Below are 72,089 nucleotides of genomic sequence, written 5' to 3'. Positions count from 1 at the left end.
TTCATCCAAAAATGTCGAGGAATCACACACAATAAGCTGTACTTATTGCTCATACCAGTACAATTTTTCTAATTTTAACACACTCAAGGCTGATGTTTAGTAAAATAATAAAATATATGTCAGTACAAGATGTAAATATTTGTTCACCATTGATGTTTTTATTTTCTTCATGATACCTTTTCATTTCAGACTGATTTCACTACATTTAAAATTGTTACAATGGTTGAACTTACTTTGGGAGCCAACCTTCCATTGGCTGAACTGAATAGGTTACCATGGGCATACATACCAGGTAGTTATCTCACTTCCTGTTTGCTTATACAGACTCTTTATTCTTGGTCTTCTGTGGTGTTTGCTACTTTGAGATTTTAAAAAAATAACAAACTTTCATACTGTATACTGAAGAAATATTGATATTGTGAGTTGCATGATTTTGTAGATACTAAAGAAGAATCCCTCACTAAGGAGAAACTATTAAACACAGCCATTCCCAGATCCCAAAGCATCATCTCTCTACAGCCAATGCAGATACGAACATTCATTGCAACACTGGATAAAATGCACTAGCTTATACAAGACAAAATTTACCCAGTGGACTCTAAACGATGATTAATGTGATAAATGTTACTTATTTTTCTTCGTTGTTTATTAGTTACCTTTAGTTATTCTATAAGTTTTGAAACTCCTGACCTGGAGTATATGCCTTTTCCTTGTACAACTGTTGTTAAATAAATCATTGTTCATAAGAGGGGTGTTCTGAGTATTGTTTTTTATACCCCCCATATCTTTCTTACGGAGGAACATTAGAATCTACTACTCCACACAAAGATTGCCTATGACCCAAGGGTGTGTCATGACCTTGACCCAAGGTCATTTGGGGAAGTTCAAGGTCACTTGAAGAAAAATTTCATAATTTGTGTCCGGTCCATATCTTTCTTATGGATAAACTTTGTAGGTTCTCATTTCACACAAAGATTGCCCATGACCCAAGGGTGTGTCATGATCTTGACCCAAGGTCATTTGGGGAAGTTCAAGGTCACTGGAAGAAAAATTTCATAATTCGTGTCTGGTCCATATCTTTTTTATGGATAAACTTGGTAGGTTGTCATTTCACACAAAGATTGCCCATGACCCAAGGGTGTGTCATGTCCTTGACCCAAGATCATTTGGGAAAGTTCAAGGTCACTGGAAGAAAAATTTCATAATGCGTGTCCGGTCCATATCTTTCTTATGGATAAACTTGGTAGATTTTTATTTCACACAAAGATTGCCCATGACCTAAGGGTGTGTCATGACCTTGACCCTAGGTCATCTGTGCAAGTTCCAGGTCACTGAAAGAAAAATTGTATGATTCATGTTTGATGCATATCTTTATTATGGAAAACTTACCTCTGAAAAACCCAGCTGGGGATATTTTGTCCTGTTTGGACAGTTCTAGTTGTATTTGTTACAATAGATACATATAGTTTTCAAATGACGTATTTTCTGTCTGTATTATGCCCACAATGGCAAGTTTAACAAGTTAAATAAATGAAGGAATATGAGCTTGTTGACCTTAAATACGGTGGCTATATACTGACTAAATTCAGGCCTATAGAAAACTCTAAAGTAACTTATTATCTTGATAGTAATTTACATGTATTAGTTATCAGTGAAACCAGAAGGGACTAGAGGTTTCCTTCACTTCTATCTGTCAGTCCGTCCCAACTGGTTTTCCGCACTTTTTTCTAAACATTTGCAGATAATGAGCTGATGTTTGGTGTGTGAGTGTATCTTGATGAGTTACAGATCAAGTTTGCACTTCTGAATCTATGATTTTTTATGGAATTTTGACATTTTTAAGTTGAAGTACGAATCAGATTACACTTGCCGGTAGGGGACTAGAATTGTTTATGCGGTTTTCTCAGAATGCTTCTTATACAGAAGATGATATAATACTGGTAATTAGATTACATTTTATGTATCAGTATACCATTATCATTTGCATATGGAGTTTGTCATCCAGCGGATTTGAGCATGCTCTACATATGAACAATTTCTAAAACGAGGTAAGCTATTGACAAATAAGTTGATGAAACAAGAATATTAACTATCTTGTTTAAGACAATACTTCGCAAAGTCTGTGATCTATACAATGATATCTATTAAATTGTTGGTGGATGTTTTTAATACAAATTGATAGGCCATTATTTTCAATGATTTGTCTTATTGCGTTTGATTTTAGACGTCCGAATTTGTTCTAATCAAAATTTATATTCTTGGCTGATTTCTAATCGATATATTCAAATTTTATTTTTAATGTATCAAAAAATGCTGTTATTATTTGGTTTACGATATTGTTTATTTTTTTTTTTAAACAAAAAAAAAAAAAGCACACACACGCATTGGATCATATCTTTGCATATTTTACGCCTGTCTGAGTTTGACGTATTTGCACATGTGTTACATTTACAGTTTAAAATTTATCAATTAAAAATTATCTCTAACAATCTAGATTGTTATAGATATAAATTTAGATTGATAAATTTTAAACTTAAATATAAAACATGCTCTGCAAATTCATGGATCAAGTCCAAGTACGTATGTCTTAACGACTGTCCACAAGGACAGTTTTAAATAAATGTTAATCTTTCACTCCCTTCCAACCTTCCCCTGTCGACACTAATTCGAGAATATCACGTTCAGTGATAGGGGAAAAAATAATAATAAAAAAAAAAAAATGCATCCAATCTGGTAGGTATGGGTTCAGTATTTTATGTGGTATATCCCCGGCCAAAGAGGGATTTTTTACTCCCACCCCAACCCCGGTGTTCTTGCTTGGCTTTAGTATTTTGGGGGTGCGATGGGGATGGGGGTCTGTCTTTACTCTGAATGGAGGGAATTTTTGTTCCCTTTTTATTTTCAAGTACTAGTATCCTGTACCATAGATTAATTCACATTTCACTTGTATAGATATTGAAATCTCGGAAACAATCGTGTGTTCAAAATACACAAAACCTTTACAGTCTGCTTAAAAACCAAGTCTGAAAGGGAAATGTTTGCCTTTGGTATTTAAATGGTTTTAAAATGAGTTTTGGCCTTCCAGTAACTATTTTATGGATTAGTTAGATTGCTCGGCTGACGACAGGTGCTTAGTGACGATATTTAAATACTTCCACATAAACAAAATCGTTAGACTTAATTTTCATAATTATATTGATTAAAATATAATCCTTTTTGACATAAAATTATATCATTATTTTCAAGAGACTTGTCAGGTTGACATATGAAATATTCAGTATACACGTCATATTTTGATCTGTACGTTTAAAAAACAAGACCCAATTAAAGTTAGATCTATATAGTCTCAGGGTTTCCTCGGGTAATCTGGCACTTTTCAGCATGGTTGAATGGTAAATAATTCGACACTTGCATAGTAATCAATACTGAAAGTTCAATGGAGCTTATCAGTGGAAATAAGTTTTAATCCGATCTTGTATTCGGCTGTGTTAAGTTTGTGAAACTGGAAGAATGTAAGAAAGAAGGAGAGGGGTAAATAATTTTTTACAATGTTGAAGGGACCAGGGCCAAGCCCTTATGTGAAACATGGACAGGGAAAAACTGCGTGTACCATTCTAACGGAAGATGGATGTATTTATCCTGTGATTTCTTCATTGGCTTATAATGATAGGACTAGAACGGCCCCCTATCAATATGGTAGGGGGGTACGTGCTATGCACAAATCTACATTGACACTTACAAAACCTCCATATTCCCCTGCAGAGGAGTTCAAGACGACTACAAAACAGGTAACAACATTAATTATAATTAATAATATTAATTGATGTACATGTTTTAATTTTTTGGATATTGTACATTAAGAACAACCATTTTTACAGAAAAATACGTAATATTTGTTAATTTACGATATTTGTTGTCTATTGCCTTTTTTATCCTCTTCCTTTCCCTTTTATCCCCTTCCTTTCCCTTTCTAATTTCGGCTACCTTAGTTACCACAGACTTTTTAAAATCTTCCAAAGTCTGAACATCTTGACAATTTGTTGGCTACAGTAAACATATTTTGATGATTATTACACCCCTTTACTTTTATTGAAAAAAAGTTTCCATCAAAATTGCTAAATAAAAACATATTCACTTGATTGTATCTTATTTGAATATTTAATTTTAAAAATAACGCCCAATATCAATACACATATATCCATTTGGTTATAAAATAAACGAAGTATAATTTGATGAAAATAACCACGAATGTCTTAACCTATATCTGAAAGGGAATAATTGTGAAATTTAAAAGTGGTTTAAACTTATTCATGTCTTTTTCCCCTTGAGGTTTTTATCTATAGGGATTTTAAACAAATCAGGATAGCAAATTCTCCTAGCAATGTCTCGGCATGTTATTTTGAATTTATTTGATTGTATACATAATCAAAAGTATTGTTGACAAGACACTTCCAAAATTCCGATGTAGCTCCGTGATTTGAAGTGCTGATAGGTTTCTTAAATCCAGTTTGGTAAAGGTAACAGTTGTATAATATATGACGATTGAAATTTATTGAAGGTGTAGACTCATTCTCAAATAACACTCCCACTGACATTTGTTTTAATAAATCTAATTTCAGAAGTTTTTTTTTCATTTCACTTCATTCAACTTAATCACGTGTTTAAAAAAAATATTTCTACAAACGTAAACTGGGATTGTAGGTGGTAGGGGCATAGTTCCTAATTTGTAAAATCAGTTTTGAAGGAAGGTGAAATATACGGAATAAAAAAAAAAGGCATCTAAAAAAAATGCTATCAAATGCTAAGATAATTAGCACAAAATTTTGATTTTGGCAAAGAAATAACGATAAATACGGTTATTAACCAAACGTTTGCTCTTACTTCAAGACTCTACTCTGTATATTTGTACAAGCATTACACGTTTATAACTATTGTTTCGACTCATATAGAACCATTTTACATTGCTAGAAGACAAATTACTGTTTTAATGCCAAAAAACCCCTCCTTTTCGAACTCTTTGTCGTTAAGCTATAAGCAGATTCCTAATTTATTCTTTGCCTACCGAGCAGTCGTTTATGGCGCGCGCCTCTGTGTGGCTAACCATTATTTGGGTTTACAAAGGTGTGCAATCAAACTTTATAAAAGTAATCCCATACCTGGATAAAAGTCTGTATTTACTTAATACCTCCTGAATACATAATCAATAAATTGATATAATAAGACATGTACCTGCGAAGACAGGTCAATATTTATCAAGTCTGTCTGTATTTTGTGGATCGAAATTATATACCTGAAAAGAATGTTGATTACATATACGTAGGTGTCAACTTTTTTAAAAATTCAAAAAATGATAAGAATGATAAATTTAAAGTACAAATTTAAAACAAAGATTCATCTTTTGTTATGGATTGTTTATTTCCAATATATATTTCAATTATATTTATTTTGAAGGATTTCTTTTTACACACGAAAGCATGTAATATATGTAACTACTAATTATGAATATTAAAACTTTAAACGTTACATGCATTTCTTTTGTTTAATTTAACATCAAATTTTAAATTCGTCATGAGAAAGATTTTAATATCTTCCGCAATTTTTCCAAAAAATCTTAAAAGACCTTGAAGAAGGATAGCCATCAAATTAACGTTCATATTGTTTTAAATTCATTCAGATACAAATCAAATGAGCTTCAAATAAATCGATAAAACAAGGAGGATAAAATTACTAAATGTTGTGTTATTTGAGATTTTGAGATAAGTAAATATAAAAGAATAAGTACGTCTGCTGGAGATAGCAGACACACAACTCTACCGTCTGCTCTGCTTGATCAATTCCTAGTTACCAAGAGTCTATAAACAACAGGGTATCCGGCATTCGTTTCCTCAAACACGCCTCTGTTTTTAAAGAATTTCATCATTCATTTTTGTTTAAAAAATTGATTTTTCAATGCAAATTGATTGTGCCTGCTTCAGCAAATTCTGTTCAATTTAATAACCTGGCCGTTTTCCATGTTGTGATCTGCAGACAATATGATTTTTCAATGACTTTGGATTAGATTCAAGTGTCATGGATGATGGCTTTCGGGTAGGTCGGTTATAATTCATGGTATCAAGGACATCCTTTATAAATATATTATTGCCCCAAGTTTTCATATCGTAGAGGTTGGTTGGAATAATTTTAATATGTCACTATTGTCTAGATCTAACAAATCAATTTTTTGAACAAGATCCCTGCTTTTTAATCAAACAGTTGCTTAGGTCTATAGATCTAGTTGACAATTTTTGTGTGTTTTTTGGCATAATATCACACTTTTTTCTTAGATTGACATAAATGGCACTGACAGGATTTTATGATTGAATACTAGTAGTTATTTCAATTATATTACAAAGGGGCGGGGCGGGGGGGGGGGGGGGGAGGGGGGTTAAGTTTAAGATATAAACCTAAGAGGTGAGGAAAGAGGGGGGTGTTACAAAAAATGAGTTAATTCCCTTTTTCCATGTAGATACTCTATTTATTCGAAAAACCGAAAGAAGAGACATGATTGTTTAACAGCTTTTTTAAAGTAGTACAGTACTTAGTGTTGTACTCTTGTATAAACTCGTTAATTAACCATGATATGCTTTTCTTGGTTTCAGTATTACAGCGGGAGTAAGAAGCTGAACCCCGTCCGGAGACCCCCGCTGTGTCCCTCCATGCACAGATCGCAGTGGACCATCGGCCAGAACATGCAGGACACGACATTTGATACTCAGTATACCAAGACTTACTTCGAAAAGGACATCATACCCGTATGTGTCTGGTACTTGACTATACCCGTCTGGTATTTAGGTTTATATATAATACCGGATTGTGTCTGGTATAATTTGAGTTTACCTTAGTCACTCAGATGACCTATATTTGTTATCATCAAAGCTAAAATTGTTCGACTTAAATTACTGGTACGCATGTATTTTCATGTAGATCAAAATCAGTTGTTTAAAATCACATGCACTTGTGGGCTGGAATCCCACCCCCTCCATTTTTTTTTTATGTATCATTCGAAAACGATATATTTAAAATGTCTTACAGAGACAAAAGGGTTGCATTATCGATACCAAGTAGTGCATATTAGACTACCAAAAACAGGAAAAAGATGTGTGGACCGCAGATTTAAATGGAAAAAATGGAAGGGGGGTCCAGCTTCCAAGTGCTTGTGTTTAAAACCATAGCCCTTGTAGCAGCTCGAGGCTACAAAAGGAGTTTAAAATTTTACCTAGAAAATATTTTTTTTAAAAAAACTGATTCAAGCTATGATACCTTGAAGGTGGGTCAAAAATAATTGTCAAATACTAGTAATATGCAACTATCCTCAATTTTGCTAAAATATTTTATATAGGGTCAAAAGAAATGTCCGTATTTTCACAAAGAAATATGGAAGATTCTTTAAATGCAGTGCAGAATGAAGGCAAACAGACAGGGATTGAAAAAAAAAAAAAATTCCTAAAAAAAGCTTCAAGCAATCATATTCATATGAAAATATTTTCAACTTGAGCAGTGCATTTTTTTCTTGCTTATTTTTTCCCCCAAAATTATGTATACATGTACCATTTTTCAATTAATTCTTGTGTTGGCTTTCAGAACTTGTACACGAAGACGTTCATTAGTTTAATTGCATTGTTAATTGTTAATTAGTTACAGAGGGAGAGGTTTCTAAACCAGCAGAATGTAAGTCACTAGATACTAGTGTACTAGATACTAGTCCATAACCTGTACAGTAGTTGTCCCGCTTTGTTCATATGACATATATTTATGCTGCTTTTCAATACATTTACGTTTTTGCAACCTTTGCAGATCGTCCAAAAGTAATGTGTCCTTTAGTAAATGTGTAGAAATATGTATATTAGTAAATATTAGCTCTAAAAAAATATATGCTGGCAAAAGTATCTAGAGAGAAAAAATTATTTTGAAACCATAAAAAGCCCCCCCCCCCTTTATTCCGTGTTTCTGTTTGTTGTAATTTTATTGCCCAGGCATGAAACTGAAGTAATATTATACTGACTTTAATTTTGATTTTTGGGGGCCGAGTGAAATGCATGAAAAACTGCAGAACATAACAAATAGATCACGGTAACACTCCCTAAACTTAGTTTGTGTGTTACATTTATTCAGGTTTTAGAATTCTCAGAATTTAAATCTAACTACATGTTGCACGATGAAATGTCCCTAAAAGAACAAAATACAAATCATAACAAAACTTGTATCTACACATAAATTTCTCATGCCAAAAAATCCCTGCAATTTTCCACAGCGAGGGGTCAATAAAATTGTAATTGATACAAATCACCCATATTTCCCTGACGCACACTGGTGAGACAGATTTGAGGAATTGGGTCCCAAGTTTTTAGTTTTCATGATTAAAAAAAAATAACTTCTTCCCTAAGAATAAGCATTCTTTGCTCTGAAAAAATTAGGTCCTTTCAAAAACCTTTATTTATTTACAAGGCATGGATACAATTTTTTCGGTTAAAAAAAACGTTAAAAAAAAAATCCGGAAAGATCGGGGAAGAGGGGGGGGGGGGGGGCACGTGTATATAATTCTTTCAGGTCAATAGGTCAACAATATTTGATAAGAATAATGATACCGGGTCCTAAATGAGATTGTTTTAAAATTTTTAAATTATCTCACGTAGCAAATATTTTGAAAGTGTCTGAAATAACCTTCTAGTTTTCTTTTTTTTTCTTTGAAAATCATACTAAAAACTATCGATGAAAATTAGTGTGTAAAAGTTCATAATGCTAAATTCAATGGTATTGAAAAAAGATATTTTTATGTTTTAGAGCACGATAAAAAAAAATGAAGTCAAGTTGAAATGCTTGAAGTGTGTTTTCAGGTGATGGAAAAAAAGGTGTGCCGGGAATTGATCATATACATGTATGGGGATGGGAGCAAGGAACAAAATCCCAGAGAACTTTTAGACTCCTATCATACTGAATTTTTTTTTTCTTGTTTCAGCGCAAGTTGCGTATTATATGATATATTCACCAAAAAGAATGATGCTTATAGTGTTTTTTTTTCACAGGCAAATCGTCTTCATCTGACATCGCTGGTCAATCGGATTGACCAGACAGAGGGCAAGGACATGCGAAATACAGTGCACACTGATCCGAATGCCCCCACCTACTGGTCACAGTACAACCGCATACACGGAAAACTAGGTCAAATGATTGGACCTGGAGTCGAAAGAGAATTACCTGTGCGACCAAAATATAATATATTCACAGGTATTTATGTTACGAATTCTGCATCTTTAATGGTTATTTTTTTTTTTAAAGTTTTATATATTTTATATATTTCACTTATGAAATAAAATTTTCCATTTTTTTTAAAGGTGAAGAAATTGGCCCTGCGTGGAAAACCGATAATAAACGAACCTCTGGGAACCGAGTGCTAATGAATTCAAGAATGAACAATGACTGGTATCAGCAGGAATAATTAACAATTACTTTAATATTCATTAATTTATTTATTTACTACATGTACATTTTTAATTTTTTTCCCCAAGTTACCTATATTTTGTAAACGATACTGATTACTTTTATTACCTCGATCAGAGACTAGGACCTAATCGAGTCCTATTATGTACGATGTTAGCTTAATCTGAGTCCCAGGCTATTATGTACAATGCTAACTGTATATTACTTTTCTGCATGATATTGGAACATTTTATGTGAAATATTTCTTTACCTTTAAATTTCTATTCTATTCATGTTAATAAACTAACGACAATTTGTTCAAAATTATGAATTTATCTATGTCATTTGTACCAATATTCGGTGAAGAAATCAATCAAAACAAGATGCAACACAAATACTATCGCATTACAATGTATATATGGGTTTTGCTGGCTATGTTATATCTTTCAAACTTTAAATTGGTGTATTTGTTTTGCAGTAATGTAAAAAAAAATGGTTAAATATCACCCAATGAGCAATAATATTGAAAAACAAGAACATTTATTATGGATATATTTGGGGGGGGGGGGGTGAAAATACAGTCAAACCTTGTTATTTCGAACTCTAGGGAGAGTGTTAAAAAGATTTTGCGTGCTGACCAATCCCATTCACTTTATTTTGTGAATAAAAGTTTGTATTAAAAAAAACTCAATAAGACCCCAAAAAACTTTGATATATCCGAGGATTCAAGATATTATATAAGGGGTTAAATATACTTTAAAAATAAGTGGTTAAGACTAGTAAAATCACTTTAGTATTATTTTTAACCTCTACTCATTTTTCCTTTTTAAAAGTTTAAGCAGTAATATGTGAATAATTCCCTAAAAATCCCAGTAAATGGAATAATTCCCCTGCGTAAATCAAATGAGCTAATCCCTGCTTCGGAAGCTAATTCCCCGGTTATCCATAATCCTCTACATTTTACTTTTGCATCTGTTTAATATGATAACGGACTAATCCCCGTCATTCGTAATCCTGCTCCTCGGGAAATAGTCCTGGCCTTGGGGAACTGGTATCTTGTTAACTCCCTCAATGATATACTTTAACTGTATAATTTAAGGAATCACTGTCTAGTTAGTATAGTATGCCAGGGCATCAACCACTGTGGGAAACGAAGCCCGTTTTGCATAAATTATCCTACGTTTCCCACTATTGTTGGTGATTCCTTATATTTCAATTTCCATTTCACTGTAAAATAAAATTGTAGATTTAGATTCTTAAAATGTACTTTATGTAGACATAGATTAAAATTACACGAGGACTTCAATGCCAATTTTTATAGTCCTCGCCCACTGACGTCAAACACAAAGGCAGTCGCACGAGATTTACATGCATAATTGGCCTCCTTAGCGTCAGGCACAGAGACAGATGCGCACGGGATTTGCATGCACAATGGGCCTCCTTAGCTCTGACCCATTGACCTGCCTAATTTACATTCCGGTAGAATTATCAAGATATCAAATCCGCTAACTTTCAAAGGGTTATCACAGAGAAAAAAAAAATTAGAAATGGAAATATAACGATATATCATTGTATTTCCCCAAGACACCATAAAGGCATCAACATGTTAAGCGTTAGGATAATCTAGCTAACACAGAAGAGTATTTAGCAAAATCGCCAACAAAAAAGACTCGTACAAGATAAAAATTACTTTGTGGAATTGCTAAACTGCGGGCTGAAGGCATGTGAAATTTGTCTGTATGAAACATTCTCAGTAGCACCAGAAAAATGAAGGTTGAGGGCAAGAAATGCTCACTATATGCCTGCTAGCACCTAATGCATGAAGACTGGAAGCAATAAATGTGTAGCGAGAGAGAAAATGCAGCGGACCAGACTAGGATTCGAACCCGTGCCACCTGAATCATCAGTCAATACCATCTATGCTACCTTACCACCAGCGATCGAACCCTCCTGACAGCCACATTCCTCCCTCCTTGAAAGTCTTCGGCCAACGAAGACACCGACACATCTTCCCTAAAAGGTATAATACCCCATTCATACGACACGATTTGCATACTCAGTACCTCAGTATATTTTACACATATGTAAATGTACATATACAATGTTGTATGTGCAACTTTGGTCGTATGAACTGATTTGATTTGCCCACATGCAAATTCTGCATAGTTGAGTAAATTTGCACATAGTCAGGACTAGGTGCAAATTAACTTTTGCATACATGTTGTTGCAAATTATTAGTTCTCGTGTGTAAATTCCGTATGAACACACTGCAAACTTTATTTGTGTAAGTTATCGTAGTGCTTATAGCAAAATCCCCATCTTACGCGTTGCTACTGGTGTATATGCATTGCATGGAGTGTAAAATATCAGTTGGTAAACATGGCGGCTAGATACCAATGCTTTAAAAACACGGATTTTAAATGGGCATCCTTGTTCCACTTAAACGATAAATTTAGGTGAATTGAGTTTTTGTAAAGGTAAATCTTTTGGTGTGTGGCTTCAAAAGCCAATTCTTTCAAGGGTACGCTTGGTCGCCGAACTCAATACTTTCCCCCAAACGACCATCTAAACTCTGGAAACAAGAAGCCATTATTTCCTCCTAGATATTTTTTACGAATTTTCAAAAACATGGGCATCATGCCCCTTCCTGGCAAACATATGTTTATGTCTCTAAAAGTAAAGATATACTAGTAGTCCCACCACAGTTTAACTCTTGATAACTTTCTTCAACCTTTCTCAGTTTTTAAACCGAGGCAAGCTACTGACAGATAAGTTGATGTTACACAGATTTCGACAATCGTGTTTGAAGATTTTGAATGAATACTCTAATAGTTATTTATTTCCTTCGGCTACCATCAATCATGCATTGTAGATTTCCCCAGACCAGAAAGATTTCCAGTTGTCCTATATTTCTCTGAAGATGCCAACCAGTAGATGGCAATAACTACCTTTTTCTTTACTCTTCTAGAGTCTTTTGGGACGTGGCAAAACATTTTTAAGCAAAATTTTAAGACATCCTCCTTCATCATTTCAGTGAAAATTTCAACACTAATCTTTGTCCTTAAAGTCGTTACGTTTGGTTTCGTCATACCATTGAATTAGTGGATCAGATTTTTTCTACTTTCTTTATGGAACACTAAAAAGTTAGTCTAATAGAAAGAAAATACCCTTATTCAATGAAAATTCACAATTCTAAATCAGTTCACCTCACTATGTTTGATGACAATATAAGGATTTACTTATAGTACATAAATCTCCTCTGAACGCATAGCAAATTAAATTTTACTTATGTGTGTAAAATTACACATGAGTATATTTACATACAAGCAATTTTTCGTCGTATGAATAGGGTATTATACCCCATTCATACGACATGAATTGCATACCTCAATATACACTAGCTGCGGAACTGTAGCTCTCCAAAAAAAATATATATATTGTTCACATACTGTAAGTAAATTTACTCACATGTGCAATTTTTGTCGTATGAACTGATTTACTCATGCAAATTCTGCGCAGTTGAGTAAATTTAAACCTAGTCAGGACTAGGTGCAAATTAACTTTTGCATACACTTTGTAGTTCATGTGTGTTAATTTTGTCGCTTGAACACGCAGCAAAGAGATAGAATGTATGTATTTCGTTTTGTTTATTGCATAAATATCCATTTTAAGTGTTGTTTTGGTTGTGTATGCATGCATGTAAAATATTAGTTGGTAAAAAAGGTATCTGGAAGGCAAAACTCTGACCAAGGAGTCATTATCTCCTCCGAGATAAATTTTCGAATTTGCAAAAACGAGGGCATCTTGCACCGTTTCAAGCAAACCTTTGTTTATGTCTATAAAGATATAGCTGTGGTCGCAAATAAGTGCCCTGAAGGATCAAAAAGTAGTGTCCTTACTATTCGCTATGCAAGATGTCTTCTGGAAATGCTCGAGAGCTATGTATGATAGGAACATGCATTCCATAAATCGCTCGGGCCCATTACCGTTTAGCTCTTGATGACTTTCTTCTACCTTTCTCTGTTTTTAATTCAGGCGAGCTACTCACATCTTAGTTAATGTTACAGGAATTTCAATAAACTCGTTGAAATTAGGCATTCGTGAGTATTCTTGGCACCTGATCCCACCATGAATGTCCATGGGTTTTTGTTAATTTCCTATTCACATATTTGTATTGTTCAAAGATTTTTGAGACCGATCACTGTTAGTTTTCTTCATCCTTTTTATTCCTCTGGAAATTACATAATTATCATATTCCAGCAGATATTGTATAATGGCCTCGCACACTTTATGTACTATATATTTCTCAACACCAAAAAGATTCCAATAGTCCTATTATGGCTGAAGACGTTAACCTGTAGATGGCAACAGTCACCTTTTTCTTTACACCCAATGGCTCTTCTACAGCCTTTATGTCCAAAGGCAAGCCAAACCATTTTCCAACATTAAACAAAAATATCTAATAAATTTTCCTTCTTCGTGTTTAAATTCTTATACAATTCTTTGTCCTTAAAGTCATTAACTTTGGGTTTATTTTCATACCAATAAATCAGTGGGTCGTATCCCCCCCCCCGCAGTTTCTTTAAGGAAATACCCTTTTTCATCTGTCCATTCCCTTATTTTATGTAAAAATATGAAGATTTACTAACAGTGCATAAATCTCGTCTGAACGCATATAGCAATTTAACTTTTAGGCCATTCCAAGCTTTTTCTATGTTTAGCGTCCGCGTGCGCTTTTGTTTTGACACCCCATATAAGAAAATACACAACATCAGGAGTCCTGAAATTGATTAATTTAGTCCAAATTTTTTAATTTTGTCAATTTCTCCAAATAATTCTGTAAAGTAAGTTATATTGGGTGTATTTTAAGAATTTAATCCCTTGTTTTTGCTTAAGAATAGCTATTTCTTCTATTAAAGCAGTTTAGTTAGATCAAATCATTTGAAGGGGTCATTTTTATGACTTTTAAGCCCGAGTTTTATGTTTTGGCTTGTGTGTTTTTTGCGAATAGGTAGGTAGGTTTTTGAAAGATGGGTGGACGCTAAACAGAAAAAAACTTGGAATGGCCTTAATTACGTGTGTAGATTTACTTTTATGTAAATTTGCATGCATTAACAAATTTTCGTCGTATGGAATGGGGTATTTAGATGTATGTCGCTTCCGCGGTGTGGTACGGCGAGAGATGTAACCGGTCGGCAGCATTTTCCATTTCCCGTTACAAAGGATTGCCTATTGATATTTAATGACATTAAATTATTATTTATACACAAATTGTCTTTTCTAGCCTTTGTGACTGAACTAAATTTGTTGCATTTTATTTTTTATGTAATCAGGATGTGTTTCTATAAATAGTTTTTGTTTATGGGGTATTTTTTGGATTGACCAATAAGAAAAGAGTAGCCAGGGGCATTGATGCCTAGAGGGGGAGTCTGGCAATTGCAGTTGGAACCTGGAAGTCACGGACTATTGTGCAGAAGCTAATATCTTCGATTTTCTCTACCATTCACAAAATGGATTACTTTTAAAACCTGTTATGCGTGTGTATTAGATGTTTTGATATGTTATAGGAACTTTTGACGTTTATATGTAGTATTTCTGAGACGAATTCGACTGACTTTGTGTTTCATAATAATAACGTTACGTAACTTCGTAAGATGGGACCTAAACGATCCACAAGACCTGCCCCGTATGATCCAGAACTCCCCGCAAACTGGCATGTTTCCCGATTGAAAGAGTTTTTGAATAATCGCGGAATAAACTTCCCACAGACCGCACGTAGATCAGTGTTGATACGTCTAGTGGAACAAGAGTCTATTAATAGAACAGAGACAAGTGCGCGATCCCAGAGTTCCGTGCAGCAAAACAACAATGGCGGCGGTCGAGAACTAATAGACATTGTCACGAAGCTGACCTCTACAGTACAGAACTTACAGCAGAATGTAATTAGTTTGACTTCCAGAGTTAACACCTTGACCTCGACGTCTCTATCTACTGATGTGAACTCGAGACCCAGCGAAATTACAAATACACCGCTGCCAAATTCCACGATCACAACGCCGACGGTGAATCCAACTGTAAGTGTAACAACAGCTCTAGATCCTAGCAGCGGACAAAATGTGGCCACTACAGAAATATCAAACAATTTCAACATTTCGTCAGCTATTACGGCCATGCAGACTTCAACACCACGCATTGTATCGGCGGCGGCCGGATCTGAAGCTCAACTGGGCAGGCCCGATTACACTAGGACTAGATATGGCTACGCGGCAGAATCTCTCCCCTTAGTGGAGACGATCTCTCCCCAACTAAGACAGCAGATAACGGCAGGTAAGGATGTTAATCTTGCCGCCTTATTAATTCCCTATTATGCTCCTACTACAGAAGACAAAGCCACCGACACAAAAACGGATTATAGGCTTCAAAGAGTCTTGACACTGGGGGAGTTTATACAGGCGTTCGGAATCTACAAAAACATAATGTGTAATTCATACCCACAAAGGAGAACGGAATTGGATCTATACGAGCGAGACATAGTGGAAATGGCCACACGTTACCCAGGTAAAGGGTTTTACGAATATCACAGACAGTTTAGCTTAATTGCGGCTTCACATTTGAAGTTCAACAACATACTGGTGGACTGGTCAGTTCGCAACAATACGTTGTTCTGCAACATTTTCGCTAATGCCAAAGCACAAACTTGTTCTTGGTGCAACAGCACTTTGCATTTGTCTGGATTTTGCCCTCTGTCTAAGACATCTGTAGACAGAAAACAAGGGGATAGAGACATAGATTCATATGGAAGGAAACGTCATTTCAGTGCAGGAAGAGAGATTTGTAACAACTTTAATGGGGCAAAAGGATGTGCGCTTGCTCGTTGTAGGAATGCTCATATTTGTATTGATTGTAAGGGAGATCACTCTAGATTGAAATGCGACAGTTCAAAAAACTCTCAATGGCCCCAAACTGGGGCCTCGAATCAACAGAAACTGTGATTAGCAATCTCAATTCGGAGATCACCACACCTGTAAATATTGATGTACTACAAAACATGTTGTTTGATCATCCAAATAAGACTTTCACAGACTATTTACTACATGGTTTGAAGCAGGGTTTCCACACAGGTATACAGATCATTCCAGATAAATCATTTGAATGCAAGAATTTAAGATCTGCAACGTTACAACCAGACGTGGTTACTGAGCTAATTCAAGTGGAAGTAAGCAAAGGATATCTTTATGGACCCTTTGACCAAATTCCTTTCTCTCATTATCGCATTAACCCCATTGGAGTGGCTGAAAGCAAGTATTCCAAAAAGAAACGCCTTATTGTAGACATGTCAGCACCTCATAATGATGAGATGCATCCTAGTTTGAATGAGCTGATAGACAAAGAAGAATTCTCGTTAAGCTATGTTACCCTTGACGATGCTATTCGGCTTATAAAAAATTTGGGGAAAGGAGCTCTACTGATAAAAACTGACATTACAGATGCATTCAAAATAATGCCCATATGTCACAAACTTTGGCCGTATCATGGTGTGAAATGGAACAAGAAGTACTATTTCTTCAAACGCTTAGTATTTGGTAGTCGTTCTAGCCCAAAGATTTTCGACCATTTATCTTCAGCAGTTTGCTGGATTGCAGAAAATAAGTACAATATTTCCAATATTTTGCATCTTTTGGATGATTTTCTGGTCATCGTGCCTCAGAACAACAATGCGAGTGAAATAATGCAAAGATTCCTGGACATTTTCAACAAACTAGGCATACCTCTATCTGCAAAGAAAACTGAAGGACCTTGCACAGAGCTAGAATACTTGGGAATCTTTTTAGACACTGTACGTATGGAAGCAAGATTACCGAGAGAAAAGATTATAAGAATCTCTGAAATAGTAGAATCTTTTCTTCATCGCAAAGCATGCACGAAAAGGGAACTACTCAGTCTCCTGGGACATCTGAATTTTGCATGCCGGGTTATCCTTCCAGGCCGTTCTTTCATTTCACATTTGATATCAGTGTCTACCTCCGTCAAAATGCTGCATCACCATGTTCATCTAACCAGCATGTGTAGAGCGGATCTCACCATGTGGGCGAAGTTTTTACGTTCTTGGAATGGTGTATCCTTTTTCATCAATGACAACATAACTGAAGCTGCAGATATGCAGTTGTATACAGATGCAACACTTGTTTCATTTGGAGGATTCTATCAAAACAAATGGTTCCAAGGACACTTCGCACCTGAAATTCTGGAAGAGTAAACTTCAATGGCCTTCTTTGAACTATATCCGATTGTTATGGCTTGTCTTCTGTGGGGGCATAATTGGCAAAGGAAAAGAATTTTATTTCACTGTGACAATAGGGCAACAGTAGACATAATTCATAAAGGGCGATCCAAAGTTAATAGCATCATGAAATTAATGAGGACATTGACTTTTCATGCAGCAAGTAATCATTATGTCATTCATGCAAAACATATTGAGGGCATAAAAAACTCAATAGCGGACTCTATTTCTCGTTATCAGATGGAGAGATTTCGATGCCTGGCCCCACACTCCGATCCAGAGCCCATTCCTTGCCTGCATCATTCCGAGATGTTGATGGATTAGAGCAAGCAGTACAGGATTTATGGGACAAGTCCTTAAGCCACTCTACCAAGCAGACGTACAGTTCCGCTTTTCAGACTTTTTTAACATTCATGCAAATGAATGGAGTAACATTTTTAAATGATGGCTTACCACCTGTAAATGAGACTGTTCTTGTTTATTTTGTAACACATTGTAAATCAGTGTTGAAACTCAAGCATGACACTATTAAATTGTACTTAGCTGGAATTCGTTTCCACTATATAAGAGCAGGTTACGGAGATATTTTGCAGGGTTGTGACCAATTACAATATGTTTTACGAGGAATTAAAAGATCTCAAATGAATGTACATAATAAACGCTTACCTATTACTGTTGACATTTTACAACAGCTTTTGCATGTGTTAGATAAAGGGTTTTTTTCCCCTTTTGTAGATCTCATGTTGAAGTGTATGTTTTCTTGTGCCTATTTTGGTTTTCTCAGATGTGGGGAAATCACTTGTAAAGGTACCAACTCCTCAGAATTTGTACAGATTGGTGATGTTGTTATGCAATCCGACAAAAATGCCTTTGTTTTGAGACTAAAATCTTCTAAGACAGATCCTTTCTCCAGAGGTGTAGATATTACAATTTATGAGAACGAACATTTGAAACCTGTACATATTATGATGTCATATTTAGAAATTCGCAAGTCTCTACCATTTTTGGTATCTTCACCTCTTTTTGTAGACAGTGAATTCAATTTAACACCAATTTTAAGAGAAAAATTTGTACAACTTTTAAGACAACTGCTCCTACGACTAGGTTATCCTGTAAATAATTTTGCTGGTCATTCTTTCCGTATAGGAGCAGCCACTGCAGCAGCTGCTGCTGGTGTTGAAGATCATGTGATTAAAGAACTAGGTAGATGGTCGTCAAATTGTTATATCAGGTATATAAGAACTAATTCGCAAGTCATAAGGGAAGCTCAAGAAAAAATGAGTGGTAGATAAGGTTTTCATTGAGTGTTTTTAAAAAAAAAAAAAAAAATTTGTTACAAATATTCAATTAACATTGTTCTATAATATAAATACTCTTGGGGGCTTCACTCATTACTTCGTTCATTTGGCGTTCATTCCTGGGGAATTTTGCCCCCAATATTACTTATATTTAAATTTTGTGTGTCTGAAGTGGATTTGTTCTGTTTAAATACTTCGATTGTATAGTGTAGTACATGTATATAAGAATGGTTATATTTTATGCATCAAAACAATGGGATTAGCCCATAGTTTGTACTCGAAGGTATTTGTCTGGTTATGTAGCCTGCTGGGATCAGCCCCAGGCGTGATGCACTCCTGGGATCAGCCCGGAGTGTGGGTTCTACTTAGCCTTTAGGGATCAGCCCAAGGCTAGGTATCTTGTTTACATCCTCTCGGGATCAGACCAGAGGTCCGTCAGGTTTTCGTGGCCTGCTGGGATCAGCCCCAGGCATATCACTCCTGGGATCAGCCCGGAGTGGCGATTTGTGCTTGCCTCTAGGGATCAGCCCTAGGCGTGTTTCTTGTTGAGCATCCTCTTGGGATCAGCCCAGAGGATTGTCTTGTTAGTAGCCTGCCGGGATCAGCCCCAGGCATTGTGCACTCCTGGGATCAGCCCGGAGTTGTTTTTGGGCTTGCCTTTAGGGATCAGCTCTAGGCAGAATTGGGTCTAATTGTTTCGAGATCAGGTTGGAGTGGCTTTATTTATTGATCGCAGTTAAGAGTTGGAAGGAAAGGTAGAGAAAGTAATGAGTAGCCCCCAGAGCGCCAAACAAGTATGAGTTTTGAGATTTACATTATTGTATATATTTTTTCTATGTGTTCATGTTTTTTATGGATTATTGATATGTTAAATATTAAACCAACTGAACCTCTTAAACCTTGTTTTGTTTTGTGTATAAATTGATATTTAATGACATTAAATTATTATTTATACACAAATTGTCTTTTCTAGCCTTTGTGACTGAACTAAATTTGTTGCATTTTATTTTTTATGTAATCAGGATGTGTTTCTATAAATAGTTTTTGTTTATGGGGTATTTTTTGGATTGACCAATAAGAAAAGAGTAGCCAGGGGCATTGATGCCTAGAGGGGGAGTCTGGCAATTGCAGTTGGAACCTGGAAGTCACGGACTATTGTGCAGAAGCTACCCACCCTCCATCCCCTACAGCGCCCTTGGCTCTCTTTGGGGCTGCTCATGGCGTTCATTCCAGGGGAATTTTGCCCCCAATATTACTTATATTTAAATTTTGTGTGTCTGAAGTGGATTTGTTCTGTTTAAATACTTCGATTGTATAGTGTAGTACATGTATATAAGAATGGTTATATTTTATGCATCAAAACAATGGGATTAGCCCATAGTTTGTACTCGAAGGTATTTGTCTGGTTATGTAGCCTGCTGGGATCAGCCCCAGGCGTGATGCACTCCTGGGATCAGCCCGGAGTGTGGGTTCTACTTAGCCTTTAGGGATCAGCCCAAGGCTAGGTATCTTGTTTACATCCTCTCGGGATCAGACCAGAGGTCCGTCAGGTTTTCGTGGCCTGCTGGGATCAGCCCCAGGCATATCACTCCTGGGATCAGCCCGGAGTGGCGATTTGTGCTTGCCTCTAGGGATCAGCCCTAGGCGTGTTTCTTGTTGAGCATCCTCTTGGGATCAGCCCAGAGGATTGTCTTGTTAGTAGCCTGCCGGGATCAGCCCCAGGCATTGTGCACTCCTGGGATCAGCCCGGAGTTGTTTTTGGGCTTGCCTTTAGGGATCAGCTCTAGGCAGAATTGGGTCTAATTGTTTCGAGATCAGGTTGGAGTGGCTTTATTTATTGATCGCAGTTAAGAGTTGGAAGGAAAGGTAGAGAAAGTAATGAGTAGCCCCCAGAGCGCCAAACAAGTATGAGTTTTGAGATTTACATTATTGTATATATTTTTTCTATGTGTTCATGTTTTTTATGGATTATTGATATGTTAAATATTAAACCAACTGAACCTCTTAAACCTTGTTTTGTTTTGTGTATAAATATAAACTTTGCACATTAATATAATCGTGAGAAATGTACCAAAACAGGCGGTTATATTAGCATAAAACATGCTCACTAGCACCTGATACATGAGGGCTGATGGCAAAGGTAATGCTTGCTTATATATAATTATGTCCACTAGCATGGAAAATTTCTAATTAGTGCATTTGATACACGAAGGATGAGGGCATTGAATGTTTGCCTAGATGAGATGTCCTTAAGTTCATTGGTATATATCGAGTAGACACGTGAGTGGAAGAAACTATTTCTGTAGTATGTATATATAGACGTTAAACGACATTTTGAATGTTATCAATATTTTATTTGTCACACAAAATTAATACTGTATGCAGGGATTGACATCAGCTGCTACCATTTGTTCTTTTATAATTATCTTTCAGTTTGCTATCTGTGGTTTGTTTCCACATGTCATAGCTTATGTGACTACCACGTAGGAAAACAATATGTTTTATAGTGCAGTGAAGCGCATTGAAGTGGTAAAATTTTCTGTTTGGATGAAATATTCTGAGTCATGTTTTGAACGTCAATTATAACAGAATGACACGCCCATTTCTTTAGCAACGAAAAAGAAACATTCGTCGTAATGTTTAAGGACACCCCGCTCTTCGTGACAAGCAACACGAGTTACACCGAAATGGAGATTTTTAGAGTTATAAGAGAGATTTATAGAGTTCCCGCTTCTGTAAAACACGTATTGCAACAATTTTGTCCATAATTATTACTTTATCATGTTTGTTGGAGTTACCATAACACATGTATCGGTGTTTATGTAGACCGTCAATCTGATTGGCTATTATATTTATGGAAACCTGTTCCACAGGTATTCGAATGAATCATTTGAACGATTTTTCCTTTCTAAAGAAATGGGCGTGTCATTGTATGACAATCATCCTTCTAAAGATAGCTCAAAACGTTCCAGTCAAACGGAAAATTTTACCACTTCAATGCGCTTCATTGTACTAAAATAGATATTTGTACAATGTAAATCTTCGATAAATCTTTTGAGATGAAATAACAGAACATGCAATGCAACAATGTCCCTGTCTTTTTCTAAAATGTAATATGAATGAATCATGAATAATACATTTCAGCCAAAAAATAAAATTATTTATTAAATATGGAAAACATTAAACATATAGAAAATATTTATCTGACAATCAACAGCCCTCAATTTGACTACTGCACTTACAGACAGGCTAGTTCAAACACTGTTTATATATGCCTTCAGCAACAGTACAGTAAAACGAACTTATAACGAAGTGCAAGAGACACAGAATTATGCTTCATTATAATCATAATTTGTTAAATCTGTTACATTTACAATATAATTAAAACCCATGGGGAATAAAAATCTCCTCCTTATAAACATCATTTCATTATAAGCATGTTCGCTATAACCGTGTTTCACTGTATTAACACTAGTTTGCTTTAGCTACCGAGTATACCCTCTATGCATAAAGGATTTCTAATGATTGAAAGAAAAACAAACTCTATATTTTGTTCTGTGTATAGGAAAATGCAGGCTTTCAAGAAATCTAAAATTGACATTTCATTCCCTTAAAATTACTTTTAAAACTATATAACTATACAGTAACACATCCTTAGGGCCAAGTGTCAGGATGAACAATAAAGTTTGTTAGATATCTATATCTATTAAGTTTGATAAAATAATACAGTTCCACAAAAGACAATAATGGCAGAGCCTTTGTCAATAAAAACAAGACATATACGTACAGTCAAACTTTGTTATTTAGAACTCGATGGGACCTAGAACAATCCTCAAGAATGAAGATATCCAAAGTTCGAGATATCAAGGGTAAAATACTTAAAGAACAAGTGGTTTGGAGTTCCAAATCAGTTTGACATATCCATGGTATTTGACATATTGGTGTTTCAGATACCAAAGTTCAACTGTAGTTATGAAGTTGACCAAAAATAAAATGTTTGTCATTACTGTCATTATAGATTTCTAAAAACAAAATGAAAAATTTATCATTTGCAGTAAACTTAACAATGAATTTTCAACAGCAAAGCTTTACAAATTTTTCTACTTCATTTTTCTCTTTATTTCATATTTTTGTGAATATCCAGTTTTCACATTCTTTGCAATCTTTCCAAATCCCCCCAAAATTAAACTGTATACAAGACAGATACATGCATTTCTATCACTCCAATGGTGAAATTGCAAGGACTACACAAATTATAAGTAAATACAATATGTTGCCATCTTTTTGCAAAAATTCTGATATGTAGGAGAATACCCGTTATATGTTGGTACATGCAACAATTAAAATTTTAACATGGCACATTAACATGACTATAATCATTTTTTCATTATATCCTAGTACTTTCTTTTAAATTACCAGTTATACCACAGTCACTTGTTTCTGTAATAATTTTTAACTTTTCATATTAAATTTTTAATGTTTAGTATACATGCAGTTATAATTAAAAAATTTATTACAGAAACAAGTGTCTGTGAGTTATTTGTAGATTTGAAATATTAAATGGATTTCATGATAACACTTAAATATTCTACTAAATAGTCTACTGCATAGTAAAAGGAGACAAGGGCAACAGTTAAAAAGTTCAGTAGAAAAATATAGATATATGATGTAAAAATATACATGTATAACAGGGTATAATTTGGAATGTATATTAGTATTGTGGGAAAACACAGCTCACACCCAAATAGATATTAAATACATATTAAAATAAAAGAAAAAAAAACAAACTGCATTAACATCTTATGTATATGTAACAGAAGAGGAAAATTTAGATATATATTAATTTCTTGGATCTGATTGTTCAAATGATATCACAGTGTCGTCAGAATGAGAAGGATGCCTCTGGTGAGATTCCTCTGAGATGGATTGTAAACCAGAAGACCTCATGCCATTACCATAAGACTTCTGCAATGTTGCAAGTCTGTGGAAATCTTCTGCTGTAGAAAGACTCGTAATTTTCTTCATGACATGTGATCCAGGAGCAGATCTTTGTCCTTCTGAGTATTTGTCATAAATATACCATACACCTCCAGATAAGTTCATTGATATGCCAATATAGGTAGGAAAATTGTGACTGATGCCTCCAAATGTAAACAACCCGAATAAAGTCTGCACCATAGCCTTAAGTCCACCCACAACACTCGTAGTCAATGCAGATGTCAAACTGGTACACAGGAATAAGGTGTAATTCAGAAGGCAGCCCATGCTTACAGCAAGAACGAAAACTATGAAAAAGGTCAAAGGTTTTTCCGTACTATAGTTGGTGACCTTGAATATTTCCCCATTAAGGCACATGTAAATGGTTAGAAATGGCAGAGTGTTGACACTGTTGAGTTGGAGAGTTTCCACCGTGCTGATGTCTCTCTCACAATACCTCTGTACAAGGAGAAGATACAGAGACTGTGACAGGTTACTTAAGGCTCCACAGGTATAGGCCAGCCAGTTAAACTTCAAATCACCGTAACCTGTATATAAATTAATAACATCATAACATTATATGCCAAGAAATCAGGTAAATTTCAATAAAATTTAGTTTCAGTTTATGTCAATGGATTTAAAAGATAATCACTTGCATTTCAGTAAATTAATTAATTACGACTTTAAGTATATCACGAATTTGAATATAGTTAAGCTATGCATGTATATATATACCACTCACCAGCTATAACACATCCCATAGTCAACAGAATAACTGATAAAATTGTTGTTTTGCTTGGAACAGGTTTTCTCAAAACAGCCACGGATAAAAACATAGTCACAAGAGGAACACACCTTTTGAGAACGCCATACATGGCAACATTCATGTGACTGAGTGCACTTAGTCCTAAAACTGAATTCACTCCATAAAAGAAGGCAGGTAATGCAAATGACTTTCCACGTTGTAGGGTATATCGTGGCATATCGATGAGATTCACACAGGATAAAACCTCCAAGAGTGTTATAGTAAATAACATCTGCATCACCATGATGAAGACTGGGTAGTCAAATTCAAATGATGTCATCAATGCTTTGTTTATAAATGCCATGGAGACAGAACATGTCCCATACATAACAGCAGCAACAGTTCCCCTGAACCCAGATTCGGTGAGGCATTGTTCAAGATAGTCAATAAACCTTTTCATCACAGCTGAAAAAATAATCTTAAATATTTACAGCAGAAAAATAACTTTTGGTTGACCATAACTGATAAAAATCTCAGTAAATGAATACAAAAAAACAAATTAAAGAAGGGTCTTTATTATGTTTAGGAACATGAAGTATGTTCGAAGGATTTTAATAAATAAACAAAATTTTAATAATACATGAAGAGGAAATTCGAACCATGTTTACAGCTGTAGCGTGAAACAGGATATAGAAGTTATTCAAGTTAGAACCCTTTTCTTAATCAGTCTCCTAAAATTAATCAAATATGACCTTATACTTACAATAATATTCAATATATTTTATCGTCCGGGTAACGTGTCTGACGATGCACACTTTATCGACACTAGGCTTGTTTTGACAAATTGAACACGTTGCACTGGTAATCCTTCTCGATCGGGATAGGGATGCATGCTGAAAATATTGTTGAAAGATGTTACATGACATATGATATTTAATTTTTATTTTTTATTTTTTACATGTTCTACGTATTTAGATTTTAAGTCCATATATGAACAACTCATTTTTTAAAGAAGTTTTTTTAAACGTGTATATAAAAAATCGGGATCGATATACTCTGTTAAAGTGAAAGTAACTTATGGCCGCGAGGATACGAAGTTTTGGAGTCTTATCCTTGGATTTATTGAAATTCTATATTTCCTTTTTGACGCAAGAAATTGTAACTTTAAAAAAAAGGCATTTAAAGGAAAAACCCGCTAACAAATGGATATGTGAAACCATAACTTCAACAAGATGTACATTACATTCATGAACTTACTGAAGTCAGTGTTGATAAAATACAAAGGACTACCGTTCCATTCATCATGATAGAACAAGGACAAACTGTTTACATTATGTGGACTGTATTTGTACCATCTCACATTTTAAACAAATCGTCATGTCATCTCTTTGGAAAAGTTATAGAAGAAAACAGCTTTGTCCTCATTTCAGACATCTTTAACAATGTAAAAGGATGTGAAAAGTCAATAGGTATATTCAGTCAGTTGGATGAAACTGAGTTAAAAACAGATGAAGAAGGAACACATAAACCAACAAAAGATCTTTTCATTGATCTGCATTGTAATCGTGATGGGAATATCACTTGTAAAGTGACTGAAAACTTTGAGACTCTAAATTGCAACCTTGTGATTTTTGATGCAGAACAATTTTCTGATTCTTACTTTATGAGTTGGGATAGTTTGTCAACAGTTAGTGGAAATGTAGTAAACATTTTATCAAAAGAAATTCAAAGTAGTAGACCTACTGTAAGAAAACCTCTGATCCATCAACTGCAGATGCTGTGTCTGTTTTGCTTTCAAATTGTTGGGTTTTTACTGGATAACAGGTAAATGATAATACATTTTATGGTGTCAGATTCATTAATTCTTTCTTACTGCTTTTGAATTTTAAGTTTTATTTTGTATCTTGTGTGTGCATCTGTGTGTATGTGTAGTTTGCATTAATATTAACACAGTCAATTTGCAGACCCTGAACATAGAGGCAATAAGAATCTTTAGCCATTTCAGGACTCAATTAGTTGTTTTATTGCAAGTTCATGGTTTTATTGCAAGTTCATGAAAGAGATTGAAGTGACATAAAGACCAGAACAGAAGACCAGAGGAGCCGAATTAGGGGTTTTCCTGGCTTGTTTTTGGGTCCGTTTAAAGGATCCATTCCCAAACAAAAAACAGCCATATTTTCCTAATTTTGAATCTTTTTTTCCCAATTATGTATCCTTGAAAAAAAAATTGAGAGTTCAGAAAAAATAAACTATTTATTTGAATTGTTTCCTTACAGGACGTCTGTAAATCATGACATGATCAACATCGATCGTATATCATTGAGCTATAAAAATAAGTGATGCAACACATCTGGTAAATCACCAACTATGTTTAGTGATTATTTTACATTTCAGTTATTTAATCACTTTTGAGCCATTAAAGTTATTTAAATTCTCTAAGAGAAAATAAAAAAAATTGCAGTTATCACAAAAGTTGTCAATGTGCAGTTCTTGTATCATCTAAAAATAGCAAGGGTTAGACTTATTTGCCTAAATGCACAAAATCTGTGATCTGACTTTTTTTTAGTTTCTCATTAAAATAGGCCTATTCTGAGAAATATTTTCATTAATTTTTGTAACTATACATAATAAAATCACTGGAAAACAACTAATTCACAACATATTATTTCCACAATTGTTTTTTTTATTTTGTTTTTTACTCCAGTCATGAATGTAAAGTAAATAAATTAAACATTTGTCAATGTTTTTTCTTGTAATTTATTAATGATATTAAAAATAATATTTGTTTTCTGAAATTTTAGTTATGTATTATCCATATTTCAAAAAATATTATTTCTTCTGAAACTTTTTTCTTCAAATCATGCAGTCAAAAATAGTGATTTCACAGTATTTTTATAATAACTGGAAATTTTCATTACCCAATGTGTGTTGGAATATTATGTGTGTTTATTAAACATTTTTTTTTTTACATCAGTGAGTCATAGAATTGTAGGCATATAAAACAATTTTTTTTAATATCCAATAATTTATCAATAACTGTATATCCAAAAAAAATTACAGTTGTTCATTCTGTCACTTAACACAGACATATTTTTGGCCCCTTCATTTTCATGTTATTTGGGGAAATAAGAAAATTTTGTTCAAATTTGACCAATAGCTCAATGAGTTGCATTATTGTTTACCACAAAAATACTACACGTGTGTTTCTAAACGGCCAATTTTTTAAATCGCTCTCGGAAAAATGTGATGCATTTTTCCAAGCATTTTACACAATACAATATGAACATCATTATCTACTGATTCTGCTACATTTACATACAAATGATTTAAATGATAAAAATGTTTTCTGAAATCCATTGTACATTTTTGTAGATCAGCTTTCTGTGCCCAGTGAAAAGTCAATTTCATGTGACTATTCCTTGGTCCAAAAACAATCAACTCTGAGGTGTGCTCACGTAATGTCAATGTTTACAATGTATACAACTTCGAAATATATGCTGCTCACGTTCTATGATCAATGTGCAGGAGAATTTAAAATGCAACTTAAGCTTTTGTTTTTTTGTTGTTTATAAAATACAGCTTTTAATTTCTAGTAACAAATGACTGGGCAACAACTAATTTAACTTGTTACATGGCAAATTAACGAATATCGAGTTTAAAAAAACTCGAGTCTTATTTACTTGTGAAGGCTTTGTGAGTGGTATTTCAAAGTACTATTTAGCAAGGAAAACTGACTTTGTTTGTTAATGTGAGCATGGGGATTCTTATGTGGAAGCCTAATCTTAGGATAGTGTAACACATTTCAAAAAATTGTTAGCTAACTTTCCTGCAGTCATTTGAAATTGCGTCCTAAATTTCCCTGACCCACGTGTTTGTAGTAAAAATAAACCTGTAGTAGACACTTATGCTTTTCAGCTCATTCACTGGATTGGACCATTGTTTGTTGTGAGCACCTCTGTGCGCAATCGCAACAATATCCATATAAGGTAGTTTCCTCGACCTGTTCAAAAACGGCCGCATTGATCAATTTTATTGACATATTGAAAAGGGAAATAACTCAATTTTTATTTTTCCATAAAAAGAAATATATAGGAAAAAACTTTAAAAACTTTTTGTCTAGAAAAACAATATATTTCTTCTAAATTTACAATATCTTATGAATTAACTTTTAAGTAAATGTTTAGAATAACATTATTTAAAGTTAAAAACATATTATAACTAACTTCAGAGAACAAAAATTAAGAATTAGTAGACATTATCTTAATGAACAAATGGCTTTTTAAAAAAAAAAAGGTGTAAAACCTGCTTCAAAAAAAAAAAAAAAAAAAAAAAAAGCCTGCCTGCCGCATTGAATTTTGAATTTTTTGGCCTATATTAACAGAGTGTTTAATTTTTTTTGGCCTAAAATAATCAAATTTAATTGTTGGTAGATTATTTATTTGGTCATGCAATTATTAATGTATTTGTATGTTGTGTTTTGAACTGCCAAAAATAGTAAAAATTTAGAAATGTGACTTATGAAAAACAAAAAATAGTTTACCAGTATAAATTGTGCATTATTAAACCCTGTTTTACTTTCCTGCAAAATGCTTTTTTACATGTAGATATCCAGCCCTGTATTAATAATTATACAAACAAAAAATTGATGCATGGATTGTATATATTTTTTGATTGATTTTGATTTGAAAAGACTAAATGATAAAGCTTTGAAATATAAAGAAATTGTGCCATTTTACGTTTAGATATCAGACTTTGTTTTGTTCCTATATAATTCAATACAAAATTTTGCACAAATTTTTCACCTTATGACAAAGTCTTATAAAATTTTCCAACTGTACTTGGTAAACATCAATTGTTTAGGTTACCAATTTAAATGTAAATCTATAAGAAATATTGCTGATTTCTGAAAAAAAGTTTTTTTGTGTTATTTATCCTTAAGTAATTACATAAAAGAGCCAGTGTACACTTAATTGTATTTTATGTTCTGTCTGATAAAGACAATTTTTTTAAAAATGGACTTTGCCATTTATATCATATGGGAGGGAGATATCATTTTGTGAGCTCAGTGCTATGGATATGACACTTCCATATTTATTTTCCTCGTAAGCAAGTCACATTTAATACAGCATAATTTATATTCTAGAATTCATCCTGCGATAGACTTGTGAAATGTTTTCCTGCAAAACTGCATCTCTTTTCCATTGCACAATATTTCCTGAATATAAATATAAGCCTATTTACTGTTTTAATGCATTTTTTTCGCTTTATTATTGAAATTAAACAAAATTAAAATTATAGGTATAAAAATGTAATTACATTTGATACATGGTTATTTAACCGATTTTGCAAATGATAGGTAGGTTGACGATTTAATTTTGTGGATGTGAAATTGTTGAGTATGTTATGTATGTAACATTTTACACAAAGGGTTAATAAAAATTTATTAAAGAAAAAGTAATAGACATACGCTCTTAAAAAAAATTAAAACAATGAAAATTTGTGATTTCACAGTATTTTTATAATGTTTTTTGTAGCCAATCTGTGTTGGAGGCAGTTGCTGGACTGTGTGTTGGGGATTACATTTACTTATTTCTTTATCAACTACAATATGACAGATTATGTGGCAGCACTTATCATCACTTGGGCTTATGTAAGACATTATAGAGAACAAAATCAGATAATTCAACATGGGAAAGATGCACCTGTAAATTATAAAATAATCAATTGATAAAATTGTTGGTACATTATTTATTTGGTCATGCATTAAATGTATTTTTATGCTATGTTCTAAAGAAGAATTTCAGTTAAAAAATATAGAAATGTGACTTATGAAAAATGAAAATTAGTTTACCAGTAAGACAGAATGCATGAAACATTAAGCCCTTCTTCCTTTCCTACAGATAGTCCTGTATTAAGTAATTACATCCATACAGAGAAAGTTCCTCATTGGTTGAATTTTTTTATTGCTCTATGTTGACACAACTGTGCTAAGATTGAACCCCCTTTCCATGCTCAGAACATTTAGTTGTATAAAAATAATCAAAATCTATTTTCAGCATTAAATAAAATAGGGTTTCTACCAAAGTATGACAAAGTTTTTTCTCAAAACAGGAAGTAGCAGAAAATCTTCATTCTCTGGTAGAATGGTTGATGGGGGCCCCAGCGGGTCTAAAATTAAACAAACAGCTGACAGAGTTTTTAGGTCATTTCTTCCTCTACCATATTTACCTGTGGAAAGGTGAGTTTCCTTAGTACAAATTTCTTTTCTACAAATATTTCTTGCAGGCATAATTCCTAATTATTTCTCTGAAAGCATATATTAAACCAAAAGGCATACTTTTTTTGGGGGGGTGGGGGGGGGGCAAAGAATGGTAGGGAGGAGGGGGGTGGGTGAGGGGATAAGAAACCATTTGTGAATGATTTATTTGTGTTGTCCCCCTAGGTTACCTTGGAATTCTACAGACAGTCCTCAGTAGCATGCTCTGGTACTCCTCACTTTTGGGACTGCTGGGGATAACTGCCCAGCTGTGCTTCCTTCGAGATGTGATATCCATGATGTCTTTACATATATACTGCTTTTATGTTTATGCAGCAAGGTGATTTTTTAGCATTAAAATTAATTTTGTATCAGTAAAAGAATATATTTTTAAATATCAATAGAATTGTTTGTTTGAAAAGAAATTGTGAAATTTTTAAGGGGGAATATGATATCACTTTTCATCTGATTTTCCTCCCAACCCCCAGAGTTAACATGAACACAGTATTTATTCTTAAGGTTCATTGAAACTCACTGATAAGAGAGATAACTCTTAATGACATAAATATCTATTATCCCTTTATAGATTTGCCAAGTTGAAGTGTCTTTTTTTGTCCAATTTTGCCCCGCAAGCTATGCTTTAATTATTTTATTTTACTTATAAAATACATTTCTTTTGAAAAATCCTAAAGGTTCAAGCAACATTTTATATGAGTTAGCAGAGGAAATGTGAAATTTTTAAGGGGGAATATGATATCACTTTTCATCTGATTTTCCTCCCAACCCCCAGAGTTAACATGAACACAGTATTTATTCTTAAGGTTCATTGAAACTCACTGATAAGAGAGATAACTCTTAATGACATAAATATCTATTATCCCTTTATAGATTTGCCAAGTTGAAGTGTCTTTTTTTGTCCAAGTTTGCCCCGCAAGCTATGCTTTAATTATTTTATTTTACTTATAAAATACATTTCTTTTGAAAAATCCTAAAGGTTCAAGCAACATTTTATATGAGTGAGCAGAGGGTTTATGAACCTTAAACGTCTCTTTTTTTGTTTGGAAATGACATGTACAATATATATACATGTACGTATCCTTAAATTTTTCAGGCTGTATCGATTCCAAGTGTATGCTTTGTCTGCCTTTTGGCGTTTATTTCGAGGGAAGAAATGGAATGTGTTGCGTCAGCGTTTGGATTCCGTCCGCTATGACGTAGACCAGCTTTTTCTTGGAACCCTTCTTTTCACTATTCTTCTCTTCACTCTTCCAACATGTGCTCTGTATTATGTTGTTTTCACTATGGTATGTTTACAGATCTCTGATTTTAAGAGAAGCCTTAACAACCCCCCCCCCCCCCCCGAAAAAAAAAATAATAATAAAACCTATCAAATTAGAGTTGCAGTTCTTATACATGTATAATGTAGTTTGTTATCATGAATATAAAATTATAGCACACAAACACCATCAATTTTTTAAAGATTTTAGTATGTCTTTCTTTTTTTTTCATTTAACATAAACAGATTTGTTAGTTATAATAAAAAAAAGTGCAAGCATGTCCTCAATTTTTTTAAAGCATAAACTAAGACTCTTAACATGTAAAATGTTACTTTGTTCAAAATACTAAATTGCAATTTTTCTGGCAAAGCAAACTTGAGAAAAAGATGAAAATTAGGGTTCCATGACCCTCTGATAAGAGAGGTAACTCTCGATGAGATTAAATACTAATTTTGCAATTAAAACATATCAAGTTTCAGGGCAGTTTCTTTGAAATTTTGTGATGCATATATTATTATATATTTCAGAAATGAAAGATTCCTTTCTTGGTGAATCATTAATTAGTAAAAAAAAATGTTTTTCCAAATATAAATTCTAAATTACAATTGAAAAATACCCCCAAAATTCAATAATAAAAACAAAAATGCCTCATCCATGCTTTTATGTTTAAAATTAATCTAAAAATTAAAAAAATGCATTCCACAGCCTTGTCATTTATGTATTATATTTTGTTGAAAAGTAACTTTGAAAGTCATAAAATTGCAGTGTTGTCTTGAAATAGCAAAAAGGAAAAAGTTTTTTTTTTATATTACAGCTTCGACTTGTTGTTCTATTAGCCCATGAACTCATTGATAAAGTCATACAATCATTGGATTTACTACCACTATATTCAGTTTGGATGTGGTGTATAAATTCCAGATATATAAAGGGTATGTGTTTTACGCTTTGACAATTTACTTTGAAATTCAAATATTTGTATCTAGTCCTCACCATGGATTTTTTTTTCAGGGGATATCCTTTTCAGTATTATTCCTCACAGTGAGAGGGATGAGTCATCAACATTCTCATTACAAGTAAGTTTATGGTTGTGAAAGTTGAATTCATTAATGTCATTCTCTATCCAGAGTTGTCTGCTGCTACACTATTACGCTATGTGGAAGCGTAGAGGAACGACAACTCTGGATAGAGAATGTGTTTATGCATGCATATGCAAATTTAAAATTCTTGATAGTTTTATTTATTCTTTAAAATTTTAACTTTTTTCCACATTTGCATTATTCATTCCAAAGATATTTTGATAAGGCTTAGAAGAAGGGGGCATTGTGTTTCTTTGGGGAATTTTTTTATCTGGTCTTTTTTTTTTAATTTGTTTTAGTCATAAAAAGAGCACGTAGAATAATTTGTTTTTAGTAATTTCAAATTTTATTTTTATTAGCTATACATACACATAAGAAATATTTTTCTAATGCAAATTCCTAAATTAAATATGGAGATAACAATCAATAATCAAGCTCAAAAGTCCATTGTAATAAGGACCTCTAAAACATCAGAGGTGGGATCAGGTGCCATGAAGGAGTAAGCATCCTTTGCAGATCAGTCACACTCACCTTGTGCTCCTCGACATGGTTGGGCAAATGATTTCTCTTTTCTTTCAAATATTCAAACATTTAATTAATTTTCTTTAAAATCACAAAGATCAATGTTTAAAAATGTTTCTATCATGAATCATATCTTCATACAGATAATACAGATGCCTTTTCGAAAACTGTTGAAGAGAAGTGAAAACCCGTTTCGAAATGCCGCTAGTCAACATTACCATTGGAGCAAATTGATTGGTGATCTCGTGAAAGGACATCTGATTTATCCTTGGGTTGAAGTGTCTCAGTCTTAATAAAGTTTATCTCTAACTTACATAGTTGTCTTTTCCTGGATAAGACGTGGATTCCACAGATATTTATAAATAATTTTCGTTTACGTGTTGAATTGTCAACAGTATATATATGACGTGTAATACGTTTAGTGACGTACTGATTGAAACAACACAGAATGTAGTCAGCTGCGATAAAGATACAAATCAGTCTACAAAGTGGACTGTTAAATACTTTCAAAAAGTTAGATAAAGGTATTGATATTTAATACATTATCTTCGAAGCATAATGTCAAAGCGATGTGAACTGGCATTGTTTTTCCCCCAAAAAAAAGAGGGGGGAGGGGTTAAAAAAAAATAGTGGATTAAAATAAATTGGAAGGACAGGCCAATTAGCAAAAAGTAGGGATGATGACAATCTGAAGATATCCGTATATAAGTAGTAGAAAGAACTGCATAATCGGCGTACGCACTACGCAGTCCGTGTAATTTTTGGTGCAATGTTGCAAACGTTCATTCCCCTATTCATGAAAGCGTATCCCAGTATACTTCCCGTGTTTGAAAAATGTTTTAGACCAGAAGATTTTGGGGTGGGTGGGGGTGTTAATCTTAATTTTGTGTTTATGTTGATCTTGCTGGAATCTTGATGTTATTTGGTCACACAAAAGCACTTGTGGCTTTTGCAGCTACATCTGTCCAAATGTGGACTTCCTGTATATCCTTTCAGTTAAAAGCAGTAACCAATTCATCTTTGGAATGTGATAGATGTGCAATAATGTTTAATAGTTTTCATTTTTATCCTGGGGGTCAAATAGGAAATGAAAAAGGGTTTTTTCCTTCGACAAAGCCTTGTTCCCAAATTTTCTCTTATTTTGCGCAGTACTTACCATCTTTTGCAAGGTGATGAATAGTGGTGTCGACGAACGGCATTCTTTTTACAACAACCTGACTCCCCGAACTCCTCTGGCATTATACGCATTAGCCATTTCATTTTTGAAAGGTCATTCAGTGAACGTATGAGCCGATTGCAGAAAGTTGATCATTCAGTGTAACCTAGATTTTTTTTTTTCATTTTACAAAAATCAAGATTACCCTAACTTCTCGTACATTTTAAATTGTTAAGATGTCAGATTGGAGCGCACTGTCTTAAATGTGCAATTTAAGTTTTGGGATTTTTTTTTCTTTTAATTTAATTTTTCACATTGAAATAGAAAAATATCTAAATTACAATAAAACATATTGAAAGGTGGAGGCATTTCATGCAAATTCTGTACAATTATACGTTAAAAAATTTTGTAGATTTCGTCTGGTACCCCACGGACACTTGTTTCGAAAAAAAAATTAACCCAGTATAAATAGTAACACTTATTATGCTACATATTAATTACTGATTATTACAGTTCTACTATGGCTTAAAATTTATTCCCGAAACAAGTAACTGTGTTCCATACCCCCTTATTAACGCCTGTCCGAGAGGAGTAACAATTGTACAGTAAAGACGTTTTACGCATGTTTGGAGAAAAGGCGCACCCAGTGAAGTGAAACTGCGCAATACACTGCCATGTACCGCCTTTGAAATGTGTTTTGTCAGGTTTGAGAAGCATACTCATGATACTGTAACCGTCTTGGGGGAAAATTGTCGATAACTATAAGGAATATCATCACCAACTAAAGGTTCATTGATACTCTGATAAGAGAGATAACTCTTAACGACATAAATTTCTATTTTGTCAAGTTGAAATATCTTTTTAGCTCACCTGAGCCGAAGGCTCAAGGAATCACATTTTGTCCGTAAACTTTTCACATTTTCGACTTCTTCTCAAGAACCACTGGGTCAATTTTGAGGTTCCTTGGGTGAAGGGGAATTTAAATTGTTAAAATGAAGGGACATATCCCCTCGAAGGGGAGATTATCAGAGAGATTAAAAAATCTTCTTCTCAACAACTGGGCCATAAATTTCTATCTTATGTGGAAGCATCTTTGGGTAGATTTGTTCAAATTGAAATGTCTTTTTATATAGAAATATATAGGAAAAATCTTTGAAAATCTTCTCCTCAAGAACCACTGGGCCAGAAAAGCTGAAACTTATGTGGAAGCATCTGGTATAGTGTAGATTGTATTTCACTTAATCAAAGTTTTAGATAGAAATATATAGGAAAAATCTAAATTCTTCTTCTCAAGAACCACTGGAAAATCATAAAAGTTAGATTCTAAATTGTTCAAAGCACACATTTTATATAGAAATATATAGGAAAAATCTTTGAAAATCTTCTCAAGAACCACTGTGCCAGAAAAGCTAAAACTTATGTGGAAGCATCCTGGTATAATGTAGATTCTAAATTGTTCAAATAATGACCCCCGGGGGAAGGGCGGGGCCACAATGGGGAATCAAAGTTTTAGATGAAATATATAGGAAAAATCTTTGAAAATATGGGCCATTGAAACTTTAAGCATCCTGGTATAGTGTAGATTCTAAATTGTACAAATCATGACCCCCGGGGGAAGGGCGGGGCCACAATGGGGAATCAAAGTTTTAGATAGAAATATATAGTCTTTGAAAATCTTCTTCTCAAGAACCACTGGGCCAGAAAAGCTGAAACTTTGTGAAAGTATCTTGGCATAGTGTAAATTCTAAATTGTTGAAATCATGAAGATTTTTTATAATATATAGGAAAAATCTTTGAAAATCTTCTTCTCAAGAACCACTGGGCCAGAAAAAGTGAAGCTTATGTGGAAGCATTCTGGGGTAGTGTAAATTCTAAATTGTAGGAATCATGACCCCCAGGGGAAGGGCGGGGCCATTATGAATCAAAGTTTTAAGAAATATAGCTTTGAAAATCTTCTTCTCACCACTGGGCCAAAATAGCTTGTGCCCATGGAAGGATCATGGGGTAGTGTAGATTTCAAAATGTCTAAATTATGATCAGTGGGGTAGGGATGGGATGCATTATGTATAACAAGGGGGAAATCTGGTAAAGAACAGAATGGTCAACGCTTCTCAGGTGAGCGATGTGGCCCATGGGCCTCTTGTTTGTTTAAATTTTGTCCCGCAAGATATGGTCTAATTGTTTGTATTTCACTTATAAAATAAATTTTTGGAAAATCATAAAAGTTAAAGCAACATTTTATATGAGTGAGCAGAGTACTAGTATTTATGAACCTTAAAGCAATATGAGCTGCATTTTTGAGAATTTTATTTTGCTGGAAAATGTGTTATTATGATTAATATGTATGTAATCTAAACCTTTATGATGAAAAAGAGCAAAATAAAGTTTAAAAATGTTTCAGAAGAAATATTCTGCACAACCAAATATACAGTAACATAAAAGAAATCATTATTGTATACAGGACGACAATAATTCAATTTTGCTTCTATCAAAGCTTATAAAAAGTTCTTCCATAGCAACTATGAACAACAGAAGTTTACAAACGTTCTATTTCCTGTCATTGAAATAGTTTATTACAAATTTGAAATATTTTTTTCCGATGTCAAACATGCAGCTCATATTGCTTTAAAGATGTCGTATATTGAATTTACACTATGTAAAGAAGGTCACAAGTTTCTATAAGTTTCAATTTTTTTGTCCGAGTGGTTCTTGAGACGATTTTAAAATATGCCACCAAACAGAAAGATGGACAGGCGAACTACAGACAAAATGTGATCAAGAAAGCTCACATGAACTTTCAGCTCGGGTTAGCTAAAACTGGGAAAAGACTTCATTTCTTGCAAAACGGATCATTCCGTGGAACTGTACGGTCAAATTGTGCCTAAATATGTTTAAAAAGGGAAATAGGTCTATATCTGTACAGTTTTAAAAATATATAGAAAGAAAATATCACTTGCTTTATTTTTCACCATCATAAGAAAAGTCAGGAAAGACATAACTGTTTTCGTTGTTTTTCCTTTCATTATAATTATTTCATGCGATTCCTCGGAAACTTTGACTTAATTACATATGAATTTCATTTTTTTTTTTTTCAGAAATAATGCCCCCTTAATATCATTAATTTTTCTCCATTTTTTTCTGGAAAATAAAAACTCTTCCGGTTGCTTTTTTCACTCCTATTTTATAATTTTTAAATTATTTTGCCCATGCATTTTCTTTTAAACACTTTCATTATGATTTTTTAAAAATATTTTTCTTTTTTGTATATTAAAAATCTTTAAATTTAATCACCGCCACTATCAAACACTCATACATTACACTTTTTAAATAATCAAATATAAATACAGTGTATGTATAACTTTTTGAAAAATTTAATAATAAATTGTGTAATTTATTAGCTAAAGCCCTATGGGTCACAAGCTCACCTGAGTAACTAATGTATGAGGCGCCATTTCTATATTTTTGAGCTATTTTTTTTATATCAAAAAAATTAATTCTTGATATCAATGATTAGAATTCTTGATATCAATAATTAAAAATCATTTTCTGATATAAGAAAATTGAATTCTTGATATCAAATATCATTTTCTGATATAAGAGAAATCGATTTTTTGATATCAGAAAATGACTTTCTGATATCAAAAAATGCGTTTTAATTTTTGATGTCATAAAATTGATTTACTGATATCAGAAAATATGAATGAAATAGAATTTATTTTAAGGAATGCTCCCTTATTGTCAGATTACGCTTGTGTTATCACTTCATGGTTGTTTCAGTCTAGCCTAGCCTGTTTGAGCTTTTTGTATATTGTATAGATAAATGCAGAAATATGAATAAATATACAGAAATTCATAATATTAATGCATTTACAATGCTGATAAGTTACAAAAGTATCGATGTTCCGAATGTCTTGTAGCCTCCCTTTAGTTGATAATGTGATGGGAAAAGATTCCTGAGAGAATTCAATAAATAATTTAGTAACTATTTTATACTTCATATATTCATTCTTTATTAATATCATTTAACCAAAACTTGTAACTCTCATTTTGTAACATATGTATACAAGTTAGCATTTCCACAATTTCATTAAGTGTAGAGAACAGTACAAAATCCAAACACGGATGACCTACTTCTGTGAAAACAATCTTGGCCGGGAGAATTTATTATCTGCATGAGCCTACAGACTATATATTGTTGAATTTCTGATAACAAAAAAAAAAAATGATTTTGTGATATAAAAAAAAATCCACCTGAATTTCTGATATCACAAAATGATTTTTTTTATATCAGAAATAAGAGCATTTTTGATATCACAAAATGATTTTTCTGATATCAGAAATTCGAATTTTTGAGTATTTGATATTTGATATAAGATTTGATATAAGATTTGATATTAAGAAAAAATCTCGTTGATTTTTCGATATTAAAAGAAATTATTTTCTGATATCAGAAAATACCTTTAGTTAATATATATTAAAACGGCGCCTCATACTAATGGCTCTTTCACTTCTTTCTCTTCTTCGGTATATTCTTTTTCCTGTTCATTCCTCAATGGCATTAATTGTGGCCTACACCCCAAGGTCATATGAAAAAAACCTGAATCTACACTAACCGTGACATCGCCGGAGCCCACGAATTTTCTCTCCGTTACACTGTGGGTTCCTACGATGTAGTCGTGAATATGCTTCCATATTGATGAAAAATCTTTTTTGATCTTATACTCCATATTTCGTACCATAGATCGGCAGATGTTGAGCTGAGAATGTGGGTATAATGTCCGGGTATATCATATCATTAAATGAAGTATACTTTTAAAAACTTATTCGGGAAATATATGGAGATATAACGAATCGTATGAAAGCTCATAAGTCCATAAAACAATACAAAATAGCAGCAAACACAGACCTCCAAAACATCAGAGGTGGGATATCAGGTGCCATGGACGAGTGAGCATCCCCTGATGACTGGTCACAGTTCTTACCCGCCGTGCGTGTACTCGTCATGATCGGGAAATAACGGGAAAATCCGTCGGGCGTCAATCAGTGTGTAAATAATGGCCTAACACTAAGTAGGAAAAGTATCATTCAGCTTTTGATTCGATGATAAATTGTATTTGGCACAACATGTACAATATGACCGATAATATTACACATTCGAAACCATACTTCATTACGTTGACGAAAACTAGATCATATACACTACACATGTATTTTGGATCTGATGCCAAACCTTGATATTTGCTTCATCCTTGATGATTTTTCTTTTTATTTAAAAAGAAGATATTTTCCCGTCATCATTTGTATTTTTAATACACGCCTCTCCATCACCTTTTGAATAAGCAATATTGCTTGTACCTATAGCTCTGACCAAGATTTGCGTAAAATGTATCAAGCAGACTTTAAATATGCACGTGTGTACACATGTCAGACACTAATCGAGGTAAAATGTAATTCAAGGGCTGAAACTTATCAGATTTTGTGTTAAAATTCGAGATAAAAGAAGCTAGGATGATCGAGTGTTCGTGTGGAATTTAATGTGTGTGTGAATGCGAGGGTGTGTGTACACGTGTGAAGGTGTATGTGCATGGTATGAGTGAGAAAGTACTTTTTCAACATGATTGACTCATGGTCGATTCCACCATCAATTAAGCGAGGCCAAAATGGGGGTATGATGGGTTGTAGAATATCAAAATTTATCGTCATATGTGTCTTATTTTTAGTAAACTTTTGTATTTTCCACTATTTTAGGAAGGTAAATATGATATAGTTGAGCAGCTAAATATTGCCTATATATAATAATAAATAAGTATAAGCCTGACTGCGTTGTACACAGTTATCTTATTCAGGTCACGTACATGACTCATATGCCACACTTCTTAATTGTATGTACATTAATTATACATATCAAAACATATTTTGCATACTTAATTCAAAATGTTAATTATTATGCTTCATTAAATTATACATGTTGACCTCTAAAACTAAGCTTTTTATACTTTCTTTATAAAATATCATTAAACGATACCCTTTATGGCCCCCAGATAGTTTTGCACACGTTCCTATAAAATTTCCATTTCGTTCTCTTCTGGGGAAACGCTCAATAGCTAATGTAAACAAGATTAAAAAATCACAGTTTGAACTCGTCCCTTTTAAAGAGCATAAACGTGTGTTACACATATTTTAAATGTACATTTACACATGTTTCTATGTGTAGTGTATAAACACAGTGTTGCACGAGCAAACTGAAACTGTGCGTTAACAACCTTGTTTTCTCAATATTTTTTTTTATGATTGTTAAACCATTCAAGCGCGGAGGTTGCAAACTTACAATTACGTTTAACAAAAGACAGGTTACATTCGTCTTCATTGCAACAATATCTTCCCAGAATTTTCAAAGACCATGTGCAGGGTCTCTCTACACCTACATTCGCTGACATGGTTCACGCATCCCTTTACGTAGTACTTCGATTTGTGTGTGTGTGCGAGAAAGAGAGAGGTTGATGGTGTGTGAGAGTGTACAATGTGTCCAACCCGTTCGCGGCTTTTAATGCTACGTCTATTACACAGATGTAACGTTTCGTGTATGAATTTTTCCCCTTCCGATCATTTTTGGAGAAGTTGGGTCTTCTAGTGGGGTCTGTTGGGTCTTCTAGGGGGAATAACTCATATCATTTTAGGGAATGACACAAAATGTCAATAAACTGACATACTAATCTATGTACCTTATTTCGATCAGAAATGCAGTCTAGATAGTGATAAGCATTTGAAAACTTGATAAAATATGATTTGTGTTTGTAAACGGGATAATGTATATCATAAGGCGAGGGGATAAGGCCTGTAGTGTCTCAATTTCCATTGGCTAAAGTGATCATTTGCATATTATTCTACACGCATGCGTCGAACAGTCAGGAGGCCATTTTGGATTCTGTCGGTCGACGACAACCACGAAAATCCTGAAAAACGAAAATGCAAGAGATTGAAAATTGACTATATTACAGTAAGTAAACATTGATGATATTAACAACGCAACTGACAGAAACTTGTTTTACAGAAGTTTTGATGCATTCGTGTTATGACACATCCCCCAGTTGTGTATCATTTGTAGATGATTCTAAAATTTGTACTGTTTTCGGCTTATCTCACCTGTATTTGTTGAAATTCTTCATCCTCAAGCGTTGTCAATCCTGCATAATTGTTTTAATACATGGTCAATCCCCTTATGAAGCAAAGAAATCGGTTAATAAAACACATTCAACGTGTTGCTTTGTTGTCGGCCATTCTGTGATGTTCTGAGTCGATCCCTGTCGTTAAATGTCACGTGATGCACTCAGAAGTTGCGAGGTGCGTTAGGGGATTTTTTAAATATTTGAAAACAATTTTGTTCTGCATTATTTATCTAATTTGGCATAATGAATCATATAATCTGTGACTGATTTATTGATGTTGTGTTTAAATTTATGACTCTTTTGGTCATTCATTACATTTACTTTATTTCACTATAGAATTATAGACTACAATCATATAACTTGCGTTAGTCTATTTGATATTTGTGATATTTGTAATGTGTACTTGAATTTTTGATTTTTTTTTTAGATAAATAATTTAAGATGTATGCAAAGTTATCTCAAAACAATTTGTAAATGTTTTTAGTCGAATCGGGGAAAAAACCTCGGCTATAGATCTTGATCGATCATTATATATATAAGAAATGGAAATATATGACGATAAAAAAATGGTTGTAAAATAAAACTTGTTTTGTGCTTCAGTTCACCATTTAAATAAATAAACGATGTTTTATTTGCCGTCTTATTTTAAATTTAGTTTGCTTGGGAGAGGAATTCATGTGTCAATGATACGTCACTGACAAAACTGCATCGACTGTATTATGAAGGAAATCAAAATGATGAATAGATGTTAAAAAGCGTTTATCAATAGCTGTGATCGAATGTGGTATTTCTCATTTCTTTCCAGAATCGATGTATTTTCTAATTTAATTTGTGAAAACAGATATCCCATTTGTGACCTTATCACGTGATGTCGCGCTTGCTCTTATAAATTTTTGTGCATTGCGAGTAAAGTACATTGATCTATTATACCATGATATACGTAATAATATTCATTAAAATTGAAGCATCTGCAACATAAAGAAAGTCAATTTCGGGTGCACGAGATGTTATGTATAGAATAAAAATCAGGCAGCGGAAAAATAAGTATTTAATTGTTTTCTTTAAATCGAGAAGTGATTGTGAATGAATATTATACATTGACACAAAATAAAAAAAAAAACATATTCTGGATAGAAATATTTTAAGTGGCGTTTTATTCAGAATTAAATGTGAAATATTCCTAAAAAAGGGATTTTTATGCATTTTTTTTTTATATTACTGCTATAATACACACTAGTACTATATTTAATTTAAAGTTTATTAATTTTAATTAGAGTTCCATTATAAAAATAATTATTATGAAAACTCTCAATATTGGCAGGTTTCAAATTGTGGCGTATGATAAACTGCGAGCGACAAATTCGTACATTTTTGAGTTTTGAGATTTTCCCTGAGCAAAACTGGTAGTAACTAGTTTGATGACGACATTCTTTTCGGGAAGCAGACAATCGCGAGGCACAAACTGTAATGGTTTATCGATTTTAAAGGTGGTGCAAGAAAAAAATATGGATGAAATATATCATGAAGAACAAAAGTTATCCAAAATAAAAGTAAAATATCTTTAAAACACGAATCAAAGAATGTATATAGCCTATAACGCGAAGTACATATGAAACACGTGTCGAAGAAAGGCGGGAAAAGGAAATACGACGGACGGGTCATGCCGCCATTACCATAATGTTCACTGCAGTGAAAGTTTTTTTCTGTAATCACCTTTGTAAGGATGAGGTAAAAATACACGCAATCTTGTAAAAATGCATAGTCTACAGGCACCCATGAGGCTACGTATATTACAAGATTTGAAAAATAATATCACTTGTCTTGAGCTCTGTTCCTGCTCTGAATCTGATGCTAACTTGCTAAATTCGATGAATTTATTTGTCGTAAGAAGACTGATCAGTTTGGTTTAAATTAAGTTGATTTTGTCATAATATCCTTGAACTGCTGGCCTGGGTATTTTTTGTATTTTTTTGTTTAAAAACTAAACCGTAAATTTAATAGCAAAAAAAAAAAAAAAAATTCTGCATCGTAAAACCAGAGAAACGGCATTGATTACATAAGGAGAGTGATTTGTGTGAAAGGGGAAGTGGGAGTAAGTGATGTGAAGAAGGAAAAAGGAGGGAAATTGACAGCAAAAGAGGAATGAAGAAGGATAACCCCCCCCCCCCCCACCACCACCACAAATAATTAGACTCCTGTCTTTAAAAACAATTTTTCTTCTGTAGACAAATTTTCAAATTGCTACTTCCAATGGAGTATCCAGCGTTCTTCAAAAGGGGGGCACCTGGGGGTCTAGATTTTAGGGGAGTTTGGTACAATTTTTTTTATTTACATGATATATTCAACTTTTCAATATAAAAAAATGTAATATTCCTCAACAGAAAAATGATATATTATTATTAATATTTGGTCACAAAAGGGGAATTTGGTCCATCTCTAAATTTGATGTTAATTGAGATGGAATTATATCATTGAGCATTTGATATGACTTGAACTAGAAAAAGTATTTTTTTGAAATTGTAGATTTATATGTCATTATATACCAAAAGAAAAATTGACAAGTAAGAAAAGTCTGGGAACAAAAAAATATAGCTTAAGGAAATCATGGGTTATGGGCAGTGAAGGGGTCAAGCCCCTGGACCTGCCCCCCCCCCCCACACACACACACACACCCACCCCCCCCCCCACCCCAATGATTTTCATAGTTTCAAAATTTGTACAGTAAATTAAGGCAAAGATTCACCTTGGATTTCCCATAGAAAAGACAGATCCCTTGTATAGGAAAGTTTTTTTTTCTGTATACATATTTAATGATAAGCTACTTATATATAATACATATAAATATATATAATATAGGGTCTTTTCTTCTATGAATATATTCATTTCAATAGGTCTTTACATATTTATAAAACAGGAAAAATATGACTAGTTAATAATGATCATTCAGGAATGCCATGCTGATGGAAAAGAGAAATAACTCTTACTGGTTAAAAATGTTGTACATGCTTAAAGTTCTTAACTTTCTTGATTTTGATAATTTTTAGCTAAATACCTTTAAAGTTAAAATAGTAGTGGTAGGAAATTACTGATTCAGTTAAAATTACCTTTCATGGCTTCAATGGTTTGCAACATTTTCTGGGTCAAAAAGTGACATGGGATGTATATTTCATATAAATTATAAAATATTTGCATATTTTTCGCATTATTTAAAAAAAATTATATTTCAATAAAAATGCATTTGATTAGCTTTTTTTGAAAACCATTTTTTAAATACCATTTAATTTTTCTTTGTTGTAAAATTTAATATGTTATTACTCAACTTTTTCCCGACTGTTTTCAATTTAATATTTTTTAGCATATTAGAAACTTGATAGTTTGGAAAACAAAAAATTAATCAAAATCTTTACTTGATTTTGTATTTTTGATAAGAAAATGATAATGAAATTTTTGGGATTAAGTTTTAAATTATATGATTTTCTAGACTTGAAATGGTTTCTTAATTAAAAGTTAATTCTCAATAGCAAGGTCCATTATTTTCAAAGGCAAATTTCATTGTTTTATTGAATCAATGCATTTCAGGCCAATGTCTTCCAAATTTTTTTTTTTTAACAGAAGGGGGGAGGCATATAATAATATATACGAACAAAAATTTTTCATGTTTTATCACTTTACACCAAATAAAAAAATAACCTTGCTTCTAAATTATTTTTTTACTATGTTTAAACTTTTGTGTCAAATTAAGAAAAAACAATTTTTTGTTGCAGTAGCTTATTGAGGAAGTATAGAAGAAGAAGGAGGTGGAGGAGGATGATGAATAGCAGCTCCTCTTCTTCTGAAGGTTGTGATACTCCATTCATGAACATGAATTCCATCAACGGACAATGTGCAATAGAAAAAACACAAATGAACGGGCAAAATAATGTCCACAACGATCAAAATGTGATAAAAGAATCTCTCCCAACACGGAAGGAGGATTACTCCAGTGACATGGGCATTTTTAACAGGAAAAACGGACCTCCTTTTGACGGAACTCCTATCAACTTGCTGGACGATAGGTCTTTTGTGATTAACGATAAAATGAGGAGTTCGTTCAGGGACATCATGAACAAAATGTCTGAAAATACTCCAACGCTTGGAAATCTACTTGCTAAAACAAAATACACAGGCTTGAGTAGCAAGGACACAAAAAGTAGTATTATCTTAAACCCACCACCTCCTACTACAACCTCAGCCCCTTCTGTGTCAGGGGGGCAGAAAACTTCTGCTGGGAATTTATTTGACAAAATGCAAGAAATGCAAAATTCTACTACGGCCATTGAAAAAACAACAGAGTGCAATAAAGGTAAGAATTTTATAAAATATCCCTGTATAACAAAAGAAGAGAAGGCTATAATTCCAATTCAGTTAGGCTGTGTATGGGTTTCTATAGATTTTATCAGCCATTATTAGGTCAGAGTTGAAACATAATGCATAATGTTTTATGTGATCTGTGGGTCTGATTATGAAATATGGCACTGTTAGCAGATCAATTTGTTTTGCATTTGAATGAGAGTAGTCTAGAGACCATATCGATTTGCTAAACCAACCATGGTTTATCATACTATGCAAATAACTTGGTAAGGCATCCTATAAACCAAGTATTATATATGTGACATTATCTATTCACAAATAATTGTCAGCCAAAAAACAAATCTACAGTACTTGGCCATAAGTGAGTCATAATTTTATTTTTCCACTATATATTTCATTAGGAAACACATTTTTCTAAAATATGCTTGCAGTGTCATTTATTGTTTCTTTTTAATGTCTAAAACACCATAAAATGCAGAATTTGTTGTAGTTTCTTCACATTATTTCAAAATAGTTTTATCTTTATGCACTACCGTGAAATATATCAAGTGCAAAACAAAAATTTTAAGACTTCAATTTGTTAGGAAATCATAGTAATTTGAGGTTAGAAAATTTTGTCATGACAATATATGATTTATTCTCAATATTTCAAGTATCATTTTGTTTATCATTTAAAAAGAAAATTTGAATAATTCTGATGTTATATGAAAAAATCATGAAAATTGAGCTAAAATTGACTTCACAACAAGTTTTTATGAAAATAGGTTTTTCAATGAAATATATAGTGTAAAAATAAAATTATGACTCACTTATGGCCAGGTACTGTAGTTCTACAGCAAAAAATATTTTTGATCAATTTTCCAGACGTTTCAGTGTTTTCTTGAACCAAAATAATAGCCGAAAAGAGGCAGTATGCTGCAGCAGCATCTTGGAAATGATAATCAAATTTCCTAATATTCACAAAATTGTCCAATTTTTTTTACACGTCTTAATGCAATGAAAATTCTTCCAAAAATGAATGAAAATTTTGCTTTTCGATAAGGCCATTATAAAAATATTCCTAGATTCTCAACCCCACCCGCCCCGATTTTATACCTCCGTCTCAATTTTTTTAATTTCTATTTTTCTTCGTCTTAATTCTGATGGGGATCGGTATTCATTTACCATTCTACTTTCGTTTTAAATCCTGCGAAAGTTTGGGCTGGGACGATATATCGAGATATCGATATATTGTGATATCTGTAAGGACGATACGCATATTGATACATATAAAGAAATATCGAAATATCGCCCATGAAAATCTGACTGCTATTTTTCTTTGTTTATTTAACATTTTGGTTTTAATACATAAAATAAATAAGAATTAACACCATTTTAGTAAAATATTTTTGTTTTACAACATATGAACAACTATTTTAAATAAACTCTTCTTATTTGCAAAAAAATAATTTGTTTATTTCAATGCAAAAAAAGATTTTATAAGCAATTAAACATATCGTGATTCATATCGTATCGTGGCTCAAATATCGTGATACATATTGATATATAAAAAGTTGTATCGTCCCAGCCCTAGCGAAAGTCGACATGATTTTGACAGCTGAAAAGATGGTTATTGCTGTAATACATGTGTATACATTGACTTTTATTCTGGTAATGTAGATATAATTACATGTACAACGATTGACCAAGTCAATAAAAAATCTGCAAAATTGAAAAAATAAAAAATATAAAATAAAAGCCACCCAACCCCCTCTATGGCACGCCAAATTCACAAAAATGAGATAATCATAGTTTCACAATCGATAAACTAGGTTTATCAGTTGTAAACTATAGTTTACAAACCGTAAACTATAGTTAACAACGTTAATCTATATTTTACATTTGTAAATCATATTTAACGCGATAATCTATGTTTCACAACCATAAACTATACTTAACACCGAAAACGATCATTTGCGAAAAACATAGCATTATTATATACTTTTTCACGATTTGTAAACTTAGTTTACAAACCGTTGGAAATATAGATATGAACGATCTGATAAATATAGTTTCACGATTTGTGAAATTCCCATGGTGCACAACTCTTTATATTTACGATTTAAACTTAGTTTACAAACGTGAATCATATGTTTATCAATAAAATCTATTGTTAACGCTTATTACATAGATAATATATAAAAATAAATTATAAGATTGATTTAATAGTTTATTACAACAATCCTTACATGGAAAACATACTTCAAAAACCTTAACTACTGTATATACTTCCCCTATAAGTTAAGTATTTTGGGAGTTAAATATTGAAAAAAAAATATATTTATCGGTTATATCTAATTATGAAAAAAATTCAAACCCGAGTCTGACATAATATATCTTTTAAAAATCAAGAAATTGACTGAATATCATCCATATTAATTTTTATATTAATTTGCATATTTAAAGAATAAAGATATTTTTAAAATTTTTTTGTATTTTAAGTGAGTTTTGACTTATTGTTTAATGATTAAAGATTAAATATCATTGTCATTTACGAAAATTGTTAATTGGAACCATTCAAACAACAATGTAATTACTTGAGAATTGTTTTTTAATGTACGTAGCGCCTTAGCATTCACTATAAATACATTTACCAAAATAATGTCAAAATATACATGCGACGTTCGTTACGGACCGAATAGGCAGTATATACGTGTCTACTTAACCCTGCCGCCCTTGCATTGTTTACGGTTTATAAAAAATTTAGCATTTGAATTGTATCAACCTAATTTATCAAATTGTGAACAAAGGTTTATCCTACAACATATTGTTTTGTATGTTTTCCTATAAATTTTTAAAAAAATATTTATTTTCGGGAGTGAAACGAATCTAGCAATTTATTGTTTTGTGTGGCCTAAATCACTCCAATTTGTTCTTCATGACATATAATCGAAAAATTAAATTTTTCGAAGGTGATTTCAAGCGATATCATACATAGGATTATTTTTTGTGTGACCAAGAAAAAATTATTTTTATTAACTTTTGAATTTTGAATCTTTTACAAGAAAAAGACTTGGATATATACCAAATTGAAAAATATATGGACATTTATTTTTCAAGAAGAAAAAGGAATTTATTTTTTTCGCGGTGCAGAAAATTTTTATTTATTTAATATTATTTAGATATTTTTGTTTGAATACCAGTGAGTGGATCTAATGAGCAAAAAATTTGACTGGTATGGCCTGCAGTGGCTACTCTGAATAGTAAAGCATGTTTACCTTCAGAAACATCGATCAGTATATTTTGTGAAAGACGCATTGGACCATATTAAGTTATACATAAAATTATATAGGTGGAAAAAAAAAATGGAGAATCTTCTTTAAAATAAACAAGAATATGTCAAATGTTTTAACAGTAGATCAACAGTTTCTCTTACACCTCGTAAAGTGATGTAGCATTGTTATGGGGGGGGGGGAGAGGGGGAGGGAGCTAGCGAAAAAAAACAAATTAAAAAAATGAAAGGGGGGAGGTAGGTTCCAACTTCAGTGCCATTTTTTTTCTGTTTAAACATACTCATTAGTCATTATTCTTATTTGAAAATACTGCAACAAAAAAGGGGGGAGGGTCTTTCAATGATATTTTTTTTTCCCTCAACAATTTGTCTTGTTAAACTTTCAGTTAAAATGAGTTTTGATTTTTTTAAAAAGTGAACAATCATTTTAGCTCAAAGTTCTCTGTATAAATTTGTTTCACTTGTATGACAGAAGTATGTACTCATTTGTAGATAATTCAGTAGTAAACGTGGAAGCAGAAACAAAAGCTAAATGTGATGAGGTAATAGAACTTGATGACAGTATAGAAGAAAAAGAAACTAAAGGTGATCTTCCCGTACATTCAAATGATCTCAAAGTAGATGCCAAGGAAAAGAAATCTGAAAATGATTTGTTAGAAATAACCTCTGATTCAGAGGATGAAGAAAAGAAGACGTCAAATGAGGAAGCTAGGAATGAGAATGATATGAAACCAGAGGAAGAAGACAAACTCCTGGCATCAGATGAAGACACTCAGCAGTCAGGGATATCTGTCAGGAGCCCTCAATCTCAGGAATCAGCCAGTAAAGACTCTCAGGACTCTGTCAGCTGTGATAAAAACTCAATCAGTGAGAATGGAAAAGATGTGGAAGATGCATCCGAAAAAATGGAAGTCGAAGAGGAAGAGGAGGAAGAGAGTGCAAGTGAAAGTGAAAGTAGTGGTTCTGAAAAGAAACGAAAAAGTGAAAGTGAAAACAATACCACTAGTGAGGACAGCAAGTCATCTGAAGACAGCAGTAATTTAGATTCTAAGGATGCACAGGAGGAGAAAGAAGTGAATGATAAAAAGAGACCGGCTGACTTCAGTGATGCTCTCCCCTACGAACCCAAGCGCTCCAGATTGGATATGGTGATCGGGAAACTTGGAACACAGATTGGGATAGCCCCTGAAAGTCTGAAGGATGAGGAGATGTCGGACACTGATACAGCAACCGAATCGACGCCAACTCCCACAGAGGATACTGAGGATGAAGATGAAGATCTGCATAGAAAGAAGAAGAAACCACCTGTTAGACTTTCAGAAAAGGTATTTATACCTTATAGCAATTTTTTTGGGGGGGGAGAGGGGGGAGGGGTCTGTTTTCCATCCTATTCACCTGTGTGTAGAATTACTAAAATGTGAGAATAATTCTAGGTACTAGAGAAGATGGTAAAAACAAAAGTACTAAACCACCTTAAAAACCAAAAAGAAGGATTGGTAGCAGAGCTTCAGCAAAAAGTTGAGGAGTTGCAAGCTTCTAATGATATGTGGAAGCAAAGAGTGAAAGACCTTGAGAAGCAAATTCTAGAGGTCACAGTTCTCCAGCAGAAACATGAAAAACGTAAAGCAAAAACCGCAGCTCTAAGAGTAAGTAAGATTGAATACCAATAATTTAGGACTTTAATGTTGAAAAACAAGTGTCTTCATGTTTTTAATAATTTCTTTTATGTTTTAGCAAATCACTACAAAGAGTGTTGGAGTTCAGGTTGATTCACAGAAGGTGAGTGTGGTATATGTCATTAAATGTGCTTCCTAGAATTTATTTATTGGAAATTTACTGATCATTAAATGACTAACATTTTTGTATTTCTTCAGATAAGTATCTATAAACTATATACAGTTTGATTTACTTCCTCTTTCATCAAGGAAGAAAAATGCACTAAGATTTTAGTCATATTTAAGAGATAATAACAAGTTATGTCCCTTCTCTGTGGTAAATCTTCTTGATAATTCTTATAGATGAAAGTAATGCTTTTGCCTCATACACTTTGGTTAGATAATTTTTACCACATTTATTTTGTGCAATTTAGAGTTTATAAAAAGTTTTGATGTTTATTGATATAAAATGGACTACTGCTAACCTTGTACATTTTCCATATTGTAGGCAGCAGCTATAGTCCAACAATCACAACAGACCACTCCAGTCAAGTCTCCAACTCCCAAACCCATCACTAAAACTGCCACAACTCCTCCCGCCTCTACCTCAAAGCCTGGCCCCACCCTCACCATCTCCAAGTTCACACCATCCTCGCCTCAGCTGGCTCCCCCCAAGTCCACTCTCAATCCCGTTACAAACATTCCAATTCTCAAGACCCAGACCCCAGCACAAATGCAGGTAAGATCATTTGATTTTCATTCAATATATTATGTGCACATGCTTTGTTTCATGAGTTATTTGTGACGTGTTTTATGTTATTTTCATAGACAACTCTCAGTAGCCAGTCTGCACCCATTGTGACGTTTCCTTCAGCAGCAGATGGAAGTAAAGGACCATTTCCATCCAACCAGACAGTTAAGACAATCTTGGATAACACTCGGAGTTCCCTCCAACAGAGTCCAGGAAACCAGACTGTTAAGAACATTCTGGATACCAGTCGGGGTTTGGTTTCACAGCCTATCAGTAATTCTCGAGTCAGACCTGTGCGAGCGGTCACCCCAGGAGTTCAGTCAAACACCTTACTCTCTCCAACTATAGCGCCCAATCAGATGACATCTTATATTGTAGTTCCAACACCAGGCGCATTACCCACTTCAAAGCCAAATGTTACAGTTGTCACAGCACCAATTGTAAACCCACCAACTCTTAGCAGTCAGCAACAAGTTCAAGTGAATCAGCAAGGGCAGACAAAGTCTGTTAAAGTGATCGACCTCACCATGGAAGAAGAAGCCAATCGAAACCTGGCAAACAGGGGAGTTGCAATCTCCATGTCCAATAATCAGGTTCTGGTTCCAACAGGAACAGGATTGCCACAAGGTCTGATCCTGTCAAATCCTGCAGGTTCTTCAATTATAAGAAATGGACAACAACAACCAGCATATCAGTTTGTCTTCAGTTCCACCAGCAAAGCATTACCTCAGGGCAGTATTCTGACTCTTGCCACCCCTATTCCCAGTCCTGGAATGAGACCTGCTGTAGCAGGAACATCCATGGTGGCAGCAACTTCATCAGCCATTACAGCAATGCCTCAGCTTAGACCAGGGCAAGCCACCACCACTCCTCCGAGCTCCAAACAAACAGCATCCGTGGCAGCTCCAGTTCAGCAACGACCACCTCCACCTTTACAGTATGGAGCTCAAAATACAAATGTAGGTTTCTGCTTTGCTTAACATTACCTATTATACTGAGGTGAATCAATGGGATTGAACATTGATCAAGCCATCGCTATGGTACTTTGGAGTTGATATTAATCTTTAAGGAAATTTCATTTCAGAGGATGGCAAATACATCTTTAACCACTGTGGCACCCCCTCCCCTTTCTGCTCAACACCCAGCACCATTACCTCCTGTTACATCGGTGGTGACTTCAGGTCAGAAACCATTACCTCCAAAACCCAGTCTGAAGATCTCCAGGGTCAGCCAGGGTGAGTGGGAGATAGTTAGTTGTGACAAAGTTTTACAAAAAAAAATAGATCTCTTCTGAAGAACATAAGTTTTCAAGATTCAAATTTTTAGGTCATTGTTTTGTTTATCATAGAGTTCAGAGCCAAATAGTGCACTGATATTGAAATTCTATAGCAAAGAAACAAATAAATTTATAATTTTGTGTGAATTTTAAATTTGTGAAATAAAAAAATAAGAGATAATTAACTTATTTTGTACTGTTAGATAATGAAAGAAATGGGAGTTGTCACCCATTGACTTTTTCTTTCAAATTGGCTGTAATCTTGCTGTAGGTATTGTGCTGTCTTGGAATATGACTTTGAATGAGACGCCTCATGCTGATATAGCATCGTATCAGCTGTTTGCATATCAAGAGGGAAATACACCACCAAGTACAGCTCTTTGGAAAAAGGTCAGTATAAATTTACAGGTAGTTACTGGGTCATTGTTTTTTATTGGATGAATTGAAGAATTTCTAAAGATCATGAAAAAAGTTTGGTTTTTTTAATGTTGTAGGTTGGAGATGTTAAAGCACTGCCCTTACCAATGGCATGTACTTTGACACAGTTTCAGGAGGGGAACAAATATCATTTTGCTGTACGTCCGGTGGATGTTCTCGGACGCAATGGTCATTTCAGTGACCCTAACTCCATACATCTTTTACCAAACAAGAAAGATTGATGACTTGTTTACTCTAGCAGATTTTTCTTCAATCATACCAAAGCAACAGATCATCAGATGGCTGGGAAGAAAACTGATGCATCATTTTGTCCATAAAGATTTATCATATCATTATCAATTCTTGAGCAAAATTCCAAATTAAATTATTTCTGCTTCAGAAATGACCAAGTACATTGCAATAGCTCATTGCAATTGTTGTGGTGTTTTTATACTGAAACCCAATTTATGTACATATGTAATGCCAATGTGTGTTTATACACTGTATATATATATATAGTAGTTATATTTTACAATATATGTAGGGTAAAATGTGAATCAAGTTTAATGTGTGTTATTTATTTCAAGATAAAATGTTGGATCTTGATGAAGTATTGTCAGTTTAGAAGGTGGTAAACTGGATATTTATTGAGTGCCTTTAATAATTCAGCCATTTAGTGAGAAGGTATAGGCAGTGAATTGAAGTTTTCTTTTTTATACACAGAACTTGTTTTTAAGACTATTAAAAATGATCTGGATCATTCATTGCATTCTGAAGGTCCTGAGACATTTCTTTTTTATTTTGTTTTACTTAAGTTTGAATTAATTGTGTTCTTTTTTTTCCTTGTCTTGGACTTAAATAATATCAGGTATATGTTAGATACTTAAAAAGATTAACAAACACAGGATTTGACACACTATCTTGGAATCTGCTGAGTCGGGCAGTGAATTGTCATTTTACAGATTTTAAGTGTTGGGTGTTTTAATGTTACAGAAATGGCTGGAGAAATGGAACTCTCTTTTTATTTTCGTCTGTTTTTATGTTTTGCACCGTGAAATTAAATTTATGAAACTTTGTATTTTTGTTTTTAACATCTACCCACACTTTTGCTCCCATTGCATCAAGAACCACGTCAGATTTGAATCAGGTACATCATCTGTAACATGTTTCTTTTTTCCCAGATTATCGTTGATCTCGATCATGGACACGATGGAGACAAGTTTGGAGCACAAAGCAGGTAAACTAGAAAATCGATGTTGAGACCTACTTTGGCTGTAGCCTGTACAAGATAAACGTCCAGCTAAGAGTAAAATATAAAATTACTTGCAGTTACATCTAGAAGACTATGAATATAATATAATGACAGAAACATGGTCCAGATAAATCTTTAGAAATTAAAACATCGCATCCTCCTTCATGCACATGTACAATACACTACAATGCAGGCAAATCGCTTTGCAGATGATCTTTATTTAGGCATTTGAAGCCTTCATCCGTTAGGTTGAAATTAATGCCCAAACAATAATTTTTCCAGAGCTGGCCATGCATATATATATATATATGGCACGCCAAATTCACAAAAATGAGCAAATCATAGTTTCACAATCGATAAACTAGGTTTATCGGTTGTAAACTATAGTTTACGGACTGTAAACTATAGTTAACAACGTTAATCTATATTTTACATCTGTAAACTATAGTTAACGCGATAATCTATGTTTCACAACCGTAAACTATATATACTTAACGCCGAAAACTATCATTTGCGATTGCAAAACATAGATTATCTGATAATTACAGTTTCACGATTTGTAAACTATAGTTTACAAACCGTTAACTATAGTTAACGATCTGATAAATATAGTTTCACGATTTGTGAAACTATGATTAACAACTCTTAACTATAGTTTACGATTGTAAACTATAGTTTACAAACGTGAATCTTCGTTTATCAACAAAATCTATTGTTAACGCTTTATTCAGACAGATATACTTAGATTAACATTCGTAAACTATAGTTAACGACCGTTAAATATAGTTTTACAGATGAAAACTATACTTAACGAATCGTTAACTATACTTAACGAATCGTTAACTATAGTTTACGGTTTGTAAACTATAGTTTACAGTCGATAAACCTAGTTTATCAATTGTGAAACTAGGTTTATCTCATTTTTGTGAATTTGGCGTGCCATATATATATTTTTTTTTTATTTATTTACAAAAAGAGGGGGTAAGATTTGTTCCGACTATGTGTAATCTATTTCCATTCTAGCATTTGACTCCACTCTCCCAAAAGCGCAAGTCAATATGGACATGAAATCGATTTCACATCACTTTTATCAAGGTCTTCATTTGACAGAAAACATTTTTTTTTCCAGATTTTTAAATCTTTTACACCTTATCTGCAAGCAAAAATACGCGACTTTATAATCATCTTTCCATTAACTCGGACGAAAAATTCCTTTGTTGACCCAGCAACCCCAGCTTTGCTTTCTTTCTTATTTGTGCGTACTAGTATTCAAATACCAAAAATGGTAAAACAAAATAAAGATCTTTATTTTCTGCATGAAAAATTTTCAAATCTTCCCATATGAAAACCAGCATTGATCAACAGACACGAGCAGTTGTCATCTTTAGTTAACAAACCTAGTTAATCTTCTTCGTGGAGGGTTTTTGGAGTGGAAAGCGACTGACTAGTAAATACTGGATCTTGTATTAGAACAAAGGTTATTTTGGTTTTCCGGGCTTGAAACCGGGCGACTCGGATGAGACTGCATGTGCAGCTCATCCGGTGTATTTGGACCCATAAGTGCTTTAAAATTTTTAATTGTATCACAGTTACAAAACTTTATATGCAAAGATAAGTAAAATTTGACGTATTTTAAGAAACTACCAAGTATTTCCTCGGGGATAAATGTGCCAAGGCAACATTTAGACGTTTTATAGAATACTAGTATTTTACGGCAACATAGCTGTTTAAAACTGGATGTATGGAATTTAATTTCATTTGAATAAACCAAAAACTGTATCAGAAGTTGGAGTCTTGAGTAATGTAACGAGTTTTTCAGGAATGTCTTTTGTTTTGTCATTGTTTTCTTTAATTTTAGGCTCATAGAAATTATAAATCGGTGAACAAAACTTTGTTAAAAAACAGACTTTTGGAAACAAAGGTGGGATCAGATGCCATGGAGGGATAAGCAACTCGGCCAACATATCACACCTGCCGCCTACTCCAGTAATACACACGGTTATGGCTCAACACTTTCTATGAACATTTGATATTATAAATTGTATTTGCAAACAAGGCCACTTTATCAACCAGAACATTTGCGAAATGTTGATTTAAAAAATACATGTATGATTAATTAAGAAGGGGCCACTTTGAAAATTCGATTCATCGATGAATCATGAAGGTACAACTAGTAGTCATTATAGGACTTTTATTTTTCTTTAATTAAAGATCTCATCTTCAGTGAAAGTGATCATTAATATTAGGTGTTTTCTGCTTGAAATATGCACAGCCACCTGGTTCTTCTATACATCACATTTTATTACTTGCAAGATCGATAGTATACTTATGGACTTGTAACCTTGGCCATAATATTTCAACGTTTGGTGTTAGAGCTTTCATACTTTACATGTGCATATTTTGCGGGATGACCTTTCCTTGGTATAGGAATATTTTTACCTTGACGTTGGAGTTGTTCCCATTTTCAGAACAAGAGGAACACGGAGCACACCGTTCACCTGAGCACATTGACTAGGAAAACGTAGAAATCAGTAACGTTCATTTTGGAAGGCTTAAAAGTGGGGGCAAACTTGAATTTACACTATGCCAGAATGCTTCCATGAAACATATAGAGACAACGAACAGTATTCAAGATCAAAAGTTCATAAAACAATATAAAATAGGAGCAGAGCAAACCCGGACCTCCAGAACATCAGAGGTGGGATCAGGTGCCATGGAGGAGTGAACATCCTCTGCAGAACGGCCACACGTCACTAACAATTAGTATAAAGAAAACGTCAGTCATGCAGCATTTGACTCAATGTTAAATTGTATTTGCTGACAAAATTGTATTGACCACAGAACTTATGAAATGATTACTTTAAACGAGACTTTTTATATTCTTGTTTCATCAACTTGTTTGTCAATAACTTACCTCGTTTTAGAAACTATTTGTACGTCACAGTAGAACATGCTCTTGCGTATCGAATCACCTGAGATATATAAACTCCGTATATGCAGGCGATGAAAATATTTTGCTGCATATAAGTATATTAAGTAATAGTTATTGTATATTTATTATGGTGTATCCTGAGTTATTTGGACGAAGGGCGGTGACGAGTGCGAAGCACGAGTCTCTGCCCTTCGTCCAAATAAATCAGGATACACCATAATAAATATTCAATAACTTTCTTGTATCATGGCCAATCAAACGTCATGTCACGGATTTTCAGCATGATTTTTTATTACACCAATGGAAAATGTAGTTTTTGTCAGGTGACCGCATGGACAATCTCTCCTTCCTGTCAGTATTTTTAATAAACATTTTACGTGCGCGTGTTCGTGAGAAAGGACGTCGGATTGCAGCATCCCAGCACCCCCCCCCCCCCCCGGATTTTAGAGTGTGATGCAAAGGGTTTTTCCTTGTCAACTGTTTTTGGAGGCCCCCTTTCTTTTAAATGTAGCTACGGACTTAAAGTGGCCGAGGTGTGATTCTGTGCATGAGTGCTTGGGGCACCGACCTGGAGCCTCCCCCCTTTCAAAAATTGCTGGATCCACCCCTTGATTGTTAATGAAATTCACAAGAAAACCTTTGGATATCAAAGAAGAAAAATTCGAAGTTGAAATGAAGAAGGTAAATTCAAGTGTTATTCGAAAATCAAGAAAAAAAGATACTCGTTGATCATTTGACATATTCTAGAGCTGTCGTATTCACGAAAACGCTGTGTCAGGGTCAATTACTCTTCATCTGTGGATGCAGTGCAGCTTAAGCATATATAACAATAGGGGGATATTTAATATATTTCTATGTGGAATTCATGTCAAGAATTTGATTTCTCGTTGCTGTGGATTGAATATTTGAAGAGCTCCGTAAAATCATTTCGTAGTTTGGGATATATACGTACTGTAATTTATGTGAAATACTAGTACTTTTATTTCACTTGCAGAAATTTTGCATTTGTATATTACAAAGCCCATTCATTCTGTAATTCAGATTCAATATACATGTAATTTAAAATGATGAAATCGCCTTGGTGTTCAATAATTTATTTACACGGCACAGTTTTTGCTGGCTCCGCCCATCAGTGTATCTCCAGTTATTGTACACTTGACTTCAAAGGAAAAACACCGCAGCCATGATACAAGGGAAGTTGACGATAAAAAACTTAAATTCATCACATTTATCATTAAGCGTGGTTGTTAGATTTACATTAGATCTAAGGTCTATTTTCAAATAAAATATCCAAATATGAAACAGATGTTTCAGATTCTTTGGTATCTTTTATCTCAAGCTCACCAGGATATATCAATATTTATTACTTATCATGGCTTTGCTGTTCTTGTTCTTGAAACATAAAGATTTTTTTTCAAATGTATTCATATTCTTATCGCTCATTGTGGCCCCCACTATACCATACCCAATCTAAATTTGAAAAAATTGAACAAATATGAATCTACAATACCTGAGAATACTTCTGTAATAATGACAAATGATGGCTTTGTTGTTCTTGAGCCGGATATTTTTTTCAATTTGATATGATTCTTATACATGTATATACATGTATATTCTAATGTAAAAAAAAATGACCCTGTGTTGTGCCTCCTACAAGCTCTCCGGGGGTCATAATTAAGAAAAAACCCTTGGTCCTACAATATCTGAAGTTGTTTACGTATAAATATGACTTATAATCGCTTAGTTGTTCTTGATAAGATTTCAAAAAGATGCTACTAAATCGTAGTTATCTATTTCTCACGAATTTTTAATTACCCCCCCCCCCTTTCCCCCGTTGAAAGAGAGAGTGGCACTTTTTGTCTACTAACTAAGATTTTCTTCACTCATGTGTATTTTTCTTGTTACAAGATCTTCCCTTGAGTAACATTGAATTTAATCCTTTGACCATGTCCTTGCAGTTTGACCAATTTAAGGGGGATGTACAAGCCAATTGGATCTAGTCTGGTGTGAAATAAGAAACGCCAAGATTGCGCTTAATACTCGTCTAAACTAGCCCAAAGTTACTCAAAGTGTTAATGCACTAGTTACCTACTGTTAGAGACCAAAATTAGTAAATAATTAAGTTTATTTGGTCTTAATTAGAAGAAAATTAATCATGTTAGAACTGCACAGCTACAGCATTCACGAGATAAAAAATGCATTGAAAATGGTGTTAGTTTGATTCATTGATAATATGGCTACAACCATTTGTTTCGCTTTTTTCTTGTCATTATCTAGAATTCTTGAAAATTTGATTTTTCATATGTGTGTCTTCCTGTGGCCATGTGTTTATTTCGTCCGCCATTCCTCTGTCACACAGAGTTCGAATAACATTGATTTTAGAATAAATGCGACCATAAAAACATCAAGACAAGAAATTACTAAGTAATAATCATTAGGTAATATTACATACTACTTTTATTTGTTGCATCGCTTCGTCTGATTAATGAAAAAACGCGATTTTAACCCCACTCCAGCAAATCGGGAAAAATTGTTCTGCTCACAGCTCGAGTTTCCTAGTAAATATTAATACACTGAGCACGTGTTTGACATGTGCATATATCTGCTGTGGATAGATGCGTTTATTACCATGATTATATTTAATTTTTCGTGGAACAAGTCTTGATAATTTGTTGGTTTCTTTAAAACTCAAGAAAAAAGCTAAAAAATGCCCTAAACATATGTGTTTACGTCGGCCTTTTTTTCTGTGGCGATAGAAGTTATTTTGAAATGGGGCACTGCAAGGAGTATGCTTAGCATTTAATTTGAAAATGTTAAACAATATGCGGTGCATGAAAAACAAATTGCAATTACATGTCTTACATTCGAAAAGTTGGTACATATGACTATTTTGTTTAGCAGTTAGATAGAAAAAATAGGCAGTAAAAGGATTTCCTTCAGGCACCTCACATAAATAGCTTGATTGTTTGCAATGACCAACACATCGTATGGAGTAATGTTTGGACATAAAAACGCATCATGTCTCATTATGTTGACTACGTTGTAAGCTCTCGATCATTGAACATACGAAGCTTGATAAAATATATAGAGTTGGGTTTTTTTTAAATTTAGAAGCAATCACAATGTTTGCAAAGGTCCATTGCATATACCGGTATGCTATGTCTATCATCGTAAAAAAAATGAGAGACTACACCCCCCCTTCCGAAAATCCTATGTTCTTTTTTCAAAATAGTGCCAAAGATTAAAAAATTTTGCATTACTAAGTATGTGATGGAACATGTACTAGCCTTATAAGACCATTTGTTGTAAAAATATTTGGTTGCCCTCTCTCCCGATCTACTGCCTAGAAATGGCCCGACTCAATTTTATTTTACATCCAATTGCAGGATTTTTTTTCTTCCGTCAACAAATATGTTTAAATTTTAAGGAATTTTTTTTCTCACCATAAATACGGACCCAATAATTTTCCCTGAGTTGGGAGGTCCACCAAACGTCATTTTAAAGATGGTATAAAATATTTAATTGTGTTGATTTTTTTCTTTACTCTGTAAAATTGTAATTTTGACAAAATGGGCAAATAGAAAAAAAAAATTATTCATTAAATCTCCTAACCCACTCTGAATGATTTTATTCCTTTTCAAATGTTGCTCCGCTTTAATGAAAATTATAAATGTTTATTTGACAGAGTATATAGGGGGGGGGGGGGGTGATCAAAAGTAGGTATTTGATAGTTATATTATTGTTGAAATATTCAAGTATTTTTCAAAGTGTAAATTAGAGATCTTTGATAGCATATTGCGTAATTAAAAACAAACCCCTTTTCAATCTTGCTTTCACCGGGCAACATAACAAGTATCATAGTCAACCATCTGCCTTCCTTCACTAAAACGGTCTATCCAATCATTGATTGAATTATTAGGAAGTCATTTGTCTTAATAAACTATGAGCAAATTCTTTTACGTTACTTCAAAGGCAGTTTTAAGATATACCATAATTATTTTAGTCGTTTGTTGAAAGAGTTCCACTGAGACAACCATTTTTCGTCACACGTACCTGCATAATGACTTTATTTTCACATTGTGAGCAAAACTTTATTCGGCATATGCTATTTCTAGAACTTGAGTGTGCACCAAATTTGTTTCTAATCTAAATTGTGGTTTTGTAGATATAGAGATAGTTCCAGAACTTTTTGATCACCTCTCGTACTAGTAGATACTTACACAAGGTTTTTCATATCGATTTTATGTGTTTAATTTCTTTGTGTTTCATTGGTGATAATTAAACTTTTGATAGATATTATAAGTTATCTGTGGCAAACTTACAAACTCTTAATTTTAAACTTTGATGGTGCTCATTTTCCTTACCTGGAATCAAAAAGTTTATTTCAATACGTACACTATTTAACAACTGTTCAATAATAATACTGAATAAATTACTTCAAGCCACGCTATAACACAATTCCCCTTTGAAAAGTGTTCATATTATTTGAAATATTTTGCAACTGTAATTCTCTTCTACATTTAAAGATTGTTATGTCCCTCCATATAAAGAAGAGGTCTGGAAAACAAAATTTTGTGCTAAAAATAGACCACGTGCTGCTATCAATGAACTACTTTCAGGGTTCTTTACACTCTTTTTGAAGACAACGATACCTTGTTTTGAACTTAAAATTATCATTTAAAAGTGCAAAATTTAGACATTTTCTCAACAAATGGTTGTAGAGAGAACATTAATGCACACTTTGCCTATTTTTTTGGATTTTTTAAGGCTCTGCTGAATTCTGTACCTGCGCAGTTCTTAGGAGCATATCAAAAGCATTTTTCTGCAAAAGTATAGATTATATATGCACAGCATGCATTCAGTTATGCATATTTATTGTATCTTTATCATAAGGGTTTGGAATTTGATCAAAATATAGTGTACTTAAGCCATTTGAAGAAATGTTTACATTTTGTTCTCACTGCACTAAATATGGCCGTACATCCCCCTTAAACAAACTCAAAAGCGAAGCTAAGCCACAACTTTGAACAGGAGGGGCGTGGGCTTTCATAATTCATATGTATTTTCATGGAGACGCATCCTTTCGTTGGGTAACAACATTTTTGATCATTTAACATTGGAATTTGACTTGCATTTGAGAAACTATTTCCTGCCATACGGGGGCATTTATAAGTGTTCTTCGAACACATTTAGTTTTACCTTCGAAGGCAATGCGCGATAACTCGCACGAAACACTTGAAATGGACGTATTATAAATAGTATAGGTTTTTAATCTCATAAATCACGGCGGAGAATCTACGTCATCGGACGGGATTAGGACACACAAAAATGGAGGACAAATGTTCCGCTTCGATGTAAGAAGTTGATATTTTTGCATTTATAAAGAATGAATATTAAATCAGTATCCTGCCTAAAGTATGCCAAAGAACGTCAACTACAATAGACAATGTACGTTTGCTCGTGATAGAATCTTATTGTTCCAAACACTTCGACACAGTTTGAAAACAAGTGAGAAAAAACCGGGATGTGGGGTACACATTTTTAAAATTCGACCAATTATTCGCATGTTCAGATGTACTAGACATTTTATTCTTCCGCGTTTACACTAGAACTAATATTTTTAAAAAATCCTGATTTTTTAAATAGTTTATTATGCTTTAATTATCCAAGAAAAAAGTATAAATCATTTTGTTTTCAGAAATGATGTAGGGCACACCAACACTAAAACGGATATGGGACACACAATAAGTTACTTTCAAATTGAAACATCGAGCATTCATATCTTAAAGTTTCCATTTAAATGACTGCCATTTGATAGTATATGAACAATAACTTGTACAACTCATCTTTGTAATACTCATCCAAATACTTGATTCCCTTGGTTTGCTTGTGTATCCATACAAAAATTATAAGTTGAAAACGCTGGTCTGATCTCCAACAAAAGCTTCCAACATGAATTTTAAATTTTGACTTTTATTAAATTCCATGTAGAAATTTACCGGTGTTCACTTCTGCAGATCCATAGAAAGAGGGGGGGGGGGGTTCGAAGTCCGGAGATTGTGTTAATTTTATGATATTTCTATTTAAAGTTACATGACATCCGCCCCCCCCCCCTTGGGACCCCCCCCCAAAAAAAAAAAACAACACACACACACACACACTCACACACACACACACACACACACACCTGTACAAACTCACGAAATAAGTTTTTTTTAGCTTTGTCTTACTTTTCTGCTTGTCAAAATAGTTTGGAGTCAGAAAATTCTTTAATTGGAATTCCCTTGGTTTGCTTGTATCCATACAAAAATTCAAATATTATAAGTTGAAATGGCCGGTCTGATCCTCCACAAAAGCTCATTAGCTGCCAAAATGAATTTTAAATTTTGACTTTTATTAAATATCATATTGAAAGATACTAGTATTTACATGTGCGGATCTAAAAGGAGGGCTGAAGTCCGGAGTCTATGTATATGATTTTACGTACTCTACGATATTTTTGTGTTAAGTAACACGACCCAGACCCAAATATATAGCTTTTTGAGGTTGATTGTTCAATTTCTTTGCTTGTAAAAATATTTTGGAGTCAGAACTTCTTTTTCTGAGTTTGTGTGGACACCCCCCCCCCCCTTCGAAAAGTTTCTGTATTTGCATATTCAATGTTTGTTTTTATTAGATCTTTGTCGGTAAGACTCTAGTATGTCAGCTGATAGGAAGCGGAGATTAGGGAATTTTTCTTATGCTCAAATATTTGCAACAGCTGACAAACTTCTTTCAAAATTCTAATAGTTAATTACCGACTCCATATATTTGAGAAAAAAAGACAAAATTGAATATTGTACTTCGAAGTTAACATCATCGTATTAATTGAAAAAAAAATTATTGTTTTATTATGTGTCTTTCCTGATATACTTTATTTTATCAAATAAAATATACAACATGACTATATGAAGATAGTCATGTTGTATATTTTATTTAATAAAATAAAGTATATCAGGAAAGACACATGTATGAATCAGTGATTAAATATTACGTACTCATAAAGCAGTTCATGTCATCTTATTTACATTCGCTGGAATATTAGCCAAAAGCAATGATAGGAGCCGGCTTAAATAAACATTACCAGCCGTATAAATTGGGATTTTTGTTGTTGTAAAAAGTACTTTCGTAGCTATACATAAAAAAGAAATAATGTCAAGCTCTTTTATATGATAAGGTTTGAAAAGGGGGGGGGGGTCATTATCAGAGAAAAATGACAGCTAAAAACCTTTGATTGGCACCCACGAAAAGACAATTTTTAACTTCAAGTTTTGTTTTGGCCCTGCCCATCACTGACAACCACTTTCATACATTCGATTACTAATATTATGTTCACCTGAGTGCAAGCTAGGAGCAAATAAAATAGTTTTCCAAAACTATTTGTTGCAATTTGGAATTTCCCGATCAATTTTTAGACCACTGTGTAGGGAAAATAAATTCTTAATATCACCTGGAAGGTCAGTTGTTGCAAATATTTGAGCATAAGAAACGTTCTTGATCTCTTTCCCATATTAAAAGACATGCTAGTGTCAAAGATCTTATTAATACCAATATGCAGATTTAAGAACTTTTTCGGGGGGGGGGGGGGGGGAGTCCACACAAAGTCCAAAGAATTTTCCTCCAAACTATTTTGACAAGCAATAAAGTAAGCAACAAAGCTAAAAAAAACTTATTTCGTGAGTTTGTATGTGTGTGTGTGTGTGTGTGTGTGATTTTCGTGTTTTTTTTTCGGGGGGGGGGGGGGGGGATGTCGTGTAACTAAAATGGATATATCAATAAACACAATCTCCGGACTTCGACCCCCCCCCCCCCCTCCCTCTTTCTATGGATCTGCAGAAGTGAACATCGGTAAATTTCTACATGAAATTTAATAAAAGTCAAAATTTAAAATTCATGTTGGAAGCTTTTGTTGGAGATCAGACCAGCGTTTTCAACTTATAATTTTTGTATGGATACAAGCAAACCAAGGGAATCAAGTATTTGGATGAGTGTTACAAAGATGAGTTGTACAGGTTATTGTTCATATACTATCAAACGGCAGTCATTTAAATGGAAACTTTAAGATATGAATGCTCGATGTTTCAATTTGAAAGTAACTTATTGTGTGTCCCATATCCGTTTTAGTGTTGGTGTGCCCTACATCATTTCTGAAAACAAAATGATTTATACTTTTTTCTTGGATAATTAAAGCATGATAAACTATTTTAAAAATCAGGATTTTTAAAAAATATTAGTTCTAGTGTAAACGCGGAAGAATAAAATGTCTAGTACATCTGAACATGCGAATAATTGGTCGAATTTTAAAAATGTGTATATTTTTTCTCACTTGTTTTCAAACTGTGTCGAAGTGTTTGGAACAATAAGATTCTATCACGAGCAAACGTACATTGTCTATTGTAGTTGACGTTCTTTGGCATACTTTAGGCAGGATACTGATTTAATATCCATTCTTTATAAATGCAAAAATATCAACTTCTTACATCGAAGCGGAGCATTTGTCCTCCATTTTTGTGTGTCCTAATCCCGTCCGATGACGTAGATTCTCCGCCGTGTAAATAATGTTAAAATGTACGTGTTTATCAAATCAGTATTTTCAAAACGAAATACTAGTACTATACAAGTATAGCCTATAAATTGTCCTCCATTGCGGAATGTATACTTCTACCATAGGTATACTGAGTATTCTTATACAGCTTAATTAATTTATAAATCAAATACTAGTATGTGTGTGTACATCTACTATATATAAATGATATGTTTATAGTATAGTACATATGTACTATATTTTACTTCTATCAGTTTCGTCCACCATCAGATCTACATAGTACTCTTCGTGAAAGATATTAAATATATGGGTTATGAAAATCATGATTGTCCAAATGAAAAGAACCATAAAATCAACGAACTTCTAAATAAATAAAAATATACTTTACCATTTGATATGGTGCTCATTATCCAATTGTTCGTTTTTAATTCGCATTCATTTTATTGACATAATTGAATTGCAGAATTTTTTTTAAAATTATCAAACAATACCTACAATTGCTTTCCTCCATTTCCGAAAGAATGTGACATATCATTGCCAAAATATTTTAGAGTGAGATATTGGTTTAAATTAGGCCTACATCAATTTAGGCATCCAGCAAAATACGAGAACGAAAAACGGGGCAAGAAACCGTCGTAGTGAAAGGGAGACAACTAAACACTACAATCCCGCAAACCGAAGAGTAACAACTTTAGAGTAAACTTCCCACAATTTCCCCCCAAAATAAATGAATTTATTTTTCGGTTATGGTGTATGAATTTAATTGCATTTTTAGCTCTACTGGTCAGAGACCAGAAGAGCTTATGCGATAGTAATGCGTCCGGCGTCCGTCCGTCTGTCCGTCTGTCTGTCTAGCTGTCCGTCTGTCTGTAAACAATTTTTCAAAATGCTACTCCTCCTACAGTTTTGGTCTAATTTCAATATAACTTGGCACACAAGTAGACTACACTAAGATACATAATTCTGTGTATCGGTTTTTGATTTCGATGAACGGTGTTGCTGTGGTTACTAAAAATAGAAATTTCTGTGAAATTCTTTCAAAACGCTACTCCTCCTACAGTTTTGGTCTTATTTCAGTATAACTTGGCTCACTTTTTGACTACCCTATGATTCATCGTTCTGTATATCGGTTTTTGATTTCGATGAACGGTGTTGCCGTGGTTACTAAAAATATATATTTTTGTTTTTAACAAAAATATAAATTTCTGTCAAAATGCTACTCCTCCTACAGTTTTGGCCTGATTTCAGTATTACTTGACAAAAAAGTAGAATACACTAAGATACATAATTCTGTGTATCGGTTTTTGATTTTGATGAACGGTGTTGCCGTGGTTACTAAAAATAGAAATTTCTGTGAAATTCTTTCAAAATGCTACTCCTCCTACAGTTTTGGTTTGATTTCATTATAACTTGGCACACAATAATTCTGTGTATCGGTTTTTGATTTTGATGAACGGTGTTGCCTTGGTTACTAAAAATAGAAATATCTGTAAAATTGTTTCAAAATGCTACTCCTCCTACTGTTTTGGTCTGATTTCAATATAACTTGGCACATAAGTAGAATACACTAAGATACATAATTCTGTGTATCGAATTTTAATTTTGATGAACGGTGTTGCCGTGGTTACTAAAAATAGAAATGTCTGAAAAATTGTTTCAAAATGCTACTCCTCCTACAGTTTTGGTCTGATTTCAGTATAACTTGGCACAGTTTTGGTCTGATTTCAGTATAACTTGGCACACAAGTAGACTACACTAAGAACATAAAGAGACTTTATCAACGATCATTATTCTATTTAGTTTCAAATCCCAGCTGCTTAAGTACTTTTCTCTTCCTTTGCTATAAGTTCAAACCAGTAGAGCTTCAGTCTCGACAGAGACTTCTGGTTAGTATTTCAAAGACCATTCTCCGTAGTGGAATGACAATTTTAGTAATTGAAAAAAAAAAATATGCAGAGGTATTTTTAATATCATAGGTAGATCAAGAAGGAGATAGCGGAATCCCCCCCCCCCTTTTATGTTATGCCGAGAGAGAAAGAGACAGAGTCTGGAATTGATATTGGTACTCTAACTTACGATTTCAATATAAACATGGTACAAAACAGCCCAGTTGGTTGCTATTTCTCTTGCACTAGAGTTTCACAAATTCCTTTCCTCCATTTACCTTCAATATCCCTCCCTTTCAGTGTTTTTTTTAAATATTTTTGAGTGAACATGACAATGGGAGAAAATATTCTAATTATGATAAAGTAACATGGGAGGTATACATGTAATTTGATAACAGATTCAAATGATCTTTGTCTATATATGTACTGTTTTCGTATCATCTTTTGAAGGATTAAAGGGAATTAAAATACATGTAATTTTTCAAAAAAAAAAAAAAAAACTATAAAATAAATTTTTTTCTTCAAATTATAGAAAATTTTTTTTTAAAATCCTTGTATTTTTTGAAAGTGCTGAAAATCCATTCAAATTTAAAGCTACAGTTTGTTTTGCGTATACTTTGATGAATCAGACTGCACATGTATGGTAAGAAGTGTTAATTGGGGAAACGCTTTTATAAGCAACTTTGCCATCAACAGAGACCTATGACTGATTATGATTTGTTTCACTTTTTATCACTGATTGGAGAGAGGAACAACATGTATTATAACGTGGGTTCCCAATGATGCATCTTTAAATTGTTTCTACAATTTTGTTCAAATGAATTGCTTATATGTTCACAAAACATATCCTTGACCTAAGTTGAATCGCGAATTTTGTTTCTTTTTATAAGTTTTAACAAATACATGCATCTGAATGTCACAAGAGACATCTTTTACACTGCACAGATAAAAAGATAACCAAAATTTATTGATTGTTTTTATTTTTTTCATAATTATTCACACTCATTAACTGTGCACAATATACACTAAATGCATATAACAATATATGCATACAAACAAAAACATGTATTAAATGGTTATTTTTTCATAAACATTGGTGCTAACAAAAAAATGTCCCTAAAAAAGGGGAGTAACTCATCACCCTTCACAACATTCCCTAAATGGGGAACTTATAAATTTTCCATTCAATCTTTAGCAAAGGTGTAACTTGAAGAAGGTAAAAAATAAACAATCTACTGACATGATTACATACACTATGAAAAATTAACTGGAAAAAAAACAACAAAAGATTGTTCACTTGAGTATTTGTATGCTTATATTCTACGACAATTTCAAGGTAAATGAACCATCACTTGGTCAAAAAAATACAACTCCACTGACAATCATAGGCTAGAATTTGAAAATTCATTTCAAATAAAGTAGTTAAAATAGGGAAAAAAATATACCCAAACTATATTTTGAAACAATAACAAAAGGTTGAATGTATCACTAACTATAATAATTCAGTTCGTTAGTTCAAATATAGTTCCTAATTGTGCAGAGATAGAAATGCACGTGGATATATTTTTCCTATGTTATTGTCTGCATCCCTCATTTTACAGCACTCAGCCTATGTCTTCGAAAAGCTTGACATGGAAATCAACAAGACAAGGGGCATAAGGTGTGGGGAGGGGAGGGAGGGTGGGGTAAGGGCAAGACTGTTAATTATTTATATTCGATGTTAATTAATACATATAAATCCTACAACATTAAGTAATGAGTAAAATGCTCATCATTTGATGTGCAGGTTCGAAAAAGACCAAGTAATGTTTTGTTTCCTTATCTGGTATTTCAAGGTATGTTTCAACCATAACAGAAATAAACACAACTTTTAAATCTTACAGATGTTTTCCTTCAAATCCACTAGATTTTTTTTACCACTGACAACCTTGAAATAATGGTAGAATTTCAGCAAAAACCATTATGGTTCTGGAATTGTTTAACATTTCACTGTAGCACAATATAGCAATATTAAATATTAACCAGTACAAAAATGTACAACTTATTATAGACCTAGAGAGTAACATTTGTGTACATCAGAAACAAAGATTGTTATGTTTTATTGTTGAAAAATAAATTGTCAATGCACTTCTTGTGGGATAATATTAAAAAGAACCTGAAGGTTTTCTAATAATGAAACATCAATCAATACAAAATGCAAACTTACGAACATGTGTGAAAACCCTGCAATGAATGTAAAAGCTCTAATTAAAGCTGTGAAAAACAGTTTGTAATTGTAATTTAACAAGTGCTCAAATGAAGAAGGAGGAAAAAAGTCCAGTACTAACAAGTACATATGTACGTGAAAAGTGAAAAATGAAAATCTGAAACTGACTAACATGATAATTTAACAAACTCTAATTAAAAATCTCCACTGATTCGGGGCTTTAACGTAATAAAGGCATATATCAACAGACAGACATTCTCAGCAGAAAACAAACAAAAGGACATTCCCACTCAACACCCAGCAAATGAAAGACATCTGAAAAAATAATTATCACAAATTCCAAGAAAGTATACAAAATCATAGGTGCACTTTCAAAACATCTCTGTCTAGACTAGATTTTTTTTTAAAGAAAACATATCATTTGTCTTGAATAGTTTCAAATCCTTTTCAAAATTATTCATCTATAAGAAAAAAAAAACCAATCATCATGAAAACTTTAAGGGAAATATGACAATTCAACATATAATAACAGGGATACTTTTGAAGCTGAAGATAAATTATCTGCCTTAATAATTTATAAGTTCAGTCATTATAGAAGGTTCCTGTTGTTCAGAAATACATGTAACACAATTTCATTCAATGAAACCCAAGGGCTATAATAATTATACTGCCTACAGATATGTTTAATATAAACACTGGCATCCCCATATTTGGTCCAATATAGTAGTACAGAATTTTAGTATTAGCAAAAATTACACTTAGGCATTGTATAGATACAAATATTTTTTAAAAAATCAAACTAATATAGACCTCCCTTTGCAAAAATATTAACAACCAGTTACTTGATGGATATAATTCAAAAGAAAAATAAAAACTATAATGATAAGTAAACATGAATCAAATGCACTTCAACTATTTAAAAAAGGGAGAATACAATGCTAAAAAGTCATTCCAAATCAAACGGTAAATAACTCTATGTGTACCCCACTTAAGGTTTTCTAGACACTGAAAGAGCACACAAAAAAACAAGGAGTTCACAGCCACATTCCTAGGGTTCCTGAGTTAGATTTTGGGTAACTTAGGAGCACTGACAACTGGGTTGCTTTGTTCCAACAGCTTGCGTCCCTCCGTTTTATAATCAAAAGTGCAATCGTGAGACTCAGCATAGCGATGTGTAGCACAGAAGTTGTTTCCACACCTAGGAGGAAAAACATAATACATTAAAAAATTTGAAAAAAGAAGTGGATGAAAAAAAATGCTCAAAAAATGTAAAGGTATCTATTTTTCTTCAATCTGACT

The 72,089-nt window shown here is 33.4% G+C and overlaps 8 protein-coding genes and 1 long non-coding RNA gene across 14 annotated transcripts in view; 6 read left to right on the top strand and 3 right to left on the bottom strand.

Moving 5' to 3' along the window:
- Positions 1-581, top strand: part of LOC134260044 (lysosomal alpha-mannosidase-like) — a 10,996-nt gene extending 10,415 nt beyond the window's left edge. For both annotated transcript variants that reach the window (XM_062742629.1, XM_062742628.1), the window contains 2 exons: positions 190-292; positions 440-581. In XM_062742629.1, coding sequence (XP_062598613.1) covers positions 190-292; positions 440-567 — 231 coding nt within the window. In that variant the 3' untranslated portion in view covers positions 568-581. The remainder of the gene's footprint in view (positions 1-189; positions 293-439) is intronic.
- A 2,721-nt stretch (positions 582-3,302) lies between these two features.
- Positions 3,303-9,783, top strand: LOC134260043 (uncharacterized). Of its 2 annotated transcripts, XM_062742625.1 has the most exons (5): positions 3,303-3,788; positions 6,639-6,791; positions 7,675-7,707; positions 9,063-9,264; positions 9,372-9,783. In XM_062742625.1, exons 1-5 carry the CDS (start codon positions 3,549-3,551, stop codon positions 9,473-9,475), a joined length of 732 nt encoding a protein of 243 aa, XP_062598609.1. In that variant the 5' UTR covers positions 3,303-3,548; the 3' UTR covers positions 9,476-9,783. The 2 variants fall into 2 exon arrangements, with proteins under 2 accessions (XP_062598609.1, XP_062598610.1); XM_062742626.1 differs by lacking the exon at positions 7,675-7,707 and having other exon boundaries at positions 3,308-3,788.
- Positions 9,784-15,068: 5,285 nt separating this feature from the next.
- LOC134260042 (uncharacterized) lies at positions 15,069-20,194 on the top strand. Its single transcript, XM_062742624.1, has 2 exons — positions 15,069-15,783; positions 17,978-20,194. Exons 1-2 carry the CDS (start codon positions 15,111-15,113, stop codon positions 19,027-19,029), a joined length of 1,725 nt encoding a protein of 574 aa, XP_062598608.1. The 5' UTR covers positions 15,069-15,110; the 3' UTR covers positions 19,030-20,194.
- Positions 20,195-23,830: 3,636 nt separating this feature from the next.
- LOC134260038 (uncharacterized) lies at positions 23,831-25,622 on the bottom strand. Its single transcript, XM_062742622.1, has 3 exons — positions 25,521-25,622; positions 24,755-25,222; positions 23,831-24,560 (listed from the first exon to the last, which is right to left on the bottom strand). The coding sequence occupies exons 2-3, from the start codon at positions 25,215-25,217 to the stop codon at positions 23,875-23,877; spliced, it is 1,149 nt and encodes a 382-aa protein (XP_062598606.1). The 5' UTR covers positions 25,218-25,222; positions 25,521-25,622; the 3' UTR covers positions 23,831-23,874.
- Positions 25,588-26,608, top strand: LOC134260039 (uncharacterized). Its single transcript, XM_062742623.1, has one exon. The coding sequence runs from the start codon at positions 26,061-26,063 to the stop codon at positions 26,583-26,585; it is 525 nt and encodes a 174-aa protein (XP_062598607.1). The 5' UTR covers positions 25,588-26,060; the 3' UTR covers positions 26,586-26,608.
- Positions 26,609-30,106: 3,498 nt separating this feature from the next.
- LOC134260045 (phosphatidylinositol N-acetylglucosaminyltransferase subunit Q-like) lies at positions 30,107-34,201 on the top strand. Its single transcript, XM_062742630.1, has 8 exons — positions 30,107-30,113; positions 30,292-30,407; positions 30,869-30,995; positions 31,200-31,353; positions 32,125-32,317; positions 33,105-33,219; positions 33,299-33,363; positions 34,032-34,201. The coding sequence occupies exons 1-8, from the start codon at positions 30,107-30,109 to the stop codon at positions 34,179-34,181; spliced, it is 927 nt and encodes a 308-aa protein (XP_062598614.1). The 3' UTR covers positions 34,182-34,201.
- A 7,703-nt stretch (positions 34,202-41,904) lies between these two features.
- LOC134260041 (uncharacterized) lies at positions 41,905-42,391 on the bottom strand. The gene is made up of 2 exons (XR_009990460.1): positions 42,188-42,391; positions 41,905-41,997 (listed from the first exon to the last, which is right to left on the bottom strand). It is a non-coding gene; the product is annotated as an uncharacterized LOC134260041 (long non-coding RNA).
- On the top strand, positions 41,928-55,006 carry LOC134260037 (activating transcription factor 7-interacting protein 1-like). Of its 4 annotated transcripts, none has more exons than XM_062742619.1 (10): positions 41,928-42,041; positions 45,975-46,552; positions 50,324-51,156; positions 51,265-51,477; positions 51,566-51,610; positions 51,995-52,225; positions 52,315-53,196; positions 53,322-53,472; positions 53,785-53,903; positions 54,008-55,006. In XM_062742619.1, the coding sequence occupies exons 2-10, from the start codon at positions 46,018-46,020 to the stop codon at positions 54,170-54,172; spliced, it is 3,174 nt and encodes a 1,057-aa protein (XP_062598603.1). In that variant the 5' UTR covers positions 41,928-42,041; positions 45,975-46,017; the 3' UTR covers positions 54,173-55,006. The 4 variants fall into 4 exon arrangements, with proteins under 4 accessions (XP_062598603.1, XP_062598605.1, XP_062598604.1 ...); XM_062742621.1 differs by having other exon boundaries at positions 41,942-42,041; positions 45,978-46,552; XM_062742620.1 differs by lacking the exon at positions 41,928-42,041 and adding an exon at positions 43,617-43,674.
- Positions 55,007-69,547: 14,541 nt separating this feature from the next.
- Positions 69,548-72,089, bottom strand: part of LOC134260036 (AN1-type zinc finger protein 4-like) — a 13,615-nt gene continuing 11,073 nt past the window's right edge. The window contains exon 7 of the mRNA XM_062742617.1: positions 69,548-71,988. Coding sequence (XP_062598601.1) covers positions 71,853-71,988 — 136 coding nt within the window. The 3' untranslated portion in view covers positions 69,548-71,852. The remainder of the gene's footprint in view (positions 71,989-72,089) is intronic.

The sequence above is a fragment of the Saccostrea cucullata genome, unplaced genomic scaffold (genome assembly GCF_032062105.1).
Source record: "Saccostrea cucullata isolate Sc308-1 unplaced genomic scaffold, CSIRO_AGI_Scuc_v1 ctg1041, whole genome shotgun sequence".
NCBI lineage: Eukaryota > Metazoa > Mollusca > Bivalvia > Ostreida > Ostreidae > Saccostrea > Saccostrea cuccullata.
This window is presented reverse-complemented; position numbering and strand designations above follow the sequence as displayed.

Coding starts and splice junctions, on each gene's coding strand:
- LOC134260043 (XM_062742625.1), top strand. CDS start 3,549: ATGTTGAAGGGACCAGGGCCAAGCCCTTATGTGAAACATGGACAGGGA. Junction 3,789..6,638: donor TCAAGACGACTACAAAACAG/GTAACAACATTA, acceptor TCTTGGTTTCAG/TATTACAGCGGGAGTAAGAA. Junction 6,792..7,674: donor TCGAAAAGGACATCATACCC/GTATGTGTCTGG, acceptor ATTGTTAATTAG/TTACAGAGGGAGAGGTTTCT.
- LOC134260042 (XM_062742624.1), top strand. CDS start 15,111: ATGGGACCTAAACGATCCACAAGACCTGCCCCGTATGATCCAGAACTC. Junction 15,784..17,977: donor AAGACAGCAGATAACGGCAG/GTAAGGATGTTA, acceptor TCTCGTTATCAG/ATGGAGAGATTTCGATGCCT.
- LOC134260038 (XM_062742622.1), bottom strand. CDS start 25,217: ATGAAAAGGTTTATTGACTATCTTGAACAATGCCTCACCGAATCTGGG. Junction 24,561..24,754: donor TATGGGATGTGTTATAGCTG/GTGAGTGGTATA, acceptor ATTTATATACAG/GTTACGGTGATTTGAAGTTT.
- LOC134260039 (XM_062742623.1), top strand. CDS start 26,061: ATGATAGAACAAGGACAAACTGTTTACATTATGTGGACTGTATTTGTA.
- LOC134260045 (XM_062742630.1), top strand. Junction 31,354..32,124: donor TTTTATGTTTATGCAGCAAG/GTGATTTTTTAG, acceptor TAAATTTTTCAG/GCTGTATCGATTCCAAGTGT. Junction 33,364..34,031: donor CATCAACATTCTCATTACAA/GTAAGTTTATGG, acceptor ATCTTCATACAG/ATAATACAGATGCCTTTTCG.
- LOC134260037 (XM_062742618.1), top strand. Junction 51,611..51,994: donor TTCAGGTTGATTCACAGAAG/GTGAGTGTGGTA, acceptor TCCATATTGTAG/GCAGCAGCTATAGTCCAACA. Junction 53,904..54,007: donor GTACAGCTCTTTGGAAAAAG/GTCAGTATAAAT, acceptor TTAATGTTGTAG/GTTGGAGATGTTAAAGCACT.